The following is a 72,089-nucleotide window of genomic DNA, read 5'->3' as shown; positions in this document are numbered from 1 at the left end:
GTTGTACTTTGACTTGAGCGTGTCTCTACACTGGAGTTCAATCAGCTCCATTTGGACTTTAACCACAAACGGATTACTGAGCAGTTCAAATCTGCATTTCTGGGATTCAAAGTCGGTAAATCTCTGGGTAAATTCAGCGCTGAGTACGCAGAGTTTTTCAGCGGCCTCGACTGACGCGCCCGTGCACTAACAAAGCATTCTGGGATTTGTAGTATTAGCGGTGTATGCAGCTCTAATACACATTTGATATGATCTTGCGGGCCAAAAATAATTACTCTGCGGGCCAGATTTGGCCTGAGTTTGACACCCCTGCTGTACATGCAATAAAAGAGTCAGGTGACTATGATGTTATCAGTAGAAGATTCTGAATTATCAGATCTGTTACACCACAACAGATGTTTTTGCTAGATCAAAACATGATTGTGGTGGAGTTGATACCAGCATGATGGAGTTGAAGATTCTAGGACATGATCCACCCTCCCTCCAGGCCTGTTCAAAAACCAGATGATTCTTGGAGATTATACATAGACTATAGGACACTTAACAAATGCACTCAAACTTGCGCACCTGTATTGGCCTTCACCCCAGATGTGTTAGCATCCCTTTTACCCGAGGCAAGTTATTATTCAGCTCTCGATGTGTCTAATAGTTTTTGGTCTATTTCATTACATCCAGAATGTCAATACAAATTTGCTTTTAAGTTTAAAAACACCCAGTATACCTGGAATGTACTTCTCCAAGGTTTTGTGAATTCTCCCACCCTGTTTCAGTGTTTAGCTAAAATACTGGAGAGGTTCTCTAAACCTGAATGTTGGATTCAGTATGTGGATGATTTGTTGTTGCAGACCACCACCAGAGAGGAACATCTTACTTTGTTGACAGAATTACTTCAATTACTGAAAGCAGCGGGCCTCAAGTTAAATCCAAAAACAAAGCTCAGTTGCTTAAGTCAGAAGTCACTCATCTGGGCATTACAATAAGTAAAGGGGGCCGTACACCTGACCCACTGAAAGTAGAAATTATTCAGAGATCACCAGTTTCTGTATCGCTTTGAGCTCTTTTTTAGGATTAGTAGGATTTTGTAGAGATTTCATTGAAGGATTTGCTAAACCTCTAAATACCCTCCTTTCAGGAAAAAAAAATTAAATAATGATTGAAAGGTTGAAGGCATTAATTGCAACTCCAGAACATGGCCATTTATTTTGCAGACAGCTGCCACTGAGGAGGCTCTCTCGGCTGTTCTTCTCCAGGAAGTACAAGAAAATATGCATCCCATCCCAATGCATCACGGGTATATCCCCAGTCGAAAAAGCTTTTGACTCCTGTACGGGACACCTTCTGTCTGTTCACTGGGCTATGTCACATTTTAAAGTACATATATGGCTTCAATAAAGTGACACAGCAAACTCCACATACCCCTTTACAGCTTCTCTTAAATGGAAAGGTGAAGGGAGTATCTAGCACTAGATTAGCCAGATGGACGTAAGGCTCTAAAAATCAGAACACAGTGTACAAACCCAACTCTGTGTAGTCCCGAACCCTACTATATGAAGGTATCCCACACACTTGTGAAGCTGAACACACTAGTCACCCTGAAAGTGTCTTTGAGGTAAAAGCAATGGTCCTAGATACTGTCAAGAGGGCCAATATTATACAGGTTTCGCTAATTTTTTTTGCTAGATTTTTTGTATAAATGTCAGTCTAATTTTTCAGCTCAAAAAGCAGAGATAACAGCAGTGCTAAAGACATTAGAGGTCATTCCAGACTCAGACTTAAATATCTACTCAGATTCTGCCTTTGTGGTTAATGTTCTTACAGAATATTTGCAGATCTGGCAAAAAAGGTGTTTTACTAGTGCAGATGGTCAACCTTTGGTATCTAAGTATAGTATGAAAAGTGTAGTATGAAAAAATCAACTAACAAGCATGGTGATGGGAATCTGTCTGTTGATGAACTAGCAAAAAAGGCTGCCATAGAAGGAAGGATGTTTTTGGATGTCACAGGACAAGAACTGCTTGCAACCATCAACATTTCAAAGCCTTTAGATTTAAAGTGCTCAACATAACGACCCCGTAATAGCAGAAGCAATAAAATTGAAAAAAACAATTAGCAAAAATATTGTTGCTGGTCCATTCGCTCAGCATGATGCACAGTTGATTGTACGTGACAACATATTGTACAAAGATGGAGATACTATAGTATGGGTGCCACCAACAAGATTGCGCCAAAAATGATTTTTGTATCATATTCACTATCGGGGGGGTTTAGATCCCTGGACAAACCTCCAGATTATTTAAATTAGACCACTACCCGCAGCAAAAGGTGGATACAGATATATTCAAGTGGTGGTTGACACATTTAGCAAATGGATTGAAGCCTTTCCAATCAAATCTGACACTGCCCCTGCTACAGCAAGAGTGCTATGGGAACAAATCTTTTGTCGATTTGGCCTTCCATTGAGTCTAGAAAGTGATAGAGGCACCCACTTTACAGAAAAAAAATTATGTGCTATATGCAGCCAGTGTTTTATACCAAGCAGTTTTGCTAGATCAACATCACACGCAATCATCAGGAGGTTTGGAGAGATTAAAAAGAACACTAAAAATGACCTTGAAGAAAATGGTATTAAAGAATGGTCCCAACTGAGCTCAAAATCCTCCAAAACTTTTAATGTCAGTAAGGGGAATTGTACTGAAAAGCACAGGTTATAGTCCCCATGAATTAATGACAGGAAGGAAAATAAGATTACCTGAACACCTCTTCTTTGTAGTCCCTAAGCCAATGGTTGAGGGATGGCCAACTGAAATGTTTTTTAAAAACTTGTGTAAATTTTTACCAACCATGTATTACCAAGCAGCTCAGCAAATTGGACTCAGAAGGACTCAAAAGTACAACAAGATGTATTATGATCAAGATGTACACAAACATAAATTTGAGCTTGTTGATGAAGTTGTGGTAAAGAATTACCACCATGAGGGACCGTGCACCGCTAACTGCCCATATGCAGTGATTGACAAATGTGGAGATACAGTGTACAAAATTTGTCAAATCTAAAAACAGACAAGTAAAAAAAAAAAAAATGGGTCCCACATTGATCAGATGAAGTTGTACAAAACCTTAGGCAGTTCTACAGAGCCAATTGTATAAACTATGTTATAAATAAATAAATAAATATATATATATATATATATATATATATATATATATATATATATATATATATATATATATATATATATATATATATATATATATATAAATTTAAATGTAAATATATAAATGTAAACTTGTTTGTCTGTTTCAGAATCCCTAATTAAAAGAAACCAATAATGTGCCTGTGGGTTCTAGCAATGATGCTTCCAACGCAAAAGTGTCCAGAACCTCAACCAGCCCCTGTATCAGGTGTGCTGACAAAGCCATACCAAGGAGTGCTGATCAACAACATCCAGTGGATCCATGTTCCAGTTCTAGTCAATCTAACAGCCTGGTCTCCAGACATGGACGAGCGATGCAGTGGAGAGAGTGTGACAGAAATGTATAAAGATCTCTTGACAACAGCTTTCTTGAGGTACTATGAAGCGGTAGCTACCAGCTCACCCACTGACCAGCTATCAGATGAATCTCTACAAGACCAAAAAAGAGGTATCTTGTCTGGACAAAAACTGTTAGGATTTGTTAATAGCATCTTTGGGGCCACTGGCACAGGGTTAGGCATATCCAATTGGATCAGTGCTCAAGAACTTAGATTGCATGAACTCAAACTAAAACCTCTTGTTGGACAACAGGTTATGCAAACAGATGTATATTTGCAAGAAGGACTGAGTGAAGAAAAGGAAATCATTGAAAATATTCACACAATCGCATCTGCTCTCTCTATCAAAACACAACAGACTAAAAAAACTTTACCAGTATGCAAAACAATTATACTGCGCAGTTTTCCTCAGTCAAGCATGAAGAAATCACCCACATACTGGAGGAAGTATTAGCTGGAAAGGTTCCATCAACTCTTTTTACTGAAGAGATCCTTATAAAATGGTTTGGAATGAAAGACTGTTAATACTACATCAGCTGGTTTAAAGAACTTTATGGATAGATTGCATAAGTGCTAATTGCCCATTTCATACAGCTACATTGTGCAAATGGCAAAGGTTTCTTCTCATCCTATTCCTGCTGGATTTTACAGTCCCCTAGACTATGGTCCTTTGCTAGAAGGCATTCACTTGCCTTTCTCTCAGTAGGAGGAAGAACCTTCGAAATCCACCAACAGAGCTTCACCTATAAAGATCTTAAGGTGGTGGAATGAGACTGATCAATAAACCTAAGGACACTTCCTGGGCTTGCTCTGCTGGGAATAGTTTTGACAGGTTTGGGTGTTTTATGAGACAAATGCATGCGTTTCTTTTGACTGTTTCTGTTCCAGTTTTTCAGAAAGAACAAGTGTTTAAAAGGATACAGAGCTCCGGGTCTCTTGGATGCTAGCAAGCTTACTGACTCCTCACAGCCTGTGCTGTTTGAGGAGCTCCTGGAGGTAGTGACATGAGCCGTGGCCAAGCTGTCCAGGTCTTGGTAGACCCCATATATGACCTGTTCTTGCTGTTTGTAGTCTGCAGTGTATGCTGGGAATTGCAGTTTTTGGTTCCTGTTCCATGACATTCACATTGTAGCCTGTGAAAATACACGCATTTCCAATTAAAATATTTACAGAAGCCCGCATTAATACCTTGATATGTTTTCCTGCAAAGTTTATTTTTCTGCATTACTGTGTAAAATTTGTAAAACTTTGCATTGTCAAAAAGTTTAGGTTGAATATTCTACATAAAATATGGGAGAGCGGTGAGGGTAAAAGAGAAAGGTAGTTGTTAGATTTTTATCATGCCCAAAACGAAACTTAATTCATGGAGAGATTTTCCATACAACCTGTGATGCTCCGTAGTGCCTTTCTGAATTCAGGGAAGAAGAAATACACAGCACACACAATGTAGCAATGTTTCCTCTCTTCAGTTTATTGCAGGTGGCAGACACGTATTTATACACAGGATGATACAGTCCACGCACACACACACGAACACGCACACACATATTGGGGAGAAAGCTGACCTTAAGTGTTTCCTGTTTAGACAAGAGGCTATACCAGTCAGAGATTTATGAGCCCAGATAAGACTCTCTGTTTACCTTACAGACTAACATCCTATAGACACTGAACGGACAAAGGAATGTGTGTAAGATAGTGTGAAAACAGTTTTAACACTAACAATAGTGCACACTGTGAAAGTCATGAGTTTGGTCTTAGTGGTTGGGGAAAATGTTTAGCTGATAGACTAGGTGTGGGGCATAACAGTGAGGAGGTTAGGGGTGCGGTAGGATTACAAATTAGGGTTAGAAGGTTATGGAAAGGTTATAATTTAGGGCTACAGAGTTAGGAGTAGAGTTAAGTTAGGGTAACAGGGTTAGGGGTAGGGGTATGAGTTAGGGTTACAGGGTTGGGGTAGGGTTAAAATGTAGCGTTACAGGGTTGGGGTAGGGTTATAATTTGGGTTACTGGGTGAGGGGTAGGGTTATAATTTAGGATAACATAGTTAGGGGGTAGGTTTATAAGTTAGGGATAGGTGTATGGTTATAAATATAAAAGATAGGGTTACAGGGTTATGGGTAGGGTTATGAGTTAGGGTAACAGGGTTAGTGGTAGGGTTACAATTTAGGCTTACAGGGTTAGCAGGTAGGGTTTTAAATTAGGGGTAGGGTAATAAATTAGGGTTCACAAGGTTGGGTTAGAGTTATTAGTTAGGGTTACAGGTTTAGGGGGTAGGGTTACAGGGTTAGGGATAGGGTTATAATTTAGGGTTACTGGTTTAGGGATATAATTTTGGGTAACAGGGATAAGGGTAGGGTTATAAATTAGGGTTACAGTTTTAGGGGTAGGGTTATAAATTTACATTTGTGGCATTTAGCAGACGCCCTCATCCAGAGCGAAGTACAAAAGTTCTTTAAGTCTCTAGTAATGAATAAATCTACACTGGTACGCCTGATTACAAACTTAATATAAATATAACTCTTGAATTCTAGGGTAAGGGTGAGAAGTATGGTTATAATTTAGGGTTAGGTTTATTATTTAGGGTTACAGGGTTATGGGTAGGGCTATAAATTAGGGTTACAGGGTTAGGGGTAGGGTTATAATTAAGGGTTACTGGTTTAGGGATATAATTTTGGGTAACAGGGATAAGGGTAGGGTTATAAATTAGGGTTACAGTTTTAGGGGTAGGGTTATAAATTTACATTTGTGGCATTTAGCAGACGCCCTCATCCAGAGCGAAGTACAAAAGTTATTTAAGTCTCTAGTAATGAATAAATCTACACTGGTACGCCTGATTACAAACTTAATATAAATATAACTCTTGAATTCTAGGGTAAGGGTGAGAAGTATGGTTATAATTTAGGGTTAGGTTTATTATTTAGGGTTACAGGGTTATGGGTAGGGCTATAAATTAGGGTTACAGGGTTATGGGTAGGGCTATAAATTAGGGTTACAGGGTTAGGGTTAGGGTTATAATTTAGGGTAACAGGGTTAGGGTTATAATTTAGGGTAACAGGGTTAGAGATTGGGTTATAAATTAGCGTAATAGGGTTAGGGGTAGGGTTATAATTTAGGGTTACAGGAAAAGCTGGTAGGGTTATAAATTAGGGTTACAGGGTTAGGGGTAGGGTTCTTAATTACAGTAACAGGGTGAGGGGAAGTGTTCTAAATTATGGTAAAAGAGTTGGGATAAAGTTATAAGTTAGGGTAACAGGGTTGGGGTTATAATTTAGGGTAACATGGTTAAAGATAGGGTTATAAATTAGGGTCACAGGGTTGGGGTAAATTATAAATTAGGGAAACATGGTTAAGGGTAGGGTTATAATTTAGGTTTACAGGGTTATGGGTAGGGCAATACGTTATGGTAACAGGGTTAGGGTTATAATTTTGGGTTACAAGGTTGGGGTAGGGTAATACATTAGGGATACAAGATTAGGAGTAGGGTTATGAGTAAGGGCAACAGGGTAAGGATATAATTTAGGGTTACAAGGTTAGGGGTAGGGAAATACATTATGGTTACAGGATTAAGGTTAGGTTTATGAGCTAGGAAGACAGGGATAAGGGTAAATTATAAATTAGGGTAACAGGGATAGTGGTAGGGATATAATTAAGGTTAACAGGGTTAGCATAGGGTTATAAATTAGGGTTACAGGGATAAGGGGAGGGTTATAAATTTACAATAACATTTGCGGCATTTAGCAGATGCCCTCATCCAGAGCGACGTACAAAAGTGCTTTGAGTCTCTAGTAATGAATAAATCTACACTGGTACGCAAGATTACAAACTTAATATAAATATAACTGTTGAATTCTAGGGTTAGGGTTCGATTAGGGTAGCATTGTTAGAAGTATGGTTATAATTTAGGGTTAGGGTCACAATCTCACCTACAACTCCACAACTATACTGTTCCCCTTCGGGAACTCGAGCTGTGTCGAAACGCTATCGAAACGCTTCCCAAAGGGTTTCGACGCAGCATCTCATTCCCTTTGGGAACTAGGGTTACGGTCGTAACCTAGAGACGTTTTACATGTATAGGACAGGAAGAGCTGTATAATGTTATTCTTCTTCTTCTTTCGGCTGCTCCCATTAGGGGTCGCCACAGCGGATCATCCGTCTCCATACCACCCTGTCCTCTATATCTGCCTCTTTTACACCAACTACCTGCATGTCTTCCCTCACCACATCCATGAACCTCCTCCTTGGCCTTCCTCTTTTCCTCCTACCTGGTGGCTCCATCTTCAGCATTTTTCTACCAATATAATTCATGTCCCTTCTCTGCACATGTCCAAACCATCTCAATCTCGCCTCCCTCACCTTGTCACCAAAACATCCTACATGTGCTGTCCCTCTAATAAACTCATTTGTAATCTTGTCCATCCTCGTCACTCCCAACGAAAACCTCAACATCTTCAGCTCTGCTACCTCCAGCTCCACCTCCTGTCTTTTACTCAATGCCACTGTCTCTAATCCATACAACATCTCAGGTCTCACCACAGTCCTATAAACTTTCCCTTTCATTTTTGCAGATACTCTTCTATCACAAATCACTCCTGTCACTCTTCTCCACCCACTCCACTCTGCCTGCACTCTTTTCTTTACTTCCCTAACACACTCTCCATTACTTTGCACTGTTGACCCCAGGTACCTGAACTCCTCCACCTTCTCCACCTCTTCTCCCTGCAACCGCATCACTCCACTGCCCTCCCTCTCATTCACACACATGTACTCTGTCTTCCTCCTACTGACTTTCATTCCCCTTCTCTCCAGCGCATATCTCCACCTCTCCAGGCTCTTCTCAACCTGCTCCCTACTCTCACCACAAATCACAATATCATCTGCAAACATCATAGTCCAGGGAGACTCCTGTCTGACCTCGTCCGTCAACCTGTCCATCACCACTGCAAACAGGAAAGGGCTCAGGGCCGATCCTTGATGCAGTCCAACCTTCACCCTGAACCAGTCTGTTGTTCCTACTGCACACTTTACTGCCGTCACACTGTCCTCATACATGTCCTGCACCACCCTCACATACTTCTCTGACACACCTGACTTCCTCATACAATACCACAACTCCTCTCTCGGCACCCTGTCGTACGCTTTCTCTAAATCCACAAATACACAATGCAGCTCCTTCTGTCCTTCTCTATACTTCTCCATCAACATCCTCAAAGCAAATAAGGCATCTGTGGTGCTCTTCCTCGGCATGAAACCATACTGTTGCTCACAGATGGTCACCTCTTCTCTCAGCCTGGCCTCCACTACTCTTTCCCATAACTTCATGGTGTCACTGATCAACTTAATTCCCCTGTAGTTACTGCAGGTCTGCACATCTCCCTTATGCTTAAAGATCGGTACCAGCACACTCCTTCTCCATTCCTCAGGCATCCTCTCCCCTTCCAGAATCCTGTTAAACAATCTGGTTAAAAACTCCACTGCCATCTCTCCTAAACATCTCCACGCTTCTACCGGTATGTCATCTGGTCCAACCGACTTTCCATTCTTCATCCTCTTAATCGCTGCTCTCACTTTCTCCTTACTAATCCTATCTACATCCTGCTTCACCAACTCCACATCCTCCAACCTTCTCTCTCTGATTTTCCTCATTCATCAGCTGCTCAAAATACTCCCTCCATCTTCTCAACACACTCTCCTCACTAGTCAACACATTTCCCTCTCCATCCTTTATTGCTCTAACTTGCAGTACATCCTTCCCAGCTCGGTCCCTCTGCTTGGCCAATCGGTATAAATCCTTTTCTCCTTCCTTAGTGTCCAACCTCTTATACAGTTCCTCATATGCCTTTTCCTTGGCTTTCGCCACATCCCTTTTTACCTGCTGCCGCATCTCCTTGTACTCCTGCCTACTTTTCTCATCACTCTGTCGATCCCACTTCTGTTTTGCCAACCTCTTTCCCCTAATGCTCTCCTGCACTTCCTCATTCCACCACCACGTCTCCTTGTCTTGCTTTCTATTTCCAGATGTCACACCAAGTACTTTTCTAGCTGCCTTCCTCATCACTCCTGCAGTAGTTGCCCAATCATCCGGCACCTCTTCACCACCACCAAGCCCCTGTCTGACCTCTTCCCTGAACCTCACACTACACTCTTTCTCCTTCAGTTTCCACCATCTTATTCTTCTTTCAAACCTTACTTTCCTCCTCTTCTTCTTCGCCTCCAAAACCATCCTACAGACCACCATCCGATGCTGTCTAGCTACACTGTCCCCCGCCAACACCTTACAGTCTCCAATCTCCTTCAGGTTGCATCTCCTACACAGAAGATAATCCACCTGTGTGCACCTTCCTCCACTCTTATACGTCACCCTATGATCCTCCTTCTTCTTAAAATACGTGTTCACCACTGCCATTTCCATCCTTTTAGCAAAATCTACCACCATCTGCCCTTCCACATTCCTCTCCTTAAAACCATACCTACCCATCACCTCCTCATCACCTCTGTTCCCTTCACCTACATGTCCATTAAAGTCTGCCCCAATCACCAATCGTTCTTTCCTAGGTACACCATCTACCACTTCATCTAATTCACTCCAGAATCTTTCTTTCTCCTCCATCTCACAGCCAACTTGTGGAGCATAGGCACTGATGACATTTATCATCATCCCTTCAACTTCCACCTTCACGATCATCACCCTATCAGAAACTCTCTTCACCTCCACTACACTCTTACTGTACGCTTCCTTCAGAATCACCCCTACACCATTTCTCTTCCCATCCACACCATGATAAAACAGTTTAAACCCACCTCCAATGTTCCTGGCCTTACTCCCTTTCCACTTGGTCTCCTGAACACACAACACATCTACCTTTCTCCTCTCCATTATATCAGCTATCTCTCTCCCTTTACCCGTCATAGTACCAACATTTAAAGTACCAGCTGTATAATGTTATTACAAAGCTAAATCAACAACATGTCAGTAAGATCCCATTCCAACTAATCTATTGAAGGAAGTGTTACATACAGCTGGTGAACCTCTTCTCAATATTATTAACTCCTCCCTATCTTTAAGTCACGTACCTAAATCCCTCAAGTTAGCAGTTATTAAGCCCCTCATTAAGAAACCTAATCTGGATCCAAATCCGAATTACAGACGTATTTCAAATCTCACATTTATGTCTAAGATTTTAGAAAAGATTGTCGATGCCCAGTTATGTTCCCACTTACAAGAGAACAATATCTTTGCTGAATTTCAGTCAGGTTTCAGGGTCCATCATAGTACAGAAACTGCTCAAGTTAAAATCACTAATGACCTGTTTTTAGCTTTAGACCAAGGCTTTATCTCGCTGTTAGTTTTACTAGATCTTAGTGCTGCATTCGACACTATAGATCATGATCTCCTCCTAGATCGCTTACAAAATTACATTGGCATTCAGGCACAGAAATTAAACTGGTTTAAATCCTACCTGTCCAATCGTTACCATTTCGTATACTAAAATGAAGAGCTATCCAGGCTAATGCTAGTAAATTATGGCATGCCACAAGGTTCAGTTCTAGAACCCCTGCTTTTCACAATATACATGCTTCCCTTAGGAAATATTTTTAGAAGGCATGAAATTAGCTTCCACTGTTATGCTGTGGAATATTATATATATATATATATATATATATATATATCATCAAAACCAGGCGAAACAGCTCAATTAGCTCGGATAACTGAGTGTGTTAAAGAAATAAGAGATTGGATGACCCATAACTTTCTACTATTAAATTCTGATAAGACGGAGATTTTGCTTATTGGCCCAAAAACAGTATACAGAGAGCCAGCATTTTAACCTGCATTTAGAGGGATGTTCTGTAACTACTAGTTCAACGGTAAAAGACCTGGGAGTTATTTTAGACAGCAACTTAACTTTCAAATATCATATCAACCAAGTTACAAAAACAGCCTTCTTTCACCTTAGAAATATTTCTAAGCTAAGAAATATGTTATCTATATCTGATGCAGAGAAGCTCGTCCATGCGTTTATGACCTCTAGAATAGACTACTGTAATGCATTACTAGGTGGATGTCCTGCATCATTAATAAACAAGCTTCAGTTAGTCCAGAATGCAGCAGCAAGAGTTCTTACTAGGTCAAGAAAATATGATCACATAACCCCGATCTTATCGTCTCTACATTGGCTACCTGTTAAGTTTCGAATCGACTACAAACTATTACTTGTTACTTATGAAGACCTAAATGGTTTGGCTCCTATGTATCTATCCAGTCTTTTAACACGCTACAATCCGTCACGCTCCCTGAGATCTCAAAACTCTGGGCTTCTAGTAGTTCCTAGAATAGCAAAGTCCACTAAAGGCGGTAAAGCATTTTCACATTTAGCTCCTAAACTCTGGAATAGTCTTCCTGACAGTGTTCGGGGTTCAGATACACTCTCCCAGTTTAAGTGTAGATTAAAAACATATCTTTTTAGCAAAGCCTACACATCACACACATCACACACATCACATCATAACCTTGTGCTCCAGAATATATGATTACATGCACATTATCAATTTGTGCTGTTAATATCATGAACAGCAGCTACGCTAATTCCTCTCCACTGCTTCTCTTTCTCTCCCCATCCCAAAGCATCCTGAGGTTTGGCCAGCTCCAGTCACGTCCCACCTCATGAAGATTATGGACCTTTAAAGAAGTAGATGCCGAACTGGCAAACATTCCGTACCATCTAGTGACATACCAGTGCCAATTGGATCCCACTACATGTGTGGAGTTTTGACATTGGACCTCCTGGAGTGTTTAAAGGCTCTGGCATGGAGAAGCTGGTGTTGGATCTGTGATGATCACAAATGTTGAGCTATTTTATGCTTTGCTCAGTAGTTCCTGGTTTAATAACCATAAAGACTGTTTATGACTGTAGAAAGAACATCACTTATAATCACACACTCCAGTACTCATGTTAGTTCTCACTCTCCAGTGTTCTGTATTGTTGAAAGATTTATGATCAAACTCTTGATGTCACCCAAATGAGGATGGGTTCCCCTTTTGAGTCTGGTTCCTCTCAAGGTTTCTTCCTCATAACATCTGAAGGGAGTTTTTCGCCACGGCTGCTCATCAGGGATAAATGCACACCATTCACCTTGACTGTTGATTTCTGTAAAGCTGCTTTGAGACTATGTCTGACTTATTATTTAGGGTTACTGCGTTATGGGTTGGGTAATAAAATAGGGTTGAGGGTTAGGGTTATAAAGTTACAGGGTTGGGGTAGGGTTATAATTTTATGGTTACTTGGTTAGAGGTAAGGTTATAATTTAGGATAACACGGTTAGGGGGTAGGATTATAAGTCAGGGTTAGAGGTAGGGTTATAAATTATGATAACAGGGTTGGGTTAAATTATAAGAGGGTAACAGGGTTAGTGGTGGGGTTATAAGTTAGGTTTACAGGATTATGGGTAGGGCAATAAATTAGAGCAACAGGGTTAGGGTAAGGGATATTTTGTGTTACATGGTTAGGGGTAGGGTAATAAATTAGGGATACAAGATTAGGGGTAGGGTTATGAGTAAGGGCAACAGGGTTAGGGGTTGGGTTATAAATTAGATTTGCAGGGTTAAGGGCTAGGGTTATGAAGTAGAGTTGCAGTGTTAGAGGGTATGGTTATAATTTACGGTTACAGGATTAAGAATAGGGTTATAATTTAGCGTTACAGAATTAGGTGTAGGGTTATAAATTAGGGTTACAGAATTAGGGGTAGGATTACGAGTTAGGGTAACAGGGTTAGCGGTTGAGTTACAAATTAGAGTTGCAGGGTTAAGGGTTGGGTTATAAATTAGGGTAAAAGGGTTAGATGTATGCTTATAATTTAGGGTTATGGTCATAATTTAGGATTACAGGGTTAGCAGGTATGGTTACAAATTAGGGTTACAAGGTTAGTGGTAAGGTTATAAATTAGGCTTAGGGGTAGGGTTATAAATTAGGGTTACATGATTAGGGGGTAGGGTTATAAATGGGGGTCACAATGTTTGGGGTAGGGTTATAAATTATGGTTACAGGGTCAGGGTTAGGGCCATAATTTAGGGTTACAGGGTTAGGGGGTAGGATTATACTTAGGGTTAGGGTTAGGGATAAACGTTAAGGTTACAGGGTTAGGAATAGTGCTATAATTTAGGGATACAGGGTTAGGGCACAGGGTAATAAATGAGGGTTACAGGTTAAGGGGTTGGGGTTGGGTCGTAACACCTACATGGATAGGGTGGGGAAGGGCTATAAATTAGGGTAACAGGGGTAGGTGTGTGGTTAAATTAGCACTTTCCATGTTTGCTTTGTAGAATTAAAAGAGTTATATGTATATTAAGTTTGTAATCTGGCGTACCAGTGTAGATTTATTTATTGCTAGAGACTCAAAGTACTTTTGGACGTCGCTCTGGATGAGGGCGTCTGCTAATGACACAAATGTCAATGTAAATGCTATAAATTAGGTTTACAAGGTTAGGCTTTATGGTTGGTGTAGGGTCATAACCCATACATGGATGAGGTGGGGTAGGGGTATACATTAGGTTTACAGGGTTAGGTTCAGGGTTATAAATTAGGGTTGCAAGGGTAGGGGTTTGGGGTAGGGTCATAACTCCTACATGGATACGGGTGGGCTAGGGATATACATTAGGGTTACAGGGTTAGGTTCGGGATTATATAAAAGGGTTACAGTGTTAGGGGAAGGGTTATAAATTAGGGTTACAGGGTTAGGGTTATGCATTTTTAATGCCCCTTCCATCACAGGCAGACAGACATAAAAAGCACATGTTTATGACTGCTAGAGTTCTGATAGATACTGTGTCTCAGCAGCAGTTCCCTTTGGGCTGTGGATGGATAACGCTTTGGTTTTTATTATTTCTCCATCCATGGGATTACAGGAAAAAGTAGCAAAGTAGAAGTGAGCAATCAGATAGAGCAGCTTGAATCCTTATACCCATATGGTCATATTTCTCCTCACCTCTCGACAATAATCGATGATTCCACTGTAGGGCAGAATGAGTTAGAGTATTGCTTTAAAGCTGATTTTATTATTATTTTTTTTATTTCAGGTGCCTTGTTTGACATTAAACAGATTAAATTGTCATTTCTAATAATTTTGGTTAAAATTGTAGGCTTGATCAGTCCTCTGCTTGTATCTCATGACTAATTGGAATGGGTTTATCTATTTATTAACCAATCCTTACTATAATTTATTCCATGCAAGCGTGTGAATAATCAATGATTTGTATACTTTCCTATAGTTTCTATAATAAAACTGATTAGTGAAAAGTGCTTGCTGTAATATCGCTATAAACACTGTGTGCCTCAGGGGTGGATCCTGTGGCAAGTGCTATTATGAATGGGGGGAGGACGGAAAAGAAGAGGAAAGATCGAAAAAGGTAGAAGAATGAGGGTTGATGCAGTAAATGGTGCAGCTTCAACTACTGTTGAACTCTATACTTTAGGAAGGGGGTTTATGGCTGTAAAGAGACGTTGAATCTTGTAATTCTCTGTCTATTCTGTGGATTCATGGTTAGGTTCCTACAGGTCGGGATCAAATAGTTCAGTAGAAGTGCTTCAAAGAGGATTAATTTCAAAACATTATTCTGATGATGAACAGAATTCCCTCACACACACACACACACACACAGTAATTTTTTTTTTATGTACATTGACATTGTATAAAAGCTTTGTAATTTGCACCAGAATTGCTTTCCGTTACAAGTACGATTGCCACCCACAAGCCACAATGAGAATGTCATGACACAGGAAACCACAATTCCCAGCAGTCATTGCCGCCTACAAACATGTCTGCCGTGGACTACATTCCCCAGACCTCAGCTACAGTTCCATGTTCACAGTCACCGAGTTCCTGATTGATTACACCTGCACGCAATTTGGTGGTAGAGTTTAAAAGGACTCACAAAGCCTATGCTCATGAAATGTCATCTGAGAGCACACATAAGACAAAGCATGAGCTTGGAAACAGCTTTAAAGAAAACAGGCCATGATATGAGGTTAATCATAAGTTTTAAGAACTGCAACAAAGGTACACAGCAGCACCAATGAAGTCAAAAGGGACACCAGTTAAAGTTATGAGAAATTTAAGGGAGAAAGCAGGATAAAGGAAACACTAAAATAAAGGAAAAAACATTGAGGTGAAATGAAGGTGTGGGAAAAGTGAGGCAAACTTATTAATCCCTGTGGCATATGAAAGTTAAGCATTACATTGTACTTATGCTCATCTGAATATAAATGAAAATACAGAAGGCTATCATGTGTGGTTTGAGGAAAAACTATGGTTCCTATGTGTATTAGGAGTTCCGTGACCCACCGCACATGCAGAATGTCATGGTATCTAAGGAAAGAAACAGGACTTTTGGCCATGAAGCACAGTGGAACAGCAGCACTGCTTAGAGAGATGTTTCAGTAAGAATATCTGACAGCTGGTCTGCACATTCTCTCAGCACTTAAACATTTTTCAACAGCTGTTGCTGCTTACAGCATGTTCATCTACAACAGCTGTGACCTCTACAAAGTCCTCACCATTTATCTCATCTTCTGGATCATTTAAAGTAGAGTTTTTGTTCTCGTCTTGTTCTCCGTATACACAAAATGACTAAAAAAAAAAAAACCTCTAACCTGTTGTCTGTAGTCTTTCAAACATTGTTCTATACAACAAATTCAGGTTGTCAGGTGTGTGGGGCTTTTGTGCAGCCTGCATGCTAGTGTACTGAGAACATTTCCAGACTGTTAGGATCAACCCAATGCCCAGTGATGCCGATTTAACCTCTTCTCCTTGACCTCCAACAATCTTTGTTCACTGCCATGAAATTGATCCCTGACTTTTCTTTTATAATAGTCTTCATCTTAATTGCTGCCTCATTCATCGTATGTCACAAAGTGGTCCTCGACATGAGCGTGGTGTTAGGCTGGTATCATACAAAAACATTTTAAATGATTGCTGTTCTACCGCACTTAAGGGTTGGAGATTCTGAGTCATAAAACTTCATCAACACTGCATGATCAACTTTGTTAATATCTTAGTTTCTCCCAGCTTCAGCTGTCTGGAGGTTCCCTACTCCTTGGTGCTGTTAGGGCATTATATCTCTGCATATGGCTACCATGCTTTCTGTGCAAAAAGGAAACGTTCAAAACTACATATCCAGAGATCAGCCTCCCTCTCTTTAACAAATAAATGAACAGTCATGTGCATTAAGCATGGCAGATGTAAGCTACGGAGTCAAGTTTATTTCTATAGCGCTTTTCACAACAGACATTGTCTCAAAGCAGCTTTACAGAAAACAACAGGTGAACGGTTTGCATTCATCCCTGATGAGCAGCCGTGGTGAGTGTCACAAGGAAATACTCCCTTAGATGTTCTGAGGAAGAAACCTTGAGAGGAACCAGATTCAAAAGGGGAACCTCATCCTCATTTGGGTGACCATCAAAAGTGTGATTATAAAGCTTTCAACAATACAGAGCACTGGAGAGTGAGAACTAACATGAGCACTGGAGTGTAATGTTCTTTCTACAGTCTTCTACAGTCATTTGTGGTTAAAACTAGGAGCTACTGAGCAACTCATAAAATAGCTCAACATTTGTGATCATCACAGATCCAACACCAGCTTCTCCATGCCAGAGCCTTTAAACACTCCAGGAGGTCCAATGTCAAACTCCACACATGAGGTGGGATCCAGCTGTCTCTGGTATGTCACTAGATGGTACGGAATGTTTGCAAGTTCCGCATCTACTTCTTTAAAGGTCCATAATCCTCATGAGGTGGGACGTGACTGGAGCTGGCCAAACCTCAGGATGCTTCGGGATGGGGAGAGAAAGAGAAGCAGTGGAGAGGAATTAGCGTAGCTGCTGTTCATGATATTAACAGCACAAGTTGATGTGCATGTGATCAGATGTTCAGGATTACAAAGTTATGATATGTGATGTGTGTTATGTGTAGGCTTTGCTAAAAAGATACGTTTTTAATCTGCATTTAAACTGGGAGAGTGTGTCTGAGCCCCGAACACTGTCAGGAAGACTATTCCAGAGTTTAGGAGCTAAATGTGAGACTTTAGTGGACTTTCCTATTCTAGGAACAACTAGAAGGATTGTAGCATGTTGGAAGAATGGAGAGATACATTGGAGCTAAAACATTTAATGTTTTATAAGGAAGAAGCAGTAGTTTGTAGTCTATTCGACACTTAACAGGAAGCCAGTTTAGGGACGATAAGATTGGGGTTATATGATCATATTTTCTTGACCTTGTAAGAACTCTGGCTGCTGCATTCTGAACTAACTGAAGCTTGTTTATTAATGACGCAGGACATCCACCTAGTAATGCATTACAATAGTCTATTCTGGAGGTCATGAACACATGGAGCTTCTCTGCATCAGATATAGATGTTTCTTAGCTTAGAAATATTTCTAAGGTGAAAGGAGGCTGTTTTTGTAACATGGTTCATAATGATTTTTGAAAGACCAGCTGTCTAAAATAACTCCCAGGTCTTTTACCGTTGAACTAGTGGTTACCGAACATCCGTCTAAATGCAGGTTGAAATGCTGGAGCTTTCTGTGTACTTTTTTTTTTTTTTTTTGTTCTTTTAATTGAGCTATATCGCCTGGTTTTGATGAGATATATAGCTGGGTATCATCATTGTAACAGTGGAAGCTAATTCCATGCCTTCTAATATTTCCTAAGCGAAGCATGTATATTGTGAAAAGCAGGGGTCCTAGAACTGAACCTTGTTGCAAGCCATAATTTACTAGCATCAACCTAAATAGCTCTCAATTAAAGTCTACAAAATGGTAACGTTCGGACAGATCATAGAAGATCATGATCTATAGTGTCGAATGCAGCACTAAGATCTAGTAAAACGAATAGCGAAATGAAGCCTTGGTCTGAAGCTAAAAACAGGTCATTAACTAGGTTTTATCTAGAGCAGTTTATGTGCTATGTTGGGGCCTAAAACCTGACTAAAACTTTTCAAAGATATTTTTCTCTTGTAAGTGGGAACACAGGTACGGGGGGGTTATCAGGACTTTTTCCACTGAGTTATGGTTACCTTTCCCTTTGTCACAGAGATTAACAAGTAATATTAAAAGGCTTCTTATTGAAAAAATCTTTAGTATTATATATCTAATATTCTTAGTAAAAATCTGTCTACTCAGAATTCAGTTATAGTGAAACAGTCTGGAAATATTAAGACCTGATATTCTACAGCACTGTAAGGACGGGGTGGAATCACAGTTGTTTTCTTTTTCCATGCCCATATTGGATTCAAACATTTAATTAACAAATGTTTGGCCCTGGTCTTGAGACATTTCAGAAAATGTGTTTTTAGTATGAGCTATAACAATTGTGAAGGGAGTCAAAAGCATTTTAGAAAAGAGGGGTCCCAAGTGAAATGTGGAGATATTTAGCTATACATTTTATTTAAGTAAATTTAAAAAGCAAAAGGCTATTAGACTATTCAAGTCACAAATATGTATGTATAGAGTATGAATGATCACCTGAGTTTAGCAGGTGTCTCTCAAACAGGGGGAGGGAGAAAACGATCAGACATAGTCTCAGATAAATGTTTGTAGGAATCTCATTTGTCATAAAATTTGAAATATAAACTCCGGAGATATGTGGCTTTCAGCCCAGTGCTTTTCTGGACTGCTCCAGGACTGATTTCATGTACAGTGGAACCCGGTTACGTCGAGATAACCGATGATCGAGATAAAACCAATATGGCTGCAATATCTTATTAACGTGCTTGAAATTTCATGCTATAAAGGCATGCTATAAAAATGTACATACATGTTTGTTAACTGTCAGGAAACCACCTGCCACGCCCCCTTCGGCGGCTGTCAAACCTCCACCAGCTCCTATTTAAACCCCTCACTTCCACACTTTCACCGTCCGTTATTGTTGGTATATGTTGGTTCACGGCGGTCGTTGTTATCGCTCATACGTACCCCGGTACGTGCCTTTCCACTCGGAAAACTACACTTCAAAAACGTCGAATTAATAGGGTTGACCGAGGTCAAGATAAGTGGGTTTGACTGTATTTATATATTAAATAAAAATAGTCAATGCAGGAAATGTATATCCATGGCACTTCATTATATTTTTGAGCAATATCAATTTTGATGATGACAGTAAAGCTCAATGTCTCCTTTCCAATGATATCTGAATTGCGTATGTAGCACATTTTTTCTCAGGAACTGTTAACATTCAAAGTTAAGTAAGGAATTTGCTGTGAGTCCTAAAATTTGGGCTGGGCAGGGAGGGGCGAACCAGACATGGTCTCAAATATTTGTAGGAATCTCATATTTCATGATTTCTCCATTCAATTTAAAATATAAACTAATGAGACGTGTGGCTTTTAAACCATTCCTTTTTATGGATTGCTCCAGGACTAATTTCATGTATTTTTATTTCCTTATATATAAAATCATTTCAACTCATAAAATAGCTCAACATTTGCGATCATTAAAAATCCAACACCAGCAACACCTTTTAAACACTCAAATAGGTCCAATGTCCAAACTCTACATGAAGTGAAATCCAAAAAGCGCTGGTACGTCTCTAGATGGTTCGGGATGTTTGCGGGGTCGGCATTTCTTTAAAAGGTCCATAATCTTCATGAGACATTGACAGTATTTCAAATAGTATGGAAGGAGAAGTGCTGCTGATCCGCATATTTCTCCACCCTCATAAAAAAACAAGCAGAATCCTAGACTTTTATTCAGCACGGTAGCAAAATGAACAGGAAATAAAAGCACTGCACTCACATGCACGCCATCAATAGGTAGTATTAATTTCATAAAACATTTTTTTATAACAGTTGAACAACAGTCAAAAAATCCAAACTATTTTATAAATTACCTCGTAGACAGCAGTGTAAATATAACAATTACAAAGTTTTACTTCTATTCTAGAGAATGACTTTGCATTCTAGATCCCTCTCCTACAAGTTTCTTCAAACAGAGATAATTCCAGAGGAAATTGAACCTGTTCAAAAATTAAATAAACTCTTCAAATCAGCACTGTTTTTTACCTAAATATTTCAAACTGGCAGTTATTAATCCCCTAATTAAGAAACCTGACCTTCACCATGTCAGCTGTCCAACTACAGTCCAATATCAAATCTCCCCTATATCTCCAAGATTCTAGAAAAGGTTCTGCTCACATCTACTGAGGAATAACATTTATGAAATGTATCAGTCCAGGATTTAGGCCCCATAATAGCTAAGAGACGGTGCTAGTTAAGGTGGTAAATGAGAGTTATTGGCCTCTGATCAGGTTTTGTCTCTTTACTTGTTTTGCTCAACCTTAGTGCAGCTTTTCACACTATCCTGCTTGCTAGACGTGAGAATGTTGTTGGAATAAAGGGAACAGCTCTCTCCTGGCTCAGGTCTTATCTGACTGATCGCTATCAGTTTGTTTATGTAAATGGTGTTCTTCACACTCTCTGAGGTAAAGTTTGGTGTTCTGCAAGGATCTGTCTTAGGCCCACTGCTTTTCTCTTTATATAGGCTGCCTATGGGTGAAATTATACATAAACATGGTATTGCTATGCTGATGATACACAGCTGTATATTTCAGCAAAGCCAGATGAGAGAGATCAGTTTAACAATGTTGAGAAGTGTGTAAAGGACAATTAGACAGTGGATGCTTAATAACTTCCTTCTGCTTAACTCTGATAAGACGGAAGTACTTTTACTAAGACCACATGCAGCTAGAGGTAAACTTTCCAATTACGTAGCATCTCTGGATGGTGTTTTCTACAGCAGTCAAAGACCTTGGTGTGATTATTGACCCGAGTTTTTCCTTTGAGGCTCACGTGAATATCACCAAGATCTCCTTCTTTCACCTTTAGAATTATTGCTAAAATAAGAAATGATCTCGTTTCAGGATGCAGTACATGCTTTTGTTAAATCTAGATTAGACTACTGTAATGATTAACTGTCTCGGTCTCCTCACTAGATCTAGAAAATATGACCATCACTCCTGTTTTAATCAGTCTACACTGCACCCAATTACATTACATTGATTTATAAAATACTACTACTGACGTATAAAGCACTTAACGCACTCGCACCACAGTATCTGAGTGAACTTCTGTATCAGTATGATCCTCCACGCCTACTTAGATCAAAAGTTACAGGCTATTTGTTGGTAACTCAAATAATGAAGACTACAGCAGGGGGCAGATCTTTCTCTTATAAAGCCCCACAGTTATGGAACAACCTTTCAATCAGTGTTCCGGAGTCAGACACAGTCTCAGTGTTCAAGTTGAGGCTAAAAACATTTTATTTAGTCAAGCCTTTTATCAGTAGATTTATTTTTCTTAGGTAAAGGCTCAGATCTGGAGGGATCATGGATATAGAGTGTTTGGTGAACTCCGATATTTGGATGCTGTCGTCTCCTCACTCTCACACGTTCACTCAGGATTGTTGACGGTGGTGTGGTGAGTCGTCTCTTATCCCAGAGATCCCTCATGTCTGTGTTACCTTCTGGTTCTCCTTTTTCAAGACTTTTTGTCTGATGTATTCCGATTTAATTGGATCGCTTCCATGCTTGTTGTAAAGACACTGACTCAACTGAAGTATGAGAAATAATTTCGAACTACCAATGAAACTTTCAACACCTCAGGAGATATTGGTTGGGAAACTGTTGACTTTGCAAACAGGCCTTTACAGTAAACACAGTGCACATATGTTTTGGCACTTCATAAAATGCTGGAGTGTCTGTTTTGAGTGTGGCGCTATCATGATCATCACCGGGTTCATTGTCACATTTGAGGTCTTTAGCGGAGATAGATTTTTTACTCACCAACTCTTGCTCATTAGACAAACAAGGAGTGTGTTGTGAAACACACTTTGCCCTCTAAAAAGATTGCGTGGTCCTAGATGTTGGTTTCTGTGTCTTAATAGACAGATCACGATCACTGTTTTGTTGAGACTTAAGGATGAAGTCATCAGAATATTCATTGTGTAACGAAATAATCTCGCAAAAAGCGAATTATTTTAAGTAATTATAACAGATAGAATTACTCCTAAATATTTAAATTTAATTGAATTAACAGTAATGAAATTAACATTACAATTATTTGGTCTGATCACCAAACAGACAGTATAATCTTTAATTCTATAAAAAGGGTATATAGTATCTTAAATATGTAGTATCTGAATGCCTTAATTCAGATTATTTCTCTTCTGATGAAATTCATTAAGGAGCTGAAGATAATTCTCTGCTCCTATACTGAACTGTCTGGCCAGATGTTTTCCTTTAAGCCAAATGTATGAAAGGCCCTTAGTGTTGAGACGGGCTGTCGTCCTTAAATCAGTATGAGCCGAAGTATAGAATATGATCCAGGATGCATGTCCTCTTGGGAGACGACCTCTGACCCGTTCACTATATGTTAAGATCTATGGTCTGGAAAAGTGAGCTCTGGTACATCTGAGATACATCTGTTATACATTAAGAGGACGGGACCCAGAGAACGGGCAAACTATTTAACGTGTGTGTAGCCATGGATCAGGAGTCGTCGATTCATCCATACGGCGGCTCCGAGCTGATCCAGGAGGCTCGTGAAGATGCTGAATTTGTGTTAAATAAACTTTATTTTCAAAGAAATAAGTGTCTACGAAGATTCATTCCAAGCAACATCTACACTCCATTCAGACAAGAAATATACATCATTTCCTGGCGTCACGAATCCTGGGCGTGTTGTGGCCTTCAGCTTCGCGGATCTGCTCCCGAATCTGTCCGGCCGGCTGAAACGGTGAGCTTTCGCCCCCTGGGGTGGTTCTGTTTCTCTGTGGCTGGGTCACACTGTTTAAAGGCCTGTGTGTGGGTTTTGTGGTGTGGTTGTTGGTTTGGGAGATTCTCCGTCCTTAATTGTTTTATTGCGTTGCAGGCAACGCAATAGGGGGATTACGAGAAGATTTAAAGAAAATAAAACGTTGAAATATAAAGGTAAAGTTAAAGAAAGGAAAAGTAAAGAGAAAAAGTATAAAGGTGAATGCTTTTGAGAAACATTTAAATATGGTAAAGTTGAAGTAAGAATAAGGTTTAAAGAAAAGGAGCCACAAGATTTGGATGAAAGCCCTTAGGAAGGTGACATTAGGTGGGCCACAAAGACCTGGATATTTACTAAGTGAATTTCAGGCCAGTTTTCACAAACTGGATGATGCAGAATTAAAATTCAATTGAAGTTCCCACTCTGACAATTAGTTGACGAGCTATGTGATGAAGCAGCCTCTTATTTGAATTTCTGCATCTCAAAAAGGTAGCATAAATTCAGCAGAAAAAGTAATGAAGAGAAAATAAAATAAAGGTGCGGCAAAATAGCATGCTATAAGTTTGTATGACCGAGTCGACTATAGTGTATATGAAATTTAAATGTTGTGTATGTATTTACTGCGAGTTCTTTGATTAAAGAGGAGATTTGTGTGTGTGTTTGAGGAAAAAGTGTGTGCGTTTTGAAAAAAGGAGTCTCTCTCCCTCTCTGTGCGTGCGGAAATAAGTGTGTGCGTATTCGGTGTGTGTGTGTGTGTGTGTGTGTTCCATGTGCGCTCAGCTGCGGGTGAAGACCCCCCCTCTCTCTCTCTCTCTCTGAAAGTTTGTGTGTGTGGGTATGTGTGTAAAATATATATAATATATATATATATATATATATATATATATATATATATATATATATATATATATATATATATATATATATATATATAATGAATAAATACATATGAAGGTTAAGGTTGAAAACAAGGGTTAGTTTCTAGTAATTATAAGGGTAATATGTCTTCTATAAAGAATAAAACAATGAGCCTCATTATTACATAAGAGGACTGAATCTGTTAAAATCTATGAGCTTCCTTCTGAAGACTTTTTGTTCTGTTAAAGACAAAAGAGAAAGATAAAAAACAATGAGCCTTTTTGGGAAAATATTTGTATGTATGGCCACATAACTTTGAGCCTCTAAAGAGGACCTAACACACCGAAGTCAAAACACCCTTAATACTGAATGAATAAAGATATCCCCACAGTGAGACAAAACACTCCCCTGTCCTGAATGAATAATATAATTCCCAAAAAAGGACATTTTCAAGTAGAGAAGTTAATGAGGGTGGTGTGTGTGTGTGTGTATGAGCAACTATTATAATAAGTGATTATTGTATATGTATATGTATTGTTTGTGAGTAATACTGATTAATAAAAGAGTTGGGGTGATTATTAAAGTAAAGCAAATGGAAGTTCATGCAATATGATGTTTGGAGGTTAAAAGGAGATAGGAAATCTGTTGAGCATAAAACTCTGAATGCTGATGGACGTTGTGTGTGTGAAGTATGAGGTGTTATCTGTAGAGAACTAAATAGATACTAAGGTCCTGTCTGATTTTTTGTGTGGTATGCGGAAATTGCGGTCTAGAACGCCACATAGATTGAGGCCTGCGACCGGAGCAACATGGTCAGCGCATGGCTCCTGTTTGATTAAGGCCAGTTCTGTTTTATCCACAAAAATTTTAAATGCTTGGATGTGTATTTGAACATGTGTGTGCGTATTCAAATATCTATTTTTGTTACTGTGCGGTTTGATCTCTCTGCTTGAGAGGTAATGCAGTGAATTTCATTTCTGTATACAATTTTTGTGCAGAGAGGTTATAAGTAGGTGGGGACTTCTGGATCGGATATCCTCAGATAATGGGAAAGAATGTGGATAAAACAGTTAACTTGATCTTACAAAAGTTGGGAATTAAACAGCGTCTTGGAGCAGTGTACCACCCACAAAGTCAGGGAATTTATGAAAGGATGAATGGTGTTTTAAAGAATTGTTAAGATCTGTCAGCATACGGGTTTAAACTGGGTAGCAGCGCTTCCGTTGGCACTGATGGCGTGTCGATCAAGTGAGCTGCGTTATTTGCATATGACACCTCATGAGTTGCTAACGGGAAGACGGATGCCGACTCCTTGTTTGCGTACCAGTGGGAAAGGTCCAAGTCTAGCACTTTTGGAAGACGAAATGCAAACTTTAACATATATGGTCAGCTTACATAAAAAGATATCCACATATGTTTTTGACAGGCAGAGGAAAGACGAGGCGCAGCAGAAACTTGATGAGCAAAAGAGCACCACAGTGCAACCCGGAGACAAGGTGTTTGTGAAAGTGGTATAACGAACGTCGGGAAGGACCATTTTGAAGTGGTCCGCAGTACTGGAACAGCGGTCCAGGTCAAAGGGTCTCCAACGTGGTATCATTTATCATATTGTGTTAAAGCACTGAAAGAGGAGATAACTTGTTTCCAGAGTCAAGATGTTGAGGGTTCAAGAGAATTGAAAGAAAGTGTGGATGAGCATGCAGCAGGAGAAGAGATGCATGAAAAAAAAACAGTCAAATCCCAGAAGGGGAGATTGTCCGTGATGTGGACGATGTTAATGATGCTGTGTACGTTTTTGATGATGCCAGAAATGACGTTACAGTTAACAGACAGGAAAGAACATTTGGGGACATTGATTTCCAGCAGGTTCCTGAATCAGCAGAGCCTGTGGCGGTCGAGAGACAAGCGTCACAGGTTAAGAAGGACTGTGTCTCAACTGCAGGAGAATCAAGAGAGACAGTTGAAAGAAGGAGTCCAAGACCAGCTCGGAGAAGGGTTAGACCAAAACGGTACGAGAATAAGAGCCCATGTGGCTATAGTTCCTCAGCAGATCGCTACAACACCCTCTCCCCCGAAGGTTGTTATTAGAGTTAAGTTAGGGAAAGCGGTTGTTCTTCCTTGTCAATGTGGAAGATGGAATGTTGGTAGTACTGATCCTCCTAAGTGGAGGAATAATCGTGGTGAAGATGTGTTGTTGACAGGACCTGAATTTGAAAGTGTGCCTCGCGATCAAAGAAAGTATTTTTTGTACAATGACGAAGTTGGTGAAGATGCAGACGGATTGTTCACTAGTTTTGCGTAATGCTACATGGGAAGATGCAGGTGAATGTGTGTACTTATGTAGAACCAGCATTTAAATTTGTACCAATTCTTATTTTTGGGAGGATGATTATGTAACGCGTAAAGTGACACTTGTGATAAAACGTTTGGAACCTAGTGGGAGTGTCACGGATATTACAAAGGTTCAAGATCAATCTAATGCAATGACTACTCAGAGAATGAATAATTCTCAAACGGAGCTTGTTACAGTAGTGCTGGGTACAACTAAGAATGTTGATACATCAACCCAGACTACTACTTTGTCACCGATAAAGCTTGTCACTACAGCTCTGGATACAACTACGAGTGTTATTACATTAACCCAGACTACTCCTACTTTATCTACGATTGTAAAAGAGTATAATGATACAATAGTGCCAATACCTTTGATGCCTGTGAAGTTTGTAAACGTAACACAGGCGCCGGACGTAGTGACCTTAGAGTCGACAGAAGTGTTAAATATGACTCAGGAACCCATGTTAAAAACAAAGCCTACAGTAAATGGTAGTGAGGAGACCTTTGAAGCCGGGCAACAGATGTGGGATGAGCATGTTGTAGCCTCAGCTGAGATAACTCAGGAAAATATATCAGATACAATGAGTGACTATTTTAATTCTACTCAAGTTCGTACTTTGCAAAAGAGAAACAGTGACTGGAAAGCATATGGTTTCGATTCATCGGTGTTACAGATTGCTGACCCCTGGGCAAGTAGGAACTTATGGTTCCAGCAGATAACTCATTCTGTTAGATCAGTTAGAAATTTGAATTGTCCATGTGTGGTGAAAGTTTCATCACCAGGCACATGGCCTTCAATCTTAGAAACGGTGCCAGAACCGCTAACTTCTAAGTGTCAGTATTATGCATTATCGTGGCTGTTGTTTCAGCAGCAGGCACCAACAGATAGATTAATGACTTGGTCACGCCTTCTGTTTAAGCCTAAATTCGAGTGTGCATGGCTGGGAGGATTACCTTACATAAATTTACTAGGTCAACATGAGAATATATTAACAGCAGTCCATGAGTCAGTGAAAGTTGATGTATGTTTCTGTTCAAATGGAACGTATACTAGTTCGGGGATGTTTATGGGAGTATCTGATTGTGACAGTTATTTGATGAATCTGGGCCAACACCGTAATAAAAATGTTAGTAAATTATATGAAGTGAAGTTTCATGCGCCACATCAGAAATATAGTAAAACTTTGATGGTAAGGAATCAAGATTTGCCTGGAAATGTGACAATAGGAAATTTTAGAGATATTTGGTGGGTTTGTGGTGATAAGGCATATATATTTCTGCCTTATGGATGGATAGGATGCTGTTACATGGCAAAACTGAAGCTTCCATATGAGGTTTTTACAGTACAGAAGGGAGACGGTCCTGATACAAATCAGTCAAATGTTTCTGCTAATAGGAGGAAAAGAGCATTGGCACAGTTCCATAATTTGGAGTCATACCATTGGAGAATAAGTCTAGGAGAAAAGTGGGGTATAGGACTGTTCCCATGGTATGGTGTGACATTTTTAGCTGATCATATTGATAATATCACTTATACATTACAGGGTTTCGCCAATGAGACAATAAGGGGATTTGATTTTCTGCCAAATACTCAAAGAAGTCACAGATTGACCCTGCTAAAGCATGACATGGCGTTAGATTATATATTGGCCAAGCAAGGTGGCCTATGGTGTGGCTTTGAACTTAACTGGAGATGCCTGTTACACCTTGATCCCCGATTCTTCTGATAATATGACTAGTGTTATAGAGGCATTACGGAACATACGAAATGCGTTTGGTCCATCAGAAGGAGCTGGATGGTCTGCTAATTCTTGGCTGCAGGACAAATTAGGACCTGCAGGTGCAGTCCTGGTACAGATTTTTATGGCAGTTATCGTTGTGTGTGATGTTTTGCTTTTGCACGCTGTTGTTGATCTTTGCGAAAGCAATGATATTGCGATGGGTTGGAGTTGTGATGCCTGGGGACGGAACTCAGATGCCACTGCTACGAGCAGCAGATATAGATGAAATAGAATTAGACGGTGAACTGATGGAGAAGTATCTGTTTTGATATTAGTTCTTATTGTGATTCTTCATATAATTTGACTATAAGCTTACTTTTTAATAGTTTCCTCCTATACGAAGTTAGGATGAAAGGGGGGACTGGAATGTGATTAATGTGATGTTATATTCATTTGTTACCTGAGAAGACGATACTGGTTGTTGTTTTTTCTTTTCTTTTCTCCAAAGAAACAAAAATTGGGAGAGTTACATACATTCCAGCATGGACAACGTTCTGAGATTTGGAAAGCTCGGAACGAGGGCGCTGTGACTCTACACATTAGCGACCCCATACTGAGAATCAACGCCGCTGAAGAAGCTGCGGATGGACATTCCCCCCCCCCCCACACACACACATACATACATATATGTTTATTATTGGATTTTATGTGTTACAGTATATCAAGTGACATTGATAGAAAATGTTTATACACTAGTAGTAATCATAGTAAGTCATGTTAAATTTAAGTCAATTCTGTTGCATAACAAATACATATGTATTACTTCTTGTTGTAAGTGTAATGGTTTTTGATACTGAGCAAATATATTGGGACCCCAGACGTTTTCTTTTTTTCTCGATCGTTAGGGACAGGTGGAATTAGGTAGGGCAAAAGGTCCAAGGGACGGTCCGATGGGAAGACTAGCCTGAACTTGGACACTGTTTTGATTTTATTTTCTGAGGTTTTATATATATTTGCTCAAGTCATATCCTTAAACACGGTATTAAAGTTTTGATTGGGCTGGAGTACAACTTGTGGCCACCTGGGGCAGAGGGGCCGTGAGAGCGGTTTTCCTGTCTTGATTGTTTGAAGGATATTTAAGAAGAAACGGCTGCCTGACAGGTTTTTTTCACTCTTACACTACATAAATTCATTATATTGTTAAGGTTATGTGACAATGTATTATTACTATTTCTGTAAACAATGATGAACATGTACGTTATATTCTTTTGTTTATCGAGGGATTATTGAACCCCCCGAAGGGGGGAATATGTAGTATCTTGAATGTATAGTATCTTAAATATGTAATATCAAAAGGCCTAAATTCATGTTATTCTGCAATGGTGACATTCCTGGAGAGGCCAAAGTTAATCTCGCTGCCCCTGCACTGAACCGCCTGGACAGATGGTTCTCTTTAAGCAAAAGTGTATGAGAAGGCTTTAATGTTATCTCAAGACTGGTGGGGGATACGTGCTGTGTTCTTAAAACAAATATGGAATGTGGTCCAGGATGTATATCCTCTTGGGAGGCGACTTCTGACCCGTTCACCATATACTAGGAGGTACAGGAAAACAGGATGCGCTTCATGTTTTATGATCTGGGAATGTGAGCCCTGGAAACATCTGGAACACTTCAGTCAGGGCAAAAGCAGGCTTTTCTTTACGTTCAACATTATTGCACAGTAAGCTCATATGCATCTCATTTACATTAAGAGGTGGACCCGGAAAATGGGCAAGCATTTGTGTGTGTAAGCATGGATCAGGAGTCAGACTTTGAATCAGAGCGTGCTGACTCCAGGCTTGACCGGAAGGCCTGTAAAGATGCTTTATTTCTGTGCTAAATAAAAATCATTATTTACACGAGATACTGTGTCTAAAGGAGAGTCCTTCCAGCCGACAACTACACCTCATCAAGACGACAAATATACAACAGCGTATACGGTCCTGTTGCGGCCCCCTGGTGAGATGGTTGTTTTATTTGACTATTAGTTGCTGATCATGGTCTGAATGTGTGTTTGTAGGGATGTGTGCATGAACGCAGGTAGCATATAGTGACAATAGTTTAACCCCGTTTATGAGGTAAGCAACTTTATTGTGGGTTATTTATGGGAGAGGGAAACCTTTTTGAAGTGTTTTATTTGTTAGTTTGTTTCAGGTGTGGCCAAAGAGGGCTAGCTGCTGGTTTCTAGATATTTCTACAAGCTGGTTTCTAGATATTTCTACAAGCTGGTTTCTAGAGACTTCTACAAGCTGGTTTCTAGAGACTTCTACAAGCTGGTTTCTAGATATTTCTACAAGCTGGTTTCTAGAGATTTCTACAAGCTGGTTTCTAGAGATTTCTACAAGCTGGTTTATAAACCCGATTTAGACTTTTGGTGTACAGTTGGGACTAAGCGGACGTCGCGGTAGTAAACCGCTGTGTTACTGAGTGTTTTTAACAGATTATTTTGCGCACCGTTCTTTGTACTATGTTTGAGTGAGGACGTGGATATTTATCTCTGGTGCAAGTGTATTAAAATAACAGGCTTGTATTTTTGCTCTGTGAGCCACTTGTATACTTTTTAAATATTAATCGGGAGTTACCGGTTTTGCTGTACTGTGTTTTTCTTTGTGGGTATATAAGTTTATGTGCCATTTATGTAATTGTTTCCACATGTAATTATCTGATGAGCCGTGATTTGAGACTTAAACAGAAGGGGAGAGTATTTTTGTGTGTTGGCTTTGTTTTTGGTTTATTTTTTGGTTTCTTTGTTTAAGAATTATGCACTGATTTGCTGGGTGTTTTGTCCCTTCTGTTTAAAAAGTGGAATTAATCTAGTCTCTCCAATTGTGGGTAAATAACTGGTAAGCTGTAAATGGTATTTTAAAATATTTGTAAGCATTTTCTGTGAAATAAACTTGTACTATTTTTGGAAAGTCACGTCTCTGTCTTTAACCCCATCCGAACCAGCAGGGTCCTTCATATTTTTGTAACGTTTTGGTTTAATTTTTCTTTTGCGTTCAATTTATTTTCCTGGGTGAATAAATAACCCAGGTGGTGTAGTCGGTTCCTTTTTATTTCTAATACCTTTAACCAAAGGTTACATACACTTTGAGTCACCCAGATGCAGACAAAAAAAATGACAGAAAGAGGGGCACATCTGAACATGACCATCTGTTCAGAGTGAAACCGCTTATGGACACAATCCTTAAGACATGCAAAGCAATTTATCATCCTAGAAGACATTTAGCCGTGTATGAGAGGATGGTAGAATGCAAAGCTAACACTGGGAGGACACAGCTCATGAAAGCCAAGCCAACTAAGTTGGGGTTCAAGTTGTTTGTTTTTGCTGATTCCTCAAATGGATACACCATGGACCTTTCTGTATACACAGGAAAGAACAACTTTCCCACATGCCATGGACTATCATATGATGCTGTGACCTCTCTTTTGGATGGTAAAGTTTTAGGCTCTGGGTACTATGTGGTACATGGACAATTTTTACACAGTCCAAAGTCCAAAGCTCTTAAAAGACTTGTTATCTATGAAGTTTGGTGCATGTGGGACGTACAGAGAGAACAGGAACGATTGCCCTCGAAATGCAGATAACTCTCTCTCTAAAAACTCTCCTAGGGGATCCATCAGGTGGATTCGGGATGGGGCTCTTGTATTTGAAGTGGCTGGACACACGAGAGGTCTGTGTTCCACCATTCATTCTACATATACAGGAGACACTGTGCAGAGGGTGAAATTACAAGGTAAATGGGAAACAAAGACATTTCCATGCACTGCACTTGTAACTGCATACAACCAGCACATGAGGGGGGGGCGTTCACCTATCTGATCAACCTATACATACTACACAGCACAAAACAATGAAGTGGTAGCAAAAGATTTTTTCTACACTTCTTGGGACATTGCTGCCACCAACAGTTTCATTGTGCATAAATAACTGTATTGTAACATGTCCCATAAAGAATTTATGGAACAACTTATTGCCGAGCTTTGTAGCGTCACACAAAGTAGTACCAAAACGGACCAATTTTGATCATGTACCAGTCTCAGGACATGAACTGTCCTGATGTCAGAAATGTTGCTACTGCTGGCCGCAAGAGCTGTGTACATTGCATGGTAAGCACCACAAAACTCCATGGAAATGCCTGGCATGCGATGTACACCTGTGTCTTCAGTTGAACAGGTACTGCTTTCAAGAGTGGCACAGGGATATTTTATGCAATTTTTTACTAACATTTTTTTAACTACTCTACTGTATTGTGTTTTTTGTTGCACTCTTTTTATACATACTGTACTGTATAGTTTTATTGTTACACAATTCCCTTTTTTAATGCTGTCCTTGCTAATGTGTATTTTAAATAAACCACAAAGGAAACGCATTCTTGTAGTACTGTACTTCTCACTCAGATCCTGGCTCAGTGATCCACAGCTCATTATGCGACCCATTGTCTACAAAGCTGTCAGTCACAGCGTGTTGACGCCTCTTCGCATATGGCCTTTCAAAGTAGAAAGTGTCTTTACATTTTAAATCAATGTATTGTTTAATGTGAATGAGCAGGCAGCTTGATTTTCACATCGTTTAAAAAAACAAACCTACATTAGAAGATCTGTTCTCAAAACGTCTTGTGAAAACATGTTTACTATCGGGTTTTGCGGCCTTATTTCAGTGAGGGTTTTTTTGCTTTTTCAAAAACCACACACAAACCTTGTCAAAAATACAAACACACACAAGTTTATGGTAGCTCAGATTGTGCTGAATACAGTGTAATTCTTTTATCAATAATATATTTAAAAGCAACTAAAAAGAACCAAATGTAAGAGCATGTCAAAATCTCTCAAGGGGCCCAAAACACCCTCAGAGTCCAGAGGGGTTAAAACTCTGGGCTTCTAGTAGTTGCTAGTGTAGCGGCTGTTCCTCTGCGTTGTGTTAATTTTTAATGGTAAATAAATAAGGATCTTCCACACAAAAGCTGGTTTTACGGGGAGATTTATTCTCTGTGCCTCTCTCCTGTGTAGCAAAACATATAACCAGACAGGCACTGTTATCCGCAATGCTCATTTAGTCTGCCTGTTAACCACAAAATATATATTAAGTACAACAGATAATTACCAACAGAACTCACAATAAATGCAGAGTATAATAGATATCAATACACTAGGATTTATCGTTAGTGTGCCCCGAAAATACACGCAAGCAGTACTTATTTGAGATGTTAGCCGCTTAGCTGCTAATACATCTCTCACACGTGCAACGCACACTCCTCATTGCAATCTCACACAATGCGCCGTTCACTTATTACAATACTCAAATAAACTACATTTACCACATTAATAACTTGAACTAATGGTCAAACATAACATCACATAGACTATTCCCTCACATTTAAACATGACAAACACTTATAACACTGTTTAACACCAGATAAACAGGGCTCATGAAATCGTACCTCTCTCCTCTAGTGCCATTGCAGGAAAGAGGACGAACTTCTAATTGCGCTGCCAGTTAAACCGCTCACTACGTATGACGTGAGCTGGCGTACATACTATAGTTAATAAAAGCCCGGAACGTTTTCAAAATAAAATACTCCAAAACAGATGGTAATAAAAACAAATAATATAATAAAAAAAATAACAAAAAAAAAGTATAATCTGGTGTAACAACATATCCCTGCTACACTAGAATAGCAAAGTCCATTAAAGGCGGTAGAACATTCTTACATTTAGCTGACAGTGTTCAGGGCTCAGATACACTCTCCCAGTTTAAGTGCAGATTAAAAACATATCTTTTTAGCAAAGCCTACACATAACACACATCACACACATCACATCATAACCTTGTGCTCCAGAACATCTGATCACATGCACATTAACTTGTGCTGTTAATATCATGAACAGCAGCTATGCTATTTTCTCTTCACCCCGAGGCATCCTGAGGTTTGGCCAGCTCCAGTCACGTCCCACCTCATAGAGTATGGACCTTTAAAGAAGTAGATGCCAAACTCGCGAACTTTCCGTACCACCCAGAGACAGCTGGATCCCACCTCATGTGTGGAGTTTTGACATTGGACCTCCTGGAGTGTTTAAAGGCTCTGGCTTGGAGAAGCTGGTGTTGGATCTGTGATGATCACAAATGTTGAGCTATTTTACGAGTTGCTCAGTAGCTCCTAGTTTTAACCACAAATGACTGTAGAAGACTGTAGAAAGAACATTACACTCCAGTGCTCATGTTAGTTCTCACTCTCCAGTGCTCTGTATTGTTGAAAGCTTTATAATCACACTTTTGATGGTCACCCAAATGAGGATGAGGTTCCCCTTTTGAATCTGGTTCCTCTCAAGGTTTCTTCCTCAGAACATCTAAGGGAGTATTTCCTTGTGACACTCACCACGGCTGCTCATCAGGGATGAATGCAAACCGTTCACCTGTTTTCTGTAAAGCTGCTTTGAGACAATGTCTGTTGTGAAAAGCGCTATAGAAATAAACTTGACTCCGTAGCTTACATCTGACATGCTAAATGCACATGACTGTTCATTTATTTGTTAAAGAGAGGGAGGCTGATCTCTGGATATGTAGTTTTGAACGTTTCCTTTTTGCACAGAAAGCATGGTAGCCATATGCAGAGATATAATGCCCTAACAGCACCAAGGAGTAGGGAAACTGAGAGAAAGGAGGCTCCTTCAACCTCCAGACAGCTGAAGCTGGGAGAAACTAAGATATTAACAAAGTTGATCATGCAGTGTTGAAGTTTTATGACTCAGAATCTCCAACCCTTAAGTGCGGTAGAACAGCAATCATTTAAAATGTTTTTGTATGATACCAGCCTAACACCACGCTCATGTCGAGGACCACTTTGTGACATACGATGAATGAGGCAGCAATTAAGATGAAGACTATTATAAAAGAAAAGTCAGGGATCAATTTCATGGCAGTGAACAAAGATTGTTGGAGGTCAAGGAGAAGAGGTTAAATCGGCATCACTGGGCATTGGGTTGATCCTAACAGTCTGGAAATGTTCTCAGTACACTAGCATGCAGGCTGCACAAAAGCCCCACACACCTGACAACCTGAATTTGTTGTATAGAACAATGTTTGAAAGACTACAGACAACAGGTTAGAGGTTTTTTTTTTTTTTTTTTTTTTTTTTTTTTAAGTCATTGTGTATACGGAGAACAAGACGAGAACAAAAACTCTACTTTAAATGATCCAGAAGATGAGATAAATGGTGAGGACTTTGTAGAGGTCACAGCTGTTGTAGATGAACATGCTGTAAGCAGCAACAGCTGTTGAAAAATGTTTAAGTGCTGAGAGAATGTGCAGACCAGCTGTCAGATATTCTTACTGAAACATCTCTCTAAGCAGTGCTGCTGTTCCACTGTGCTTCATGGCCAAAAGTCCTGTTTCTTTCCTTAGATACCATGACATTCTGCATGTGCGGTTGGTCACGGAACTCCTAATACGCATAGGAACCATAGTTTTTCCTCAAACCACACATGATAGCCTTCTGTATTTTCATTTATATTCAGATGAGCATAAGTACAATGTAATGCTTAACTTTCATATGCCACAGGGATTAATAAGTTTGCCTCACTTTTCCCACACCTTCATTTCACCTCAATGTTTTTTCCTTTATTTTAGTGATTTCTTTTGTCCCGCTTTCTCCCTTAAATTTCTCATAACTTTAACTGGTGTCCCTTTTGACTTCATTGGTGCTGCTGTGTACCTTTGTTGCAGTTCTTAAAACTTATGATTAACCTCATATCATGGCCTGTTTTCTTTAAAGCTGTTTCCAAGCTCATGCTTTGTCTTATGTGTGCTCTCAGATGACATTTCATGAGCATAGGCTTTGTGAGTCCTTTTAAACTCTACCACCAAATTGCGTGCAGGTGTAATCAATCAGGAACTCGGTGACTGTGAACATGGAACTGTAGCTGAGGTCTGGGGAATGTAGTCCACGGCAGCCATGTTTGTAGGCAGCAATGACTCCTGGCAATTGCGGTTTGTGGTTTCCTGTGTCATGACATTCTCATTGTAGCTTGTGGGTGGCAATCGTACTTGTAACAGAAAGCAATTCTGGTGCAAATTACAAAGCTTTTATACAATGTCAATGTACATAAAAAAAAAAAATACTGTGTGTGTGAGGGAATTCTGTTCATCATCAGAATAATGTTTTGAAATTAATCCTTTTTGAAGCACTTCTACTGAACTATTTGATCCTGACCTGTAGGAACCTAACCATGAATCCACAGAATAGACAGAGAATTACAAGATTCAACGTCTCTTTTTAGCCATAAACCCCCTTCCTAAAGTATAGAGTTCAACAGTAGTTGAAGCTGCACCATTTACCGCATCAACCCTCATTCTTTTTCCTTTTTCGATCTTTTTCCTCTTCTTTTCCATCCTCCCCCCATTCATAATAGCACTAACCACAGGATCCACCCCTGAGGCACACAGTGTTTATAGCGATATTACAGCAAGCACTTTTCACTAATCAGTTTTATTATAGAAACTATAGGAAGGTATACAAATCATTGATTATTCACACGCTTGCATGGAATAATTTATATAAAAAATTGGTTAATAAATAAATAAACCCATAGAATCGATGATTCTACCATAGGCTTCTGGCAAGCCTACAATTTTAACCAAAATTATTAGAAATGACAATTTAATCTGTTTAATGTCAAACAAGGCACCTGAAATAAAAAAAATAATAATAAAATCAGCTTTAAAGCAATACTCTAACTCATTCTGCCCTACAGTAGAATCATCGATTATTGTCGAGAGGTGAGGAGAAATATGACCATATGGGTATAAGGATTCAAGCTGCTCTATCTGATTGCTCACTTCTATATTGCTACTTTTTCCTGTAACCCCATGGATGGAGAAATAATAAAAACCAAAGCGTTATCCGTCCACAGCCCAAAGGGAAGTGCTGCTGAGACACAGTATCTATCAGAACTCTAGCAGTCATAAACATGTGCTGTTTATGTCTGTCTGCCTGTGATGGAAGGGGCATTAAAAATGCATAACCGTAACCCTAATTTATAACCCTACCTTTAACCCTTTAACCGTAATGTATACCCCTACGCCACTCCTATCCATGTAGGGGTTATGACCCTACCCCAACCACTACCCCTAACCCTATAACCCTAAATTATGTCCCCACCCCTGTAACCCTAATTTATAACCCTTCCCCTAACACTGTAACCATTGTTTATAATCCCAAACCTAACCCTGTAACCGTAATGTATATCCCTAGCCCACCCGTATCCATGTAGGAGTTATGACCCTACCCCAACCCCTTACCCTTGCAACCCTAATTTATAACCCTGAACCTAACCCTGTAAACCTAATGTATACCCCTTCCCCACCTCATCTATGTATGGGTTATGACCCTACACCAACCCTAAAGCCCAACCTTGTAAACCTAATGTATAGCATTTACATTTGCAGCATTTAGCAGACGCCCTTATTCAGAGCGACGTCCAAAAGAACTTTGAGTCTCTAGCAATAAATAAATCTACACTGGTACGCCAGATTACAAACGTAATATAAATATAACTCTTTAATTCAACAAAGCAAACTTGGAAAGTGCTAATTTAACCATACACCTACCCCTGTTACCCTAACTTATAACCCTTCCCCACCCTTATCCATGTAGGAGTTACGACCCAACCCCAACCCCTAAACCTGTAACCCTTATTTATTACCCTGTGCCCTAACCCTGTAACCCTAAATTATAGCACTATTCCTAACTATGTAACCCTAATTTATCACACTACCCCCTAACCCTGTAACCTTAACGTTTATCCCTAACCCTAACCCTAAGTATAATCCTACCGCCTAACCCTGTAACCCTAAATTATGACCCTACCCCTGAACCTGTAACCCTAATTTATAATTCTGCCCCTAACCATATAACCCCAACTTAAAGCCCTACCCCATACCTGTAACCATAATTTATAACCCTACCCCTAAGTCTGTAAGCCTAATTTATAACCCTACCCCAAACCATGTAATCATAATTTATAACCCTATTCCTAACCCTGTAACCCCTATTTATAACCATACCTTCTAACTCTGTAACACTAACTTATAACCCTACCCCAAACCTTGTAACCCTCATTTATAACCCTACCTGCTAATCATGTAACCCTAACTTATAACCCTACCCCTAACCCTAATTTATAACCTTACCACTAACCTTGTGACCCTAATTTGTTACCATACCTGCTAACTTCTAATCCTAAATTATGACCCTAACCCTTAATTATAAGCATACATCTGACCCTGTTACCCTAATTTATAACCCCACCCTTAACCCTGCAACTCTAATTTGTAACTCAACCGCTAACCCTGTTACCCTAACTCGTAATCCTACCCCTAATCCTGAAACTCTAATTTGTTAACCTACCCCGAACCTGGTAAACCTCAATTATAACCCTACCCCCTAATCCTGTAACCCAAAATGATAACCCTACCCCTAACTCTAATTTATAATCCTAACCCTGTGAAACTAATTTATAACCCACTTCTAACCCTGTAACCCTAATTTATAACCCTACCCCTAATTCTGTAACCCTAAATTATAACCCTATTTTTAATCAGATTATATAACCATACCCTCTAACCCTGTAACCCTAATTTATAACCCTACCCCCTAAACCTGTAACTCTAATTTATAACCCAACCCCTAACCATGTTGCCCTTACTCATAACCCTACCCCTAATCTTGTGTCCCTAATTTATTACCCTACCTCTAACCATGTAACACAAAATTATATCCCTAACCCTAACCCTGTGGCTTTAATTTATTGCCATACCCATAATCCTGTAAACCTAACCCTAACCTTACCCTTAACCATGTTGCCCTATCTTATAACCCTACCCGGTAACTCTGTAACCCTAATTTATAACCCTATCACTAACCATGTTACCATAAATTATAACCCTACCCCTAACCCTGTACCCTAACTCATAACCCTACCTCAACCCTGTAACCCTAATTTATAACCCTAACCTGCAACCCTATATTATTACCCAAACCATAACGCAGTAACCCTAAATAATAAGTCAAGTCAAGTTTATTTCTATAGCGCTTTTCACAACAGACATTGTCTCAAAGCAGCTTTACAGAAATCAACAGTGAAGGTGAATAGTGTGCATTTATCCCTGATTAGCAAGACTGTGGCAAGGAAAAATGCCCCTTAGATGTTATTAGGAAAAAACTTTGAAAGGAACCAGACTCAAAAGGGGATCCCATCCTCATTTGGGTGACATCAAGAGTTTGATCATAAATCTTTCAACAATACAGAACACTGGATAGTGAGAACTAACATGAGTACTGAAGTGTGTGATAAGTGATGTTCTTTCTACAGTCATAAACAGTCTTCATGGTTATAAAACCCTAAATTATAACCCTACTTCTAACACTGCTACCCTAATTTAACCCGAACCCTAAGTTTGTAATCAGGCGTACCAGTGTAGCTTTATTCATTGCTAGAGACTCAAAGCACTTTTGTACGTTGCTCTGGCTGAGGGCATCTGCTAAATGCCGTAAATGTAAATGTATAACCCTACCCCTAACACTGTAAACCTAAATTATAACCCTACCCACTAACCCTGCAACTCTAATTTATAACCCAACCCCTAACCCTGTTACCCTAATTTATAATTTACCCTTAACCCTAACTTATAAGCCTACCCACTAACCCTAATTTATAACCTTACCCCTAACCCTGTAACCCTAAAGTATAACCCTACCCACTAACCCTGCAACTCTAATTTATAACCCAACCCCTAACCCTGTTTCCCTAATTTATTACCCTACCCTAACCTTGTAACTCAAAATTATATCCCTAACCCTAACCCTGTAAACCTAACTTATAACCCTACCTGCTAACTCTGTAACCCCAATTTATAACCCTACCTCTAACCCTGTTACCCTAACTTATAACCCTACCCGCTAACTCTGTAACCCTAAATAATAACCCTATCTCTAACCCTATTACCCTAACTCATAACACCACCCATAACCCTGTAACCCTAATTTATGACCCTACCCCCTAAACCTGTAACTCTAATTTATAACCCAACCCCTAACCCTGTTGCCCTTACTCATAACCCTAAACATGTAACCTTAACTTGTAACCCTACCCCTAACAATATAAGACTAATTTATAACCATACCCCCTAACCCTGTTATCCTATTTTAAAACCCTAACCCAGTAACCCTAAATCATAACCCTACCTTAACCCTGTAACCCTAATTTATTACCCTACTCCTAACCCTGCTTCCTAACTTATAACCCTAACCCTGTAACCCTACCCCCTAAACCTAACCCTAACTTATAACTTTACCCCAACCCTGTTATCCTAAATTTTAACCCTCCCCTAACCCTGTAACCCTAATTTATAACCCTACTCCAAACCCTAACTGGCAACTCTATTTTATTACCCAACCCATAACGCAGTAACCCTAAATAATAAACCTAACCCCAAATTATAACCATACTCCTAACCCTCACCCTAGAATTCAAGAGTTATATTTATATTAAGTTTGTAATCTGGCGTACCAGTGTAGATGTATTCATTGCTAGAGACTCAAAGCACTTTTGTACATCGCTCTGGATAAGGGCCACAAATGTAAACTTATAACCCTACCCCTAACACTGTAACCCTAATTTATAACCCTACTCCTAACCCTGCTTCCTAACTTATAACCCTATCCCTAACCCTGTAACCCTACCCCCTAAACCTGTAACCCTAACTTATAACTTTAACCCAACCCTGTTATCCTAACTTATAACCCTAACCCTACCCCCTAACCCTGTAACCCTAACTTATAACTTTACCCCGTACCTGTAACCCTAATTTATAACCCTACCCCTACCCCTGCAACCCTAATTTATTACCCTACCCCTAATTTATAATCCTACCTGCTAACCCTGTAATTCTAAATTGTAACCCTCCTCCTAACCCTAAATTATAACCCTACCCCTAACCCTAAATTATAACCCTACCCCAACCCTCTTACCCTAACTCATAACCCTGTAACCCAAATTTTTCCCTACCTTTATATTTATAACCATACACCTAAACCCAACTTATAACCCTACCCCCTAACCATGTTATCCTAAATTATAACCCTACCCCTCACCCAGTAACCAAAATTATAACCCTACCCCAACTCTGTAACCCTGATTTTTTAACCCCACCCCTAACCCTGTAAGACTAAATTATAACCCTACCCCTAAGCCTCTTACCCTTACTCATAACCTTGTCCCTAACCCTGATACCCTAACTCATAACCCTGTAACCCAAATGTTTTTCCCTACCTTTATATTTATAACCATACACCTATCCCTGACTTATATCCCTCCCCCCTTACCATATTATCCTAAATTATAACCCTTCCCCTCACTCTGTAACCCTGATTTTTAACCATACCCCTAACCCTGTAACCCTAATTTATTACCCTACCACTAATTTAAAACCTTACCTGCTAACCCTGTAAGCCTAAATTGTAACCCTACCCCTAACCCTAAATTATAACCCTACCCCTAAAACTCTTAACCTAACCCTACATTTTAACCCTACCCTAACCCTGTAACCCTAACTTGTAACCCTACCCCAATCCTGTTACCCTAACTTAACCCTACCCCTAACCCTGTAACTCTAATTTACAACCCTACCCCAACCCTCTTACCCTAACTCATAACCCTACCCCTAACCCTGTTACCCTAACTCATAACCCTACCCTAACACTGTAACCCTAATTTATTACCCTACCCCTTTACCCTGTAACCCTAATTTATAACCCTACTCCTAATCCTGTAACCATAATTTATAATAATATATTATATTAAGATAATAATAATAAGATATATTATAATAATATATCTTGTGGCCATGCCACAAGAGGGTTTCCCCAGTGATAGCCCCACCGGCGGGGTACAATGAGCAGCGTTAGCGGACACGTGAACCTTCAAGGTAGATATATACATATATTTAAGAGTTAGGGTTAGAGCTCACCTTGAATCCTTGATAGTACGGAGTGGGCTGCCCCCTCGGGAGAACTCTGTCTCTGGGCAAAGTGGAATCACGTTCCAGCAGCCTCTGGAACTGCCTCACAGTGAGGGGTTGGCCTTCTCTCACTCTCCCGACTGCTTGAGAATGGCCGCGATCCGGGTGGGAGACAATTCTACCTGCAGCATGGTCGAGTCCCATACCAGACCCATGAAGGTGGTTCTCTGCAACGGAGAAAGCACAGCTTCTCCATGCAGAAGAGAACAACATCTCAATGCTGGACTGCCTGAAGCTCCGAGCTGCATTCATGCACTTGTGAAGGTGCAGGGCAAGAGTGCTATGCCAAAGGGAAGGACCTGATGTTGGTAAGCTTCGCCCCCGAAAGCAAACTTCAGGAACCTCCTGTGAGCTATTGGGGCATTCAGCAGAAAAGCCCTGTCCATATCGGGAATCACCGACAAGGTGAGCCACAGATGCCTCTCTGTGGTCACTAAGGCTGCCATGAACCTACCCATGGCCCACGCCCTTGGTGGCCCTAAGGGTTAAGTCAGCCACGCGATGTAACTTCATAACATAGTCAGCCCCAGAGCTGAATCTCTTGTCCAACTCTCGCAGCAGGTTGGCCTGGTATGCCTGCAACACAAAGTGTGGAGGAAGCCCATAGCCTGGCCTACTGCCGCGTAAGCCTTACCCAACAAATGGCCGAAGTGGCTTTCAACGTCCTAGTCGGCAATCCCGGAGCCTTTAGCGACGCAACACCTGGGGAGAGATAGCCAGCTAGCATCTCCTCGACCCTGGGCACCTCCCCATAGCCACACTCCTTAAACCCAACTATGTTTTTGCGTACAGCGGATTTTGTGGGGAGAAAGAACGGGCCATATATGGGGTCTCCCAAGACCTGGACACTTCGGTGTGCAGGTCGGGGAAAAACAGTAGGCCCGGGTAAGTAGGGTGAGCTTCGCCTCAGCGAGAGTGGGACCTGAGCCGCGAGCAAGAAGCCTACGTGTAGGTTTTGGTCGGTCTTTCAGCAGGATCCAGGAACCAGTCCGACGCTGAGGAAAAGTCACGCGTCTCCCACCAGAAAATGACTACTCACTCCTTACTCTGGAAGGTCAGCCTCCTCTCCCTTTTAACACGTGAAGCTGTCTCGGTTCGAACACGAGGTCCGTAAATCTTTTCGGGGCAGTTTGTAACAACTCAGTCCCGAAATTCCACGGAAAAGATTTGCAGAGAAAACCTCCAGTCTTTTTGTTCCCGCTGGCAAAGAGGTTAAAAGGAATGCCTGTCTTCCTGTCAGACAATTTGCACTCTCTGGAAATATGTCCTGCTTTGCCACATGAATAACAAACGGGGAGATTATCTGGGTTATAAGGAGGTGGTCTCTCCACTCTATCTCCACTAGCCCGACCCTCTCTTTTCGAGGATACTCTGTCTTGTTGTTTTGATAGACTTTTCTTACACCTATTACTGACACAGGATGAGACCTTTTTAGTTTTCAAATTACTTTTGGCAATAATGTCATGAAATTCTCATAGTTGTGTTACATGCATTGCTACAGCCGAACGGGTGAGCAAATCACATTTATTAAGTAAGGCAGATTTGAAACTGACACCATTTGAAGTAATGTCTGGATTGCCACTAAAAGTTTTAAATGCCTCCAGTAATGGCAACTGGGTGCTCCTCTTCCCTCATGTGCATATCGCATATTTTATCCCAGTTAACTGACATCATACCTAAGACCTCAAGCAGTGCCTATTTCCTTTCTAACCCATTGGCAATTCTATCCTTGACCTTCTGAGAGAGAGCTCCCGAGAGAGTATCCGGTAAGCACATACTTAACAAAACACATTCATCGCCATCTGTAAATTTGTAAATGTGGCATAGTGATCCAGGTTTTTCAGAAAATCTAAAGGATCTTGTTTTTCAGGATCAAATTTACCAATATTCTTAATTACGACTTCTAGCTCATTGGGGCTAAACCTGACCAGAGTAGAGACCTTTGGTGAGTGACTGACACTTTTCCCAACCCTCATCACTGTACTTCTGTAAGTCTGAAGTGGCTGGAACTCGATTATACGATGTGATATCCATCAACCTTATACTGGGATTTCCCTGAGTTGTGATATTTTTTATCATTAATTTGGCAGGCAGCCTTATCTTCCTTCAAATCACTAAACACCTCTCAACAGATGATTTAAGCATACCGTTGTTCACTTTCAGAAATGCGATCTCTTTCTGCATTCTGATTTTTTTCTTCTTTCCATATTGTTTCACTGACTTGGTTAATTTTTAGTAGAAATGTCTCCGTCTAGAGTCTAGAATGAAGCCGCTTATTTTCAGCCTGTAGCTCATCCAGCCTCCTTCTAGTCACTTTTTTTTACTCCTGGGCATTTTGGGATAACTCTCAAATTAGAAACAGCCCACTCATCCGGCTTATCACCAACCTTCTCAATTCCGTCAAACATCCCCTGTGAGCCGTGTTTAGTGATGTACTTAAATCAGCTCTTCTATTTCCAAAATACTAACTTACAAATACACGTTATGTAGTTACTTTAAGATCACCGTCTATTTATTCACCGTAACAATACTTCTAGTGCAAAATGTAGGTATGTAGTTGCTTAAAATAGCCTAATAAAATCTCTACAATAATACAAACATACTGTTTAAAATATTCCACTGTCACAATACAGCGTTATATCATAAACCAGTGTACTTCGGGCTTAAAACATGAGTTTAAAACAGAGTCGCAGTCCATCGGACAAACCACAGCTCGCCAATGTAAGTAAAAATAATAAGGACAACGATGATCGTAATGAAGTTTACATGTAATTACTATTTTTGTTCAGTTTAAATTGAGTGGGCAAAGGGTAAGTCAAAACCTAGGGTTAGAGTTAAGTTCAAGGTTAGTCTTAAGTAAAAGGGTGGGATTTGCATTTTTGTACTAAAATGTTAAAGCTCTTCAATTTTCTGCTTAGGAATTGCTGGCTGACTTGTGAAGCACCATCTTTGTTAAATTCCATTAGAGCTTTAAATGGCCAATAATTCAGCTCATTATGTGGAACCAAACCTGTGATGTGAATTTCATCTAGTTTGACAGCAACTGTTATCAGTAAACCAGGGTCTAATAATGTCTGGAAGTGTTCTGAATGGGGATTCGCAGCACAAATTCTTCATGCAGTCAAATGCAGATGCTATAGCAGTTAATAGTCTTTCATGATCCAGCAATAAGAGCTGGACGCCACAAAGTAGAGACAAATCTGTGAAATATTTCCAATGACCAAACAAGGCAATACAGGTCACTTCAGACAGGTAACCTGAAGCTTCATGCAACAACCTGAGCTCTTGTGTAGGACAATGATGACTATCCTTAAATGCTGTGCATGTAGAAGCAATTGCTTTTTGGCATTTTCTATGACTTTTAGAGGATTGTGTTTGATTCTGTCTACATTTTCATTTACAGTACGTTCAAATTATTTTGGACATCTACGTGAAAGGAGACTCCAAGAATTGAATTTTTCACATGAAATCAGTCCTGGAGCAAGCCAGAAAAGTAATGGGTTAAAAGCCACATGACTTATGAGTTTATATTTGAAAATTGAATGAATTGGTGTTTTTTTAGTGTGTGGTCTCATTTGTTTTGTAACTATATTCTACCAGACATGTTTGGTTTTTTTACCAGGCTGCACTCCCTTAGATTCATATGCCAAGGAGATAGCTTCCACAAGCCAATGAGAGAGACGTTGCTTAGAGAAGGGATTCCCTGTTTTCGAGAGGGCCCAAGAAATGAAGAGCTGGTTGCTCCTTCTAAAGGGGCTAGTCGTGTCAATGTAACCCCACAGGGCATAAAGCCTTTAGCCTCTGGTCCTCCACAGAGGAAAAAGAAGGAGGGTGAAAAGCATTTAGGCATAAAGGCCAGGTTAGGCCTGAGCAAAACCTTATCCCCATTGAGCGACAATTTGGTGCATGAAGAATGAACCGAGAGTGCATGCAAATCACTGACACGTTTGGCAGAAGCCAAGACCAGAAGCAGAGCTGTCTTTAAGGATGGGAGTTTAAGGGAGATATCCCCAAGGGGCTCAAAAGGCCATTGAGCCAGCACCTCCTGCACCATGGAGAGGTACCATTCTGGGTGGGGCTTAAACCCACAACCTTGTGGGGAGCTGCTGATCAGTAAACCAACACCTTACCCACTGAGCTATTACTTTTGTCTTGTGCAAGCAGTCAATAAGCCTAATGAACCAAACTAGCTTCTTTTCATACTTCAACACCATGTAACTCATCAAAAGTGGGCCAAACAAGTCTTTAAAAAAAAAACAAACAAAGAAATAAATCAATATTTTCAACAGGTCTCTTTAATTAACAAATAGATTTACAGTTTATTGTCACAAAGTAGGCAAACTATTATATTTCAAAAGAAACAAAATTTTTATCTTTTGCGAAGGTGGGACTTGAACCCACAAACTTGTAGGGAACTGCTGATCGGTAAACCAACAGCTTACCCACTGAACTATCACTTCTGACATGTGCTAGCAGTCAATAAGCCTAATGAACACCAATTAGACAAACTATGAGCTTTCAAAAGAAAAAAAAAACGTATCCTTTGCCATGGCAGGGCTTGAACCTACAACCTTGTGGGGAGCTGCTGATCAGTAAACCAACACCTTACCCACTGAGCTATCACCTCTGACTTACGTATGCAGTCAATAAGCCTAGTGAACCAAAATAAATTATTTTCCATACTTTAACACCATGTAACTCATATTAAAAGTAGGCCAAACAAGTCGTTCAAAAAAGACAAAGAAATAAAGCAATCTTTTCAACAGGTCTCTTTAAATAACAAATAGATTTACACTTTAATATCACAAAGTAGACAAACTACTTAAACCCATAACCTTGTGGGGCACTGCTGATCGGTAAACCAACACCTTAACCACTGAGCTATCATGTCTGATTTTTGCAAGCAGTCAGTAAGCCTAATGAACCAAAATAGCTTATTTTCCATACTTCAACACCATGTAACTCATTAAAAGAAGGCCAAATAGCTTATTTTCCATACTTCAACACCATGTAACTCATTAAAAGAAGGCCAAAGAAGTCGTTTAAAAAAGCAATCTTTTCAACAGGTCTCTTTAATTAACAAATAGATTTACAGTTTAATGTCACAAAGTAGACAAACTATTAGATTTAAAAAAAAATAAAAAAAATGAATCCTTTGCAATGGGGGCAGCTTCAACCAACAACCTTGTGGGGAGCTGCTTATGAGTAAACCAACACCTTACCCACTGAGCTATCATTTCTGATTTGCTCTGGCAGTCAATAAGCCTAATGAACACAAAGTAGACCAACTATGAGAGTTAAAAAAAAAAAAGAAAAACGTATCATTTGCGATGGCAGGGCTTGAACCCACAACCTTGTAAGGGAGCTGTTCATCGGTAAACCGACCCATTACTCACTGAGCTATAACTTCTGACTTTTGCTAGCCGTCAATAAGCCTAATTTACCAAACTAGCTTCTGTCCATTTATTCAACACCATGTAACTCCTATTAAAAGTAGGCCAAACAAGTCTTTCAAAAAAGACAAAAAAATAAATAAATCTTTTCAACAGGTCTCCTTAATTAACAAATAGATTTACACTTTTTTGTCACAAAGTAGACAAACTATTAGATAAAAAAAAAAAAAAATGTATCCTTTGGGATTGGGTTGCTTGAACCTACAACCTTGTGGGGAGCTGTTGATCAGTAAACCAATAACTTACCAACTGAGCTATCACTTCTGACTTGGGCATGCAGTCAATCAGCCTAATGAACCAAACTAGCTTTTTTTTTCTCCATACTTCAACACCATGTAACTCATTAAAAGTAGGCCAAACAAGTCTTTTAAAAAAGACGAAGAAATAAATCAATCTTTTCAACAAGGTCTCTTTAATTAACAAATAGATTTACACCTTAATATCACAAAGTAGTCAAACTATTAGATTTTAAAAGAAATGTTTTTTTTTCCATTTGCGGTGGTGCGGCATGAACCCACAAGCTTGTGCGGAGCTGTTGATCGGTAAACCAACACCTTACCCATTGTGCTATCACTTCTGACTTGAGCAAGCAGAGCGCCAATCAGAGACTTAAATTACAGCTGGGTAATATTTTTTTTGTGGGGTTTCTTTTCTTTTGTTTTATTTACATTTGTTTCTGTTAATAAATGTTTATTGTTTATACAATATATTCTTATGTTATTTCTGAGTGATAGAAGAGAATGTCTAAAAGAAACACTGAAGTCTGAAGCCCGAGGTTAATAACAGTATTTTGGAGTTACTTTGGTAGTAAACAAATTACACCTCAAGAAAATTTTGATGTGCCTCTCACGTGTAAAATTACCCTAGACATAGTTTGAGCCAGTGAATGAGAGGGCTACAATGTATTTCTTGAAAATCCTCAACAATTGCCTATCACACTTACTTTTCACATTAAAAGAAAACTTAATTGCACACCGGGTGCCAGAGACTGACATAAGCACAGTAATTAATGTGCTGAAAACTGAAGAGCTCTTGAGAGATTGCCACAACAAGACATGAAAACTGTTTTCAAAAATAGCTTTAATCATGTTGAACCAGTTCCCATTTGCTTGGGACAAAATGAGGCAGGCAGAGCATTTTGCTCAGTATGTTCCAACCAAACAAACAATAGAATCTCTCTTCCAGTGTCAGTCAGTGAGGGACAGTACAAGCAAGTACACTGTAATGTTCCATCTGAGGATGTTCTTCAAGATGTTTAGGATGGCACTAATATTAGGGAGAATGTCGTGTTCAAGACAGAGGTCTTATCACTTGGTTTCATTTTATATCAGGATGCATTTAAAGTAGTAAATCCTCTTGGCTCTGACAAGAGAAAACACAAGATGCTTGCAGTGTATCTTACTCTTATGGGCATTTTGCCTCAAAACAGGTCAAGCACTGATCATATGCAGCTTGTTCTTCTTTGTAAAGAACAGGATTTCAAATATTTTGGTCAAGATTTAGTCATGGTCTCCCTTGTCAAAGATCTAAAAAAAGTCAGTGGCATTGACCCGCCTGACGGAAGAGTACACTCATAAAAATGAATTCTGCTGTGTGTTAAATTTAAATGTAACAGATTCCGTACAATATCATTTTATGTTTACTAAATGAACGCGAATAAATCATGTAGGATTTTCTATAAGGTCAACTACTTAGCTTTTAATAGATTCACTAGTGTCAAAATAACATAACACACTCAAACTCTCATGCGCTTCCGAGAAAATCACAGCTGATATCGCGAGATTTAAGCAAAGCCTGGTTTCGTGAATTCAACTGTTTATCGCACGCTTTTGAGCAGATAAGAGCAAATCTTTTGTTATACACTTTTAAAATGAATTAAAATGTAAACTAAATCACTTTTAACCCAACGTCTTATTCTTTTTTGTTGATAATACACAGAATGTAATGTTTTTCGTTAATCGACGAGATGTAATGTTCATTCAGGTTAGGAGAAAGCTAGCGAATTACTGTACAGTACTGTTACTGTACTGTACTGTTCACGATTAGCATGGTGGACTTTACTGTAGGTAATGACGTTAGCAGTTCACTTTCGTAACATAATGCGTTTACTTGTTAAACAAATACACTCATTTAATTAACCAACCCTGTTTAATTTCCACGTGTTTTAAATAAAGCTCTTCGTTGTTTTGCTAATAACAGGGCAGTAGATTAGCATTAACTGTCGCTTGTCTAAACTACACGTGTGGTATAAGTGAATCTTTCACACTCAGCTCAACAGGAGAGGGAGAGACTTTGCACAGGTGATTCTGCTTGTTAAGAAAGAAAGAACCGTAATGAAAAGGAACGGTTCTGAAATAACACGGTATTAAAAGTTCACCAGCTGTAAAGCCAGAGTATGATAGCCATAATGATTTACATGATAGAAATAAGGGAAGGGGGAAATAAAGTTTTACAGGAATTGATATAAGTAAACATAAGGAAAGATTAGACTTTTGGTATAGGAATCAACACACAGAGGTTGAACTATATACAAAAATATAATAAGTAAATCATAAATAGAATAGCTATAATTAGAATAGTCACCAAATACCTTGTCAATTTGTTAGTACATACTAGTTATGTGGTTATGTTACAGTGTAGTACTGGGCTGTGCATTAGTGCAGGTGAGTTGGTACATTGTGAATAAACACCAGATGGGATCATGTTCAGTACCATCAGAGGACATGTCTAACAGCTGGTAGGAGTGTGTACACTTCCTTATTAAAATTAGATTGGTTGTATAAATGTATAAATATTAATGTATTATTACTAATAATAATTGTCTGCTGCAATAACTGTCCAGCTGCAAGTGTGCCTTCAGCCTGCACCTGTCTGAAGTCCATCTGCATCAGTCATTACAGGTTATAGGCATCATTTACTACATTTACATTTATAATTGAAATGTTTCTTTTTATTAGATTTTTTAAAACATCTAATGTCTATGAGATTTTAGTATGGGGCCCGGAGGAAGAATTATTCCTCAGGATCATGATGTGGAAGTGTAAGGCAGGTAGTGTAGTCGTATCTAGTAGATATGAGCTACTAAAACATATTAGATTAGAGCACCGTCACAGGCGACGCTACCCTTCCCTTCGCACAAATTCTCTGTGTTCCTTTAAGACTTGGAATGCTTTGCACATTCACTTGAGTAGAGTCCATCCTAAAAAACCTCTCAGGAGTTACTGGAATTGTCTACATTGAGTTGCCATTTGTGTGCTTGTTGTGATCATACAGAGAGATTATTTGATTTACGTTGGCATTCATCTAAAGAATAATGAAACTGTTACATGTATGTTTAGGGGTTGCTTTTTTCAACACATTCCAGCATGGTACCGTGACAGGATGCCACCTGTGCCATAAGTTCAGTCGTGAAATTTGCTCACTACTAAATATTCCACAGTAAACTGTTCGAGGTGTTAGAACAAAGTGGAAGCGACTGCACTGTTAAAAAAAATAAAATAAATGTCTGTATTTTTTTTTATAGAAATGTAACTTTTTTTTTAATTAACAACAAAATGCCTGTTGTTTTACATATATTTTCTGTATTTTAATGTTCCGTCATTAAATTGATCAAAAATTTATTGTATTTTAATATTATAAAAAATTTCTGTTTTTTTTTTAAAGAAATTAGCTGTAATTTCACAGAGTAATTTGTATTTTTACATAGAATGATATCTAATATTTAAAGATTATTCTTGTAATCATTAAGAGTTTTTATTACCATTGAAGACACAGTAATCATATGAAGGTTAAAGCGAAGTTATTAATGTCAAATAATAACATGATATGTCTGTTTTTCACCCTCAATTATTATAAATTAAAATGTGGTATTTGCCCAGGTCCCAGTAAACAAAAAGTTAATAATTTAGGTTTTTGTGGTTTATATTTTTTTCAGTAAAAATTCCTACAATACCAAAAAATCTAATTAAATATAATACAATATAATGTTTAAAAAATTACACAGAACTCAAATCTGAAATACTACAAACTTATTTTTTATTAAAAATAAGGCATTGGTCCAGTATGGAAAGTTCCCATTTTTTATATTTTTTTAACTGAAAAAACCTCACATGTTAACCTTTTTAAACAGTAAAGAATTTAAAAAAATTAAGCTTCTTTAAAAAAAATAAAAAATAAATAAAAGCAATAAAATAAAAAACAACCTGCAACCTACACATCAATTGTCATCAATTGTGCCAACCAACAAAACACTTTTTGGATACCTTGCACGGGTTCTCCTGGTCTCCTAGACCAATGCTGCTCAGATCATCCTTCTAGTACGTTCGCAACCCGCCATAAAAAGAAGATTTAGGTTCGGCTCTGTGGGTGCGCATACTGACACAAATTCAAAATTGCCACCGAATTAGCTCTGCATGTTTTTTGACGTAGGAAAAGCCTATGCTATGCCATGGAAAGAAGGCCTGCTGATGAAACTGGAAAGTTTGAAAATTGAAGGAAGGATGTATAACTGGATTAAGAGTTTCTTATTTGGAAGAACGATTTAAGAAAGAGCAGAGACCGCGTTATCTCAGACCCTTCCAATTGAGAATGGAACTCCCCAGGAAAGGGTGAGCCCTATTGTTTTTAATTTAATGATTAATGACCTCTATCATACTGTAGATAATGGAATAGGAAGGTCATTATACGCTGACGATAGAGCACTATGGAAAAGGAGGTGAAATGTTCTATCAGTAGAAAATAAAATTCACAAAGCAGTAAACGAGGTGGAGAATTGGGAGAATAATTGGGGCTTTCGGTTTTTCTGTGGTGTGTTTTTTGAAGAAGAAGGATACTCCAAGCTTAAATATTGAAATGTAAGGACATAAGTTGGAACAAGTAAAGCTAGTAAGGTTTTTGGGAATGTGGATGGATTCTAAATTAAACTTTAGAACACATTTTCAGAAACTGATAGAAAAATGTAAAAAAGGAATAAATGTATTGAGGTGCTTGTCAGGAGTCTTTGAAAAGAATTTATTGTGCTGTGATTAGGTCAAACATTGATTATGGATGTTTAATATACAGTTCTGCGAGCAAAACATTACTTAAAAAGATTGAGGTAATTCAAAATCAGGCGTTGCGTATTTGCTGCGGTGAATTTAGATCGTCCCCGATAGCCTCATTACAGGTGGAAATGGGAGAATTGCCCCTAGAACTGCACAGGCTTCAGCTCAGACTAAGGTACTGGTATGGTGTAAAGGGTCATCTGGAAAATCATCCAGTTAGACTGATTTTGAGAGAATGTTGGGAATATGAGTACAGGGAAAAACACGCAGTACATTACACGAAAGTATTACGATGCACTACAGGTATTTACGGACGCTTCTAAAGATCCAGAATCTGAAAGGACTGCAGCAGCAGTATTTATCCCTGCTTTTGAAACAAAGATTGCAAAAAGACTTTTGCATCAGATCAAGTGTCAGTTTTTGCCTCTGAACTTCTAGCTATCATACTAGCCCTACAATGGATAGAAGAAGTCCAACCAGAAAGAACGGTGATTTGTGGTGATTCAATGGCAGCCCTCACTAGTTTAAGAAGTGGGAAATCCGAATCAAGGCAAGACTTAATATTAGAAATCTTTTAGAGTCTGTTTAGAACTAGGCAGCTGAGGGTGGAGGTACATTTTCTTTGGGTACCTGCTCATGTTGGTGTGGATGGAAATGAAACGGTGGACCTGCTAGCAAAGAAAGCATTGAATCATTCTCAGATAGACATTAAGGTAGCTTTGAGTAGAGCTGAATTCAAAAGATGGCAGGTAATATGGAATAGTGGGACTAAAGGAAGACATATCTTCCAGATACAGGAGAATGTTGGAAATGGGTTTTTAATTTCCCTTGTTTTTTTTTTTTTGTTTTTTTCCTTATTCTGAGTCTGCTCCACACTCCAGATCAGTAGGTGGCGGTAATGCACCTTTTCGTTGGTCTGCCAAACCGCCACAAAACACCACAAGAAGAAGAAGGAGAAGAAGAAGAAGAAGAAGAAGAAGAAGAAAAAGAAATGTGGGAAAGCGCGAAAACAAAATTTACTCGGCGGCGAGTAAATAGTTAATAATTTAGGTATAATTTCCTGTAATGTATCAATTAGTAATCCTGAAGTAAACATATTTTTTAATATCTTATAATAAAATGTAAAAAATAACTTAATAATAAGCTGTTTAATAGAGAAACGTACGGTGGCCGAGAAGTGCAAAACACATTAACAAATCCAAAAACAAATTAACAAATCCAAATCAAATTAACAAATCCAAATCAAATTAACAAATCCGAAAACAAATTAACAAATCCAAAAACAAATTAACAAATCCAAAAACAAATTAACAAATCCAAATCAAATTAACAAATCCGAAAACAAATTAACAAATCCAAAAACAAATTAACAAATCCAAAAACAAATTAACAAATCCAAATCAAATTAACAAATCCGAAAACAAATTAACAAATCCAAAAACAAATTAACAAATCCAAATCAAATTAACAAATCCAAATCAAATTAACAAATCCGAAAACACATTACCAAATCCGAAAACACAACGACAAGCCAGACAAACCGGAAAAGGTAGGTATAGTTTGTGAACGGAAACTTACCGATCATTGGACAAGACACTTGTCACTCAAGGTATTCAGGAAGTACAACAGTCTGCCGGCGGGAAAAGTTGGATTGTGTGTGTAAAAGTGTACAAAATGTATTGTCCTTACTGTGGATTCAAATTCTGTGTTTTGCCAAATTTCTGCAGTTCCTGTGGAAAGAATCTTCAGGTTTTACAAGAGACAAAGCAGAAATCCATTCAGCCGAACCCAACGGATGTCACAGGTATTACCTTAGGTTCGCTAGAGATAGCAGAGCTATTTCCAGTATGGAAATGGATGCATAAAACCGCAACGAGGGAGAATGCTCCCGTTATTCACGAATCCACTTGTAAATGCAAGTGAAATCCTCATTATGGCTGAAAAAAAATGTAAAGACTTTAATAACGACATGGAGGAAGGACCCTATGTACTTCTGTACCCAGATGGCTCAGAGGTCATTAATGTTCCTGGGACCCCGAGGCCTTTTATACTGAAGGACTATAAAACAGAAACTGGAAAACCTTATGCAAGGATAAATGAGTTTATTTGCAGAAGGAAGCACTTTGAAGGTTAGTTTGCCAGAATGAAAGTATTGTTTATGTTTCGGGTAATAACATGGTTTGTTCTGTGTCTAGGAGAACAGGAAGTCAGTTCAGAATCAGATACAGAAGTTATCATAAGGACACAAAATCCTGAGAGATCTAACCTGACTGACACACTGGTAATATCAATAAATCCAATTGATTTTCAACTGTGGAAAAATGTCTGTATAAACTGATTATATATTTTTTTTCTTTCAGCCAATAATACCTTTGCATACAAGCACACCTGAAAAAAAATATGGATAATAAAATGTAAGATGTTTTTAATCTTGTCATGGTTCATTCTCACTATTAAAGCAGAACAAATAAATACTTTTAAATCTTAAGTACTATTAAATGTATGATTACATCTGCTTCTGTTTTTTGTATGTAGTGATTGTGTTCCAGCAAATGAAGTGCAGGTTAGTGTTAATAGTGGTTTAAGTACATTAATCTGACTAACATGACATGGGTGTGATCTCTGGATACTACTGCCATGCATACCATGTCTTTTTCTACATATAATAGTTTTTTATAAAGTCTGATTTCTGTTTTAAGATAATACTCTCAGATACAGAGGATGACCAACCAGGTACTTCAGATCATGTTACAGCAGAAAACCACTGTTACAGGTTTGTTTGGTTTACTAAATATTTCTTTCATGTATTTAAAAAATAGAATTTGCATGGTTATGTGTTTGTTGCTGCTGCCTGCTTATTGCTGGAGAATACATGGACATTTCTGCACCTGTGATTACTGAAGAGGATGATGAGCTTGAAACTACAGCACACTGTCTTCACCTCCCAGAACCAATAGAGTAAGCTGTGAAAGTATGTTTAATGGAAAATATAAAATACTTATTACATTGTTTTAAAACTTACTGTTTTCACACTTTAGGGAATAAAGCAGTTTAACAGCTCCTGACATTATTGCACATCTGGATCTTACCATTGATTGAAAAAGTGTCAGCAGATTCAACATTATAATATCCAAATTGTGGGATGGGGCAGTCAGAGGATTTAAACGTGTCTCATACTCAGAATACAGTGACATGTTTGTGAAGTTCTCTGATGATGCTGGCACACTTGAAGAGGGTCTTGATACAGGTGGACCAAGGCGAGAACTTCTCACTTTGCTGATGAGCTCCCTGCAGTATCGACCCATTTTTGATGGACCTCCCAGTAGTCGCTACCTGGTTTACAATTCAGTTGGTATGTACTTCATATAAAAAGTTGTTTGCTTTAGACACAGAAAACTGGTTACTGAAAAGTCATGTGTAACAAACTCATTCTCGGTATTCGATGTGGCTTTACCTTTGACAGCTGTTAGGGAGGATGAGTATTTTTGGGCAGGAAAAATGATTGCTGTGTCGATACTGCATGGAGGACCAGGGCCCCATTTTCTTTCAAAACACCTGATAAACCACAGTGTAGACCATCCTTCGTTCAGTGCCACTTTGAAAGCTGTCTCAGATGCGGGTATAGTGAAAGTGCTGGAAGAGGAATGGAAATAGACAGAACTCAGAGGATTAGTAGGAAGGTTATTAAACTATTTATTTTAACAGTTTTAGGATTGTCAGTAGCAAGTGTAAGAACCTTTTCTAAGTATTTAATGAAAGGTTAATTATTTAACTTAAATATTTAAGAAGGGATAATTTGTTAACCAAATCACTTATGTTGATGATCTTCTCAGATTCAGAATGCAGCTACTTTGGAGTCACTACAGGATATTATTTTTAAAATAGCACCCTGCTCCAGACTTCTGGGTTTTTCCACATGTGTCGAACATTAAAGACAAACATACCATTCTTGAAGAATATGTCAGGTGCTATGTGATTGACAGAAACCATACTATTATTAAAAGGTAAAAATCACCACAAAATATATACATACCACTATATGTTTGGTTTTAAGATATACATATTTTGTTCTTAAATAGCCCTGGTTTCCACAGCTTTTCTCTAAACAATTTACTGTTTGTTGCATAAATATATATATATCTATTAAATAAATTACAAGCCTATTAATAAGACAACCTGAATTGACTGCTTTGACAGATTTAAAGATGGACTTGCCACTCTGAACTTTCTGACAGCACTTCAGAACCATCAAAGTGTTTTGGCTCCTTTCCTTTCCCACACTGAGAAGAAGCTGACAGCTACTGATTTGGAAAACCTCTTCAAAGCAGAACTCAGCCCAGAAGGTAGCAACCAGTGGCAAAAAGAATCCAAGACACTTTGCTTTTGGTCAGACTATCTCCTCGACTGTGAAGGTTTGTTATTTGTGTTTAAAAATAGATATTCAGTTGTTTTTTTTGTGGTGAACTGGTGAAATCTTTAAACCAATAAAAAAGTCAGTACACAATTTTTGGGTAAATAATTTTTTAATGAAAAATCTTTTGGGTTTTTTTGGTTTGTTTTCTTAGAACATCAGACTGAAGTGTCATTGAAGAATGTACTTATGTTTGCTACCGGCCTGGCTTCACTTCCTCCTGCTGGAATTACACCATGTCCTTGCATTGTGTTTCTGGCCAGTTCACCCTTCCCAATGGCAAATACCGTTGATCCTGACCTGCAAAAAGATAGATTTCTGTGAATATTTATTTAGCAGATACATTTATAAAATGTAACGGTTTTAAACAACCTTTTATAATTAAATTCATTATGAAATGCAGTTTTACAGATATGATTTGCTGACCTGTGTGGTAGATAGTATAGTTCATTTGGTATACCTCCAGGACACATTGCAAGTCTGGAGGGCCTAATCCTGTGCTTACTAAAGAGTTCTACAAATTCATCCAAATCCACTTGCAGAACATTTTGGAAGCAGAACTGAAGCAGGCACTGGTGTTCGATGCTACCATTGAAGTGACCTTCATTCCTGAGATCCCCAAACAGTTCTATCCAGAACTGAGCCCTACAACACAAACAACCATATACAAAAATCACATCATACAATAATTTATTCTTATTTAATTTTGTGTGAATTTAATTTAAATAAATGCCAATGCATAATAACGCGTAATAGTGAATGCATAATAATACATAACTATTACACTAACCACTAAGACATCAAACAAACTACATTTTCAGTCTTGGACAAACGCTCAAGAATGTGAAGTCAACACAAACCTTAATTTTCTAAAGCTGGACCACCAAGATTCGATGTGCTGATTGCTAACCGATGTACCATACATGTGGCTTCTTGAGCCAGCATAGTAGTCTGTATAGTGATGACGGAGGGTGCACTGTACTGCTGCCAATGTACCATTTTCTGTTCCACAGTCCGTTCGTAGTCTCATAGGAGAAACACCAAGATGTTGTACACAAGTAATGAAGTTGTGTGCAATTACAGCAGGATCATTGTTGGTTGGCCCACAATTAAGCCACAGGACACGTCTCGAAAAACCATCAATGCATCCTGATATAGCGAAACCAAATGGCTTTAGTTTATCATAACCATCCACATGCCACAGATAGTTCGGTCCCATGGAATGATAAGTACGTCGAACAAATCTACGACGTCTTCTTTGCTCTGTCCCATTTGGGTTAAGTTCTTTTAGCAACCGCATAACATCATCACGTTTAACATGCAACTTGTGTTTCTGCTGAAGTGCTAACCACATTGTCCGGTAACCAAACAACTGTCCTGGTCCACGGAGCTCTGCTCTTATAGCATTCCTTACATCGTTTATTGGGGAATAGTTTTGTCTTCGAAACAGACCTGCATCCTTCAGGTGTGTTTTTAGTGAGCGCAAACTTATCTTTATGCCATGATATACTGCCAGCATCTCCAAAATCACTCCATATGAATGTCCTTCCTCAAAGTAGCGTTGAATTAATTCCATTTCCCTTGCTTGCCAACGTTTAATTCTGATATTTTCTTATATTTAAACAGAGAACTTTACACATTACACATAAGATTTCATACTTCCTGTATACCTTGAGTGACAGGTGTCTTGTCCAATGATCGGTAAGTTTCCATTCACAAACTATACCTACCTTTTCCGGTTTGTCTGGCTTGTCGTTGTGTTTTTTGGATTTGTTAATGTGTTTTGCACTTCCCGGCCACCGTAGAAACGTGATTTAAACAGTGTTAGCTCGCTAGCATTTTTGCTATTAATGTAAACATAACCACACATTATCTCGTGACAGTAAATTACAGATTTGTATTTTTTATTTTCTTTTATAAACCCGTTCATACGTTTATTCATATGCTTCATTAGAGATGTAGTGAAGCGTCGCGTTCATTTCCTGTTTGGACCGGAAGTAGACTCTGCACATGAGAAGACACATGTGGATCTGTCGGAAGCTGCTGTTGATTGAAAGGTAAGGTATTATTGCTATTTAAATGCTTCTCTCTGAGCTCATGGATCAGTTTGGTTTGTTTGTTTTAGTCTTTTAAGCTCTTGGCAGCTCGTTTTACAGTTAGAAAGCAGCTAGCACGCGATGCTAACGGCGCTAGCGGCATTGCAGTGATTATCATTGTGTTTACAGACTCGAGAGAGAGAATCAGGTTCAACTTGTTTTAACTGCTGCATTGCTGATCACATGAAATAGTTATAAAATAACCTGTTGTCATGACTACAGTATGTGAAGGGGGGTTCACCCAGTACAGTATCCTGACATGCTAATGTTAAATACACTCTATGGACCAAAAGTTTGTGGACACCTGACTATAAGATTGGTATGTGCTTCTTGACCATACCTGTGTGTGTGTGTGTGTGTGTGTGTGTGTGTGTGTGTGTGTGTGTGTGTGTGGGTGGTGAATATTTCGATAAATGTTACTGTGTTAAGACTTTACTGTTATAGACCGGTACAGAGGTCATGTAGGTCACGAGTGAACTGTTTGTACAACCTGATGCTCGTGAGTCCCACCAGAACAGATCCAGTGCGACTGTCCTGAAGTTAACAAACAGTTTACACAATATAACTTCATTAAACTGTAACAATTTCACATGATGAGGATCAAACAGTTTTTAAAAATCAAACACTTACACAATCTCCTTAAACTGAATTGTTCCAGTTACGAGGGGGTCGTGGAAATGTCCCGCTAGATAGGAATTATTCTACCAAATGTGTGGTTCATTAGACCGTGTTTTTACCTAAATGTTAATTGATGTTTTACAGTTACAGAGAGTTCCTTAGTAATTGTGGGCACAAAAGAAACATGATGTGGGTTTAATTAAAGATCGCTGGTTCATATCACGCCAAAATCTGATTACCACAAGTGCAAACCTCAATATCCACTGAAATCAGACCGTCCTCTGTTTTGTCTGTCGCCCACAAGCAGGTGAAGGAGGCGCTTCCTGGACCGGAGCAGACGCCTCTACATAACCTGAAATCGGGAGACCGGGTGAAGTGAAGCGGTGAAGTACTTCAGAAGAAAGAGCCGGAACACCAAACGGTGGCTGGGACCTTTCCAGGTGCTCCTGACAACGCAGACTGCTGTGAATGTCGCAGAGAGAGCCACGTGGATTCACGCCAGCCGGTGCAAACGAGTGCCAGACCCGGAACAGGGGTTGATGGGAGACGGGGAAAGTGAGAACACTTCACATAGGAACTCTGGTGTCGCTGGACCTCGTGAGGTGGGAGAAGGGCGCCGTTTAGGTGCTTAAGTCGCACCTGCCCTTCAAGCACCAATAACGTCAAGAATAGGAAAGGTGTCACCAGACCAGATCTAGAACAAACAGGAGACCCGCTCCGATCCACCTGACGACACACAACCTGAGAAGGATACGTTGATTTAAGTAGTTAAGCGTTGAATTATGTTGTAACGAGTTTCGCTGAGAATATTCACGATATTAACCTTCTCTTGAGCAGATTCTATCAAAATGTATCTTCATTATGTTCTTTTTCAATGTTGAAGAATCTCTTCTACATTTGTTTTGCCTCCTTCTCCAAGTCTTTTTGATCAGAAGTTACTGTTTTTATTCCTTTTTTGTAAAAACATTGTACAGTTGACTGAAGCTGCTATTATTCTTTCAGATTTGCACTCTTGTTTTCACGATTTCCCACCAAAATGTGCTGATCTGACCAATCACAGTCCAGAAAATATACACTTGTGTTTAAAATGCTAATTTTGATGATGCAGGTGCAGTACCAGGCCCCGGCTACAGGGGCGCACTCTCGAATTCAGGGATACACTGTGTAATAAAAAAGTCAGGTTTTCTGTGGTATGTAAGGTCATGCCTCGAAACCTTGAGAGGAGGCTTCTGGGACATAGTAGGAGGATTCTACAGTGTGGGAAACAGACTGAACATGATTTCATTCAGAACAGAAATTTATTTATCTTTCTCACATACACAAACTGAAGGTCAACGTCTCCAGATCTTCTCTGTGAGTATCTGCACTAAATGCCCTGTCCAAATTCACAGTGTATTAAACATATCTCTAAGTCTGGTCTATCTAAGGAAGAGGTGGACAATGGACATGTTGTAGCTACAGTGGAGTTGATATGTGCCACGTGTCTGTCTGTGGCCCCGAGACTGGATCAGAGTGATTTGAGACAAGGCCGAGGTGAATCTGGACCGGTGTGATTTGAGACGAGTCTGGAGTATGTTTGAATCAGTGTGATTTGAGACGAGGCCGGAGTGTGTTTGAATCAGTGTGATTTGAGACGAGGCCGGAGTGTGTTTGAATCAGTGTGATTTGAGACGAGGCCGGAGTGTGTTTGAATCAGTGTGATTTGAGACGAGGCCGGAGTGTGTTTGAATCAGTGTGATTTGAGACGAGGCCGGAGTGTGTTTGAATCAGTGTGATTTGAGACGAGGCCGGAGTGTGTTTGAATCAGTGTGATTTGAGACGAGGCCGGAGTGTGTTTGAATCAGTGTGATTTGAGACGAGGCCGGAGTGTGTTTGAATCAGTGTGATTTGAGACGAGGCCGGAGTGAGCCTGAATTAGTGCACTTCAGTTCAGACTTTACCTGAAAATCAGTCACACACACACACACACACACAGTTCAACACAGCAGTATTTACACATTTTCTTTCATTTCTACCTCAAATAAACCCAAATATTCTCCTACACAACACTATGTAGTGCACTAAACATAGTGTACGAGACACTACACAAAATAAAATCCTTTTACAGAGAAATGTAGATAAATAACACATATTTAGTTCATACTCTAGTGCACTATAAAAGCCCTGCCTTTCCTGATCACCCTACAAAGTGCACTTCAACATCGAGTCATTTGGGACTCGTACGAGTTTCCGTTAACGACGCCGGTACAGTGTTAAAGAGGCTCCTGAAACTTTCATTAAATCTACACTAAAATAAGTGTAAATTAACATCACTAATTCATATCAACTCCGGAATCTTAAAGAAATGTGAGATAAAAAGATCAGTATCACCAGACTCACCTTGTGAGAAGATGATTACCTCTGAAAGTGATTTCTCTCGCCAAATGCCAGACAAAAAAAGGCCCCGCCCACGAGCGCTGTGATTGGCTATACAAGTTTCTGTTAAAAACGCCAGTACAGTGTTAAAGAGGCTCCTGAAACTTTAACTTTGATTTATTTAGTAAACATAAGGAAACAAGTTGTAAATCTACATTTGTGACTTAAATTTAAAACACTATTGATCCAGCATCATAAGCAGCTCGATTCAACACTAAATGCTTAGCAGTAGATCCTGGTACAATCTGTACAAGAGTATTGGGACTCCTGAATTTTCATAGTACCAACATTTAAAGTTCCCACCTGAACCTCCACTCTCCTCCACTTCTCCTTTCCCTGCTGTCTCTGTAGACGTCTTCCTGCTCTCCTTCTCCCATTTTTTTTTGGCGAACCACCGCCGGTACTACTCAGTCTACCGGCACAGCCCTGAGATTTACTACTTTATTGTCATACACTTCAGTGCACACAACCAGGGTGAAACACAAAGACATCATCAGTTCTCAGATGAATAGATGCGATTATGCGCTATTAATCAAAAGCAGAAGCAGAATCAGAAATACTTTAATAATCCCAGGGGGGAATTACTTTCGTTACAACTCCAGACATACATACATGCAACATATTTAGATACAACAAATAATATTATCACAACATATAATATTAAGTTATTAATATTAATAAACTTCACAATAACGCTATAACAATTCAATCGATTTGGTCAGCTGGCATGAACCTGAGTCACTGCACGTTTATGTCACAATCAACTCTTTTAGCTCCGAAATCCTTTTACGCAAACCACAAGGAAATAATCTCAGACTATTTAAACGTTATTGAACAGTTCTCCACATCCATTACGCAAAGAACACACAATCAAAATAACACTCTCCATCTCCATCCCCACCACCTTGCAATAATACTATAGTGTACTACTTACAATTGCTTGGCTAGTCAAAGCTGATCCAACTTGTTGTCTAAAAAATAAATGCTACAAGAGCGTCAGCACCATGCTCTTACCTGAGCTACAGGCAGGGTGCCCTGGTTACAGGGGTCCAAATGTCGAGGTGCGCTCTGGGGTCATGGAGATAAAGTCTCTCATGAGGGGACGAATGTTCAGGGAGTTCAGAATGTCTGTGTTGGTATGCATCAGCGAAAGGTGTGTGAGTCATCAGCGAAAGGTGTGTGAGTCTTTTCTGGGTCATGGTGCTGCGTACCCATGTCTTCAAAAGACGCAAGGCGGAGAAAGTGCGCTCGGATGAGGCCACGGAGATGGGTAGGCACAGACATAACTCGATCAGTTTTTCTATCTCTGAAAACATGGCTCTTGTTTGTGGCTGGAGCTTTGTCAAACATGATGCTATATCTTGGACTGTGACACACTTAGACCCTCTGTCTTTTGTGACATCAGCAAGCTGGAGTTCAAGGCGGTCTGTGTCAAGCTCCTCCGGGAGCTGAAGGGCCTTCAGATTGACGCTCCTTCCCTCTGCTCCTTTGATAACAGCCCTCTCTCGCTTTGCGGCAAACTTCATACTGGCCTGATTAAATCTTCGGTCCAGCTCCGCCGATATCACATCAATAGCCTCGAAAAAGCTACGTCGCCAATCCACTGTTTGTGCGCCATGCGCGACTGCCTCTTCCTCTCTAGTTTGGCGAAGGCGAGCTGGGGTTTTGCTCACTCTAGGGGTGGAGGTGTCTGGCATTTTCAGGGAGGTTTGTGATGTGCAGGTTTCAACCTTGCGGATCAGCTCGTCCACAACTGCATCGTCCCGGAGTGTGGCTATTTGTTCTCTCAGCACACCTGTGCATTCCAGTGCACCTTGCGCACTTGCTGTGGCACTCTGTAGGCTTGTGGCAACTGCTTCACAGGGCTCGAACAGGGCATGACAGCATAAAAGACCAAAATATGTTCTCCCTTTTAAAGCCTGTTTGTAGAGTCCCCCTATCTTTGCTCTGCTGTCCCCCCTGACACTCTTGTCATCCTTCAGCTCGTGCAGTGTAGTCAGGAGAGTGGGGTAAGCTGCAGTGACGCGGTTAATGGACATGTCACGGATACACCACCTCAGGCAAAGGCCTAAGATGTTGATAGCAGCCTCATCACAGCCAAAAAAAAATTGGTAGAGCTGTTTTCGCTTTGATGACTCTCTTATCACAGATGAGACACCCTAAACAAAGTTTAACGTATTGGTCACAAGACTCACTTCACACGCGGCTTCTTGAAGAATCAAATCCAGTGAGTGATTGCTGCAATGCACATAAAGTGAGTGCGGGTTTAACTCTTTAAGCCTAGCTTGCACGCCTGATAAACACCCTGACAAATTAGCTGCTCCATCAAAACAAAATCCTGCGATACGTTCAATGGGGATGTTTAGTCTTAAAAAAATATCCTTGATGCAACTGAAAAGAGTTTCTCCAGTGCTGTCCCGGGCGTTATAAAATCCCCAAAACACATTGTGAGGCTCCAAGCTGCTGTCAACATATTTCAGACTGCAGGAGAACTGCTCAGTGGTGCTAATGTCAGTTGTACCGTCAGCTGTGAGACCATAAAATTGGCAGTGCAATGAGCGGGCAACAATTTCCCTCTGGATAGCATGAGCAAACTTTTCAATTATTTCATTTTGTATAGTGGCCGACATCCAGTTGTCTCTTGCTTCTATCTACTTTCTTTCTTCAGGTAGATCATAGGTGCGCTCCAGCATCAATTCATATAGTATTTCTTTCGCACGCTGTGTCGCCCCTGAAGGCAATTCCCTTGCTGCCAAGGAATCGGGCGGTCCTGAAGAGAAGCTCCAAACAGTGTCGGGCAGTAGCCTGCTTTCTGGCATGAGCGATGGATAAGCGAGCATCTATGGGGACGTCATCCAAAGCGGCCAACTTTTTTATTGACTCGCTGTGCAACTCTGATCTCTCATGCTCGTTAAATTTTTCAGTGGCTTTACGCCAATTTGAAAAGCCGGCATTTACGAAGGGGTTGTCTTTCTTAAATTTGTCTCTAGGTATGAGGTTTTCACCGACTGCTTTCAGGCAAACAAAACACAAAATCTGATCAGTCTCTTTCACATAATGCAGCCACTGCCATCTAGCAAACCAAGCAGGTGCAACAGAACGTGAGAACGTTTCATTACCACAACGCCGTGCAGGAAATTTGAAACTGGATGTTGGCTGGAAGGGCTCGTCTAATCCAATCACGCTAGGTTGGGTTGCGGGGGCTGGGGCTGGGACAGACTCCGTTGTCATGGTTGCGGTTTTAGAGTTTTTCACTGGTGGTTTTCCAAAAAAATCCAAAATACGTTTTTGTGCCATATTTCCTCCTCGTTTCTGTCATTAGACTATGTAAATTTACGCTGCATGGAACGAGTGGGAAACCTCAGCTAACGTTACCACTAGCCTGCCTGCCTGACGTTGACAACGTTACTTCCGAACCTGTGTTGATTAGGTTTCAAAATAATTAAAATAAAATCCAAAATACACTTAATAGCCTACGTGTGTCAAAATCATTTCCTAAAATATTCATAAGGAATTTATAAATTGTGCAAAATATTTTTTATAGGCCTAAATTAAAAAAAAAATCTCTCTCTCGCCAATAGGGGGTGCTGCAGCACCCCCAGCACCCCCACTTCCTGCGGCCATGAATGAACATGTTAATGATTAAATTACAACAATAAAAAATATAACATTAATAATAAGGAACAAAAAAGAAATTGTAATAACAATTGTAATTGTAATGTAAAGAAAATATAATTACAACAAACAAAAACAATATCTACACATACGTGTGTGTGTGTATGTACATGTATATATATATATATATAAATAAAAGTACTCAGTGTCACAAAAATCTATTAGCAGCTATGTATAAAATGTTCATGATTATGATGTGTGTGAGTGAGTGTATCAGTGTGTGTGTGTGTGTGTGTGTGTGTGTGTGTGTAGAACATGCTGTATAGCTGAAATGAAAACACAATAAATGTACAAAAATGTGAAAAGAAGTTACAATTATTATATCTACTGTCATTATAATGTGTGTGTGTGTGTGTGTCTGTGTCAGTAGGTGTGTGTGTGAGTGAATGTGTAAGTGAGTGTCTGTGTGTGTGTGTGTGTGTGTGTGTGTATGTGAGTGAGTGAGTGTCTCTGTGTGTGTGTATATGAGATTGATAGTGTGTATGTGTGTATGTTACTTAAATTTAGTTAAATTGTACTGAAATTAAGCAAAAAAAAATCTGCCAATGGGGTAAGCAAAATTGACTTGGTAAGAATTCTTGAAACTAGCATTAATATCTAGTCAGTATTAAATTCTACTAGATCCTGTAACTAGACAGAAAAGCCCAGTTTCAAGCCTTTTTTTCTTCCTTTTTATAAACAGAATAATAAAAAAATGAAAAACTGCTTAAATCTGGTCTCTAAAAATAACGTTGTGTCTTACAACTAGACAAACAAGAAATGTTCAGTGTTTTGTAAGGACTACATTTTAGGGAAGATTGCATTAAAACTACAATATTACACCTTAAATTCAGCATATTCTATTATTTTTTGTAATCACACAAAACCCAAAAAATTGGATTAAAATTCTCAAAATTTTAAAACATAAAAATACAATATGAAGACACAAACACTCAGGTTTGACAACCATTCATTGAACATTTATTAAAAGCATTGCATTAAAAAGGACAGTTGAACCAAAAATGTAAATTCTGTCAATTTACTCACCCTTATGTTGTTCCAATCCTGTGAGTTTCTTTTACTGTATACAAAAGTACACAGTAATAAAAATAAAATGTTGGCAACCAGACAGTTGACGGACAAATTTCTGCTTAGCAAAGTTTTCCAAAATATCTTCTGTACTGAACAGTAGAAAGAAATTCAGACAGTTTTGAAACATAATGATGAGTAAATTAGGAGAATTTTCATGTTTGCATTAACTATCCCTTTAATTTATAGCAGATTTAAGAATGAACATTTTCTGCTTAAACAATTCAGGAATAGCACAGCAACATGAACAGTCTAAAACTAATCCCCAGAAATAAACATTGGCACAGATCAATACACTGTATAAGCCTCAAACAGAAGTCAGTCTAATGTATTCCATTATTTAATGAAAGGTAGAAACTTTAATGAAAATAGGAGAAACTTCCTAACAGCACAAAAAGAGCAAAAATAACACTGCAGGTCTCTCAGAGACTCAGACATACAACATTTGAAACAATTTTTAGTCAACAAACATTCTCCATTCATAAATGGCCTTTTTGTACCAGGGGGTTGCATCCTGCTCGTGGATGGCATCTCTCAGAACTTCAGACAAGAGTGTTGCAATACACTTTGGGTATGTGAGCTGAAATGCATAGTAAAAAGCCAGGAGGTATAGTGGCCCCTCATGGAGCAAGTCTTTGGGAAATGTTAGAACTGGGGTTGTACCTACATCCAGCATACAGTTCTCCTCCCCAACCAGCAAGACAGGACTGGAAAACATGCGCCGATGAATGTAGGTATCAGGATCCTCAGAGGGCTGGAAACCAAATTAAAATACAGAAATTAGGCTGCAAATACAGCAAACTTAAAAATAAGTAATGTTTGTTTCATGTGTTGTGGGGTGGAAGTTCAATATGAAACATTTATAAAAAAGATTTCTACCAAAAAGCTGAGTTTGGGCCTATAGGTAATTTCATTACAAGGGATCGTTCAACGAAACAAAGATTGTCATCATTTACATTTTTCTTTTTTACATTACAATGGTTTTAACCCAGTTTGTTAATGAGTGTAGGCAGCAGGTAATCCTTTTTACTTAAGTAGTGATAACTCACTATGAGAATGTGAAAAAGACCCTCACTGATTGGGACAGGTTTCTTTGGTGCTGCAGAGCCAGATGGGAAAAGCAGTGGCAGAGAAGTGAAAACAGCAAGGGCATGTACAACTAATGCATGGGAGAGTACACACAAAAAGGAGAAATATTAATATGCAATAAGATGTTAGGTCTGAGAGTATATTCTATAACAATGGATTTCAATCCTGGTAGTGGAGACCCACTGCTCTGAACATTTCAAACAATCAATCTTATTTAACTCACCTAATTACGATCATCAGTTTATTAGGAAAAAGCTTCATTAACTGAACTAAAGGGCCGTCTACACAGCATCATTTTCAACTCAAAATAGAAAACATTATTCATTTCTGCCATTCAAATGAAAATGCAAGTGTTTGCTAACAGGATTGAATGTGCAAGGTTTAGAAAATGATACAGACATTGTCTATATGTAAACAACCAGAACGTGAATTTGTGAAAACAATGACAGGATTGAAAACCACTGTTCTATACCAAGAGTTTTCAACTCTGATCATTGCAGGATATCAGTTTAGCTCAACCCTTGATCTGAACCTGACCTGAAGACACTTGTTCAGGTGTGTTTGATTCAAGTCAGAGCTAGACTCTGCAGGAAAGTGGACCCTAAAGCTGGTCTTACACTACAGGATTTTCAGCCCGATTTTGCCCTCCCGAGAATCGGAGCAAAAATCTTGTCAAGCACCTCGATTTGTCCCGATTATCTTGTAATGTGAGCTGTTCTCTGACAGAACACCTCCTGGTCTTGGACCTCCCAATCTGTTCAAACACAAATCGGGGTCGCCCCGATATCAAACATTGTTTGATATTTAAGCATTTAAATCTGATGATCACGGCTATGATTACGTCAGTACTTTCAGAATAGCCAATAGGAATCAAGTCTACGAGGAGACGGAAGTGTCGAATGTTTCGAAATGGCAACCGCGAAACGGATTCGTTGAACAACATGACTGCCTTTTTCCATTTTCTCATCCACAATCGTTTAATCTTCCGCTTTAGTTTTTTACACCCGATTTTCCGTGTCTCCTTTAGATCACGTGAGGCGCTTCCTCCGGCATAATAAATGGAGCAAAATCTTGTAGTGTGTGTTGGGCCACGATTTTTAAATCTTGTGTGTGCATGTTTAAGATTTCAAGGAAGTTCTTCATGCCTCCAAGGAACCACGGTAAATGAATGTCTTTATTAGAACATTGTGTGTGTGTGTATATATGTGTATATATTTATGTATGTGAATATACAGTGGGTACGGAAAGTATTCAGACCCCCTTAAATTTTTTACTTTTTGTTATATTGCAGCCATTTGTTAAAATCATTTAAGTTCATTTCTTTTCCTCATGAATGTACCCATAGCACCCCATACTGACAGAAAAACACAGAATTGTTGCCCTTTTTGCAGATTTATTAAAAAAGAAAAACTGAAATATCACATGGTCCTAAGTATTCAGACCCTTTGCTGTGACACTCATATATTTAACTCAGGTGCTCTCCATTTCTTCTGATCATCCTTGAGATGGTTCTACACCTTCATTTGAGTCCAGAAATTTTTGATTATACTGATTGGACTTGATTAGGAAAGCCACACACCTGTTTATATAAGACCTTACAGATCACAATGCATGTCAGAGCAAATGAGAATCATTAATGTCAAAGGAACTGCCTGAAGAGCTCAGAGACAGAATTGTGGCAAGGCACAGATCTGGCCAAGGTTCCAAAAAAATATTTGCTGCACTTAAGGTTCCTAAGAGCACAGTGGCCTCCATAATCCTCAAATGGAAGACGTTTGGGACGACCAGAACCATTCCTAGAGCTGGCCGTCCGGCCAAACTGAGCTATCGGGGGAGAAGAGCCTTGGTGAGAGAGGTAAAGAAGAACCCAAAGATCACTGTGGCTGAGCTCCAGAGATGCAGTCGGGAGATGGGAGAAAGTTGTAGAAAGTCAACCATCACTGCAGCCCTTCACCAGTGGGGCTTTATAGCAGAGTGGCCCGACGGAAGCCTCTCCTCAGTGCAGGACACATGAAAACCCGCATGGAGTTCTCCAAGATGGTGAGAAATAAGATTCTCTGGTCTGATGAGACCAAGATAGAACTTTTTGGCCTTAATTCTAAGCGGTATGTGTGGAGAAAACCAGGCACTGCTCATCACCTGTCCAGTACAGTCTCAACAATGAAGCATGGTGGTGGCAGCATCATGCTGTGGGGGTGTTTTTCAGCTGTAGGGACAGGACGACTGGTTGCAATCAAGGGAAAGATGAATGCGGCCAAGCACAGGGATATCCTGGACAAAAACCTTCTCCAGAGTGCTTTGGACCTCAGACTGGGCTGAAGGTTTACCTTCCAACAAGACAATGACCCTAAGCACACAGCTAAAATAACGATGGAGTGGCTTCACAACAACTCTGTGACTGTTCTTGAATGGCTCAGCCAGAGCAATGACTTAAACCCAATTGAGCATCTCTGGAGAGACCTAAAAATAGCTGTCCACCAACGTTTACCGTCCAACCTGACAGAACTGAAGAGGATCTGCAAGGAGGAATGGCAGAGGATTCCTGAATCCAGGTGTGAAAGACTTGTTGCATCTTTCCAAAAAAGACTCCTGGCTGTATTAGATCAAAAGGGGGCTTCTACTAAATACTGAGCAAAGGGTCTGAATACTTAGGACCATGTGATATTTTAGTTTTTCTTTTTTAATAAATCTGCAACAGTGTCAACAATTCTGTGTTTTTCTGTCAATATAGGGTGCTATGTGTACATTAATTAGGAAAAGAAATGAACTTAAATGATTTTAGCAAATGGCTGCAAAATAAAAAAGAGTGAAAAATTTAAGGGGGTCTGAATACTTTCCGTACCCACTGTATATATTATGTATGTATTAGGGCTGGGAATCGATTAAAAAAAATTTACTAATTAATTGCACATTTTCTGTAATTAATTGCAATTAATTGTGTTTTCCCCCAAGCTTGTTATCATTAATATTTACATGTTGAATCACCTAATTAAATTAAACAACACAAAGTTTTTAATGACATAACATTTGAATGACATTTGAACTGTAAACAGACTCTCCACAGAACCACAGAGTAGCTGTTCCCATCAAATAAAATGTGTGCAGCAACATTATAAACAAAGTGAAAGTTGAATATTAAAACCATCAAGGTCATCAAAAAGTCTAGATCAGTTTAGAACTTAAGCCAATTGGCCAAAATAAATAATTTCTTTATGCACCAACAATATATAAAAAAAAAAAAAATGTTTAAGTGACAGTTGAATTTCAAAAAGGAACATAAGTCTTTGCAATATGAATAACAAAAGGAGAATGTTTATTTTTTTTCACCCAAAGATTTTGCCTACTCTTTTACATTAAGCCAGCAACTGAGACAGACCAGTCGGTTTACATTATCAGGGGACAAAGCAGCTCTCTTTTTCTGGACAATGTGGCCTGAGAGTGAGAACAACCTCTCACAAGGCACTGTGGTTGCAGGTGTTGACAGGTACTTGCGTGCAATGCCAGCCAGCAGGACATGTGCTCCTGCTCTCATTGACCACCACTGCAGTGGACACTGGTCCATGTCAATTTTGGGTTCTGATTTGAAGCGGTCCAGGGAGTTGTCTATGGACTCTTCATCTTCTGAATCTGAATCAGATGAACCAAGCAAGAAGACTGACATCCTGCTCTTCTTCGGTGGCTGTTTTCCTGTTGTATCTGCAGATGGTTGTTGTGCCAGCCTCTCTTTCTTTACCAGGTTGATTATTGATTTCCACACCTCATTCCTTTCGTCTTTGGGAAGACACTTCAGGTCTTTAAACCTGGGGTCCAGGGCAGTAGCGATCTTCAGCCATGTGAGGTTGGTGCTTTCCTTACGTTTAGCTAGG

General features: G+C 39.4%; 3 long non-coding RNA genes across 6 annotated transcripts; all 3 read left to right on the top strand.

Annotated features, from left to right (window-relative positions):
* The first annotated feature begins 53,823 nt into the window (after positions 1-53,823).
* Positions 53,824-60,875, top strand: LOC310738280. 4 transcript variants are annotated; one of them, XR_014536994.1, is made up of 3 exons: positions 53,824-53,901; positions 59,217-59,319; positions 60,284-60,875. It is a non-coding gene; the product is annotated as an uncharacterized lncRNA (long non-coding RNA). The 4 variants fall into 4 exon arrangements; XR_014536995.1 differs by having other exon boundaries at positions 53,833-53,888; XR_014536996.1 differs by lacking the exon at positions 53,824-53,901 and adding an exon at positions 59,070-59,114.
* Positions 54,710-55,618, top strand: LOC310738281. The gene is made up of 3 exons (XR_014536998.1): positions 54,710-55,132; positions 55,212-55,265; positions 55,387-55,618. It is a non-coding gene; the product is annotated as an uncharacterized lncRNA (long non-coding RNA).
* Positions 55,670-57,616, top strand: LOC310738277. The gene is made up of 5 exons (XR_014536990.1): positions 55,670-55,809; positions 55,890-56,203; positions 56,685-56,855; positions 57,049-57,263; positions 57,417-57,616. It is a non-coding gene; the product is annotated as an uncharacterized lncRNA (long non-coding RNA).
* Positions 60,876-72,089: the final 11,214 nt, after the last annotated feature.

The sequence above is a fragment of the Silurus aristotelis genome (assembly GCF_946808225.1).
Source record: "Silurus aristotelis genome assembly, chromosome: 15".
In the NCBI taxonomy this organism is placed as follows: domain Eukaryota; kingdom Metazoa; phylum Chordata; class Actinopteri; order Siluriformes; family Siluridae; genus Silurus; species Silurus aristotelis.
This window is presented reverse-complemented; position numbering and strand designations above follow the sequence as displayed.